We start from the raw sequence: 55,633 nt of genomic DNA, 5'->3' as shown, positions 1-55,633 counted from the left end.
TTGGAGAGAAGAGTTAGGCATAATATAAGGCCTGACATGACAAGCACAAAATTGATCATCAATTCCAGGTTGGAGACTGAGTATGACTTCACATCAGTAAGGAAATTTTAAAGGGAGAAGGCAAAAAGTTGAAACGAATCAAATATGGTCCATTCACCATATTAGAAAAGATTGGGAAAAAATTTTATCACCATGATCTACCGACCTATATGCAAATGTATTATGTAGTCACTGTAGAGAAGTTGAAACTTTATGAACCTCTAATGATCATGGATCCAAAGGAGAATGGTCAAGTCCATGAGTGGATGATTTCACTCCAAATACTTCAACAAGTTTCCAGAAGGCATCATCCTAAATAAAACTTCACAACAAGGAGATGTGGAGTACCTTCCAATGGGTTTGAAAAGGAATGCATCCCAGCAAGGCACGATGGATTGAAAAGGGGAAAGTGAGGGACAAATTCCCTCACCTACCTATTGATTGATAAGGCTTTTGGAGGCCCAAAAGCTTCTCAGTGGGGAGGAATGATCTAGGAGGATCCAAGAAGGATCAAAATTTGAAGTCCTCAATGTTGGGTGTGGAGCCTAAATATCTTTTGTATTCAAAGGTTTCAGCCGAATGTATACCCCAGGAAGACTGTACACCCCTCCACGCGGGGGGGTGCGGGGGACTTGTCCCCCCTTTTAAAATTGCCTTGTAAAAGTCCAGTAATTTATAGTCAATCTGGGTCGTTCATTAGGCGGATGATTTGACGGTAGAAGTTATGTTTAATTTAGGGTTTTTTGCCCTAGAAGGAAACCCCTCACTATATATGAGGGAATTGTATTGCGTCTATGTAGATCTGTATTATGAGTGAGGAAGAGAGAGGAGATTGAGAGCGAAGAGGGTGTTACAGCGAATCTGTTGTAGGTTGTATCTCTTTAATTTGTTGGATAATATAAAAGGAAGGACTGGTTGTTTCTCTGTGGACGTAGCCCAAACTGGGTGAACCACGTATATCTGTGTCTTGTTTTTATGCGTTTTCTGTGTTTATATTTCTGCAACATTTTATGTGTTCCATTGCTCTGTAATATATAATTTTCTAACAACTGGTATCAGAGCCAAAGGTCTATTTGGCTGATAAACTCGCTGGAGAAAAGGGTTCCTGGTTTGAGTGGGAGCAATGGCAGAAGATGGTAGGTTTAGGGTCGAAAAATTCAACGGCCAAAACTACCAGCTGTGGAAGATGTAGATGGAAGATTATCTGTATGAGAGAGATCTGTACCTACCATTGAGCGGAAAGACAAAGAAGCCGACGAGTATGACAGACACGGAATGGAATATTCTAGACAGGAAGGCACTTGGAACACTATGGTTGTGCCTAGCGGCGCCAGTAGCGTTTAATATTTCAAAGGAAACAACAACACAGGGTTTAATGTCATCATTGGCCAAACTGTATGAAAAACCCTCGGCCTCAAATAAGGTATTTCTTATGAAGCATTTATTTAATATGAAGATGTCAGAAGGTGGATCTGTTGTAGATAATTTAAATGATTTTAATAGAGTTACAAGTCAGTTAAGTTCTGTAGGGGTAAATTTTGATGATGAAGTTAGGGCTCTATTATTTCTGTGTTCATTGCCAGAAAGTTGGAATGGTTTAGTTATGGACGTTAGTAACTCTGTCTCTGGATCTAGTACTTTAAAGTTTGATGATGTTGTTGGTGCAATCCTTAACGAGGAAATGCGACGGAAAAGCTCCGGTGAGACATCAGGTAATGCTTTGACTGCAGAGACTAGGGGAAGAAAAATGGAAAGAGGAAAGAGCCTAGGATATCGGAGTAAGTCAAGAAAAGGCAGATCCAAGTCCAGATCAGGGATAGTGTGCTGGAAATGTGGGAAGAAAGGATGCCTGAAGAAAGACTGCGAGTCTCGGAAGGGAAAAGAAGGAGATGCGCAGCAAGAAACTAATCATGAAGCGAATGTAACAGGTGATCTGTTGCAAGATGCTTTTTCTTCTTTCATTAGAAAATATTATTGATGCCTAGGTGGTAGATTCAGGGGCCTCATTCCATGCCACACCTGATAAGAAACATTTTCATGATTATGTTCAAGGAGATTTTGGACAAGTTCGATTGGGTGATGATAAACCCTGTAAAATCGTTGGAATGGGTACAGTTTTCATAAAACAGCAAAATGGAAATCAATGGCTATTGAAGGAGGTAAGGCATGTTCCAAATCTAAAGAAAAATCTGATTTCAATAGGGCAGTTGGGAGGTGAAGGTTGCGTAACTACTTTCACAGATAAAACCTGGAAGGTCACTAAAGGATCCCTAGTAATAGCGAAAGGAGAAAAGGTTGGTACATTATATTTATGCAATGGTATTTCTAATTCTGTTAATGCTTTAACCTCTACAGGAGAAGATACGTCATTGTGGCATCATAGGCTCGAGCACATGAATGAGAAGGGGATGCAGATTCTTCACTCAAGAAATTTGTTACCAGGTTTGAAGCATGTTGATTTAAAATTCTGTGAGAATTGTGTTTATGGAAAACAGGAGTCAAATTCCTTAGAGTTGGGAAAGAAAAGAAGAGCGAAAAATTAGAGCTTGTGCATACAGATGTATGGGGACCTGCTCAGGTATCATCTCTTGGTGGCTCTCGTTATTATGTTACTTTTATTGATGATGCAACCAGAAAAACCTGGATTTATTGTATTCGAAATAAATCTGATGCATTTGATACTTTCAAGAAATGGAAAGCTTTGGTTGAAAACGAGACAGGGAAAAGGTTGAAGTGTCTCAGATCAGACAAAGGAGGTGAATATTGCAGCAAAGAGTTTGATAGGTACTATTCAGAGAATGGAATTCACAGAGAGAAGACAGTTCTAGGAACACCACAAGAAAATGGTGTGTCAGAAAGGATGAACAGGACAATCATGGAGCGTGCAAGGTGCATGAGATTGCATACAAGATTGCATTTACAATTTTGGGCAGATGATGTAGATACTAATGTTTATCTAATAAACAGAGGGCCTTCAAGTTCCTTGGATGGTGGTATTCCAGAGGAGGCATGGAAATGTAAAAAGGTAAACTACTCATTTTTAAAGACTTTTGGTTGTGAAGCTTTTGTCCACATTAACAAAGAAAATAGAACAAAGCTTGAGGCAAAATCAAAGAAATGTACCTTTATTGGATATGGTGTTAATGATTTTGGTTATCGCTTATATGATTATGAAAATCACAAAATCATTAGGAGCAGAGATGTAATATTCAATGAAAAGGTCTTGTATAAGAATCAGTTGTAGGAAAAGAAACAAGAAAAAGAAAACAGAGAATACACAGTGCTTGACAATATCACAGGAAAAGTGATGGTGCCTGAAAATCATAATGATCAACAGCCAGAACAACAACCACAACAGCGACAAGAACTTCAAACACCTGAAAGTGGTATTAGAAGATCTACCAGGATAAGTAGACCCCCTGAACGATACTCTCCTTCATTATATTATGTATTTTTGACTCATTCTGGTGAACCAGAATGTTATGAAGAAGTAGTGCAGGTAGAAACCAGGAAGAAGTGGGAGCAAGCCATGAAAGAAGAGATGGACTCCTTAGCACATAACCAGACTTGGGAGTTAGTCAGGTTGCCTGCAGGTAAAATAGCATTACAGAATAAATAGGTTTACAGGCTGAAGGAAGAAGATGGAGGAAAACAGAGGTACAAAGCTAGACTTGTAGTGAAGGGGTTTGCACAGAAGAAAGGTATTGATTTTGATGAAATATTTTCTCCTGTTGTTAAAATGACTTCAATCATAACTATTTTAAGTCTAGTAGCAGCTGAAGATTTGCATCTTGAACAGTTAGATGTAAAGACAACCTTTCTCCATGGGGATTTGGAGGAAGAGATATATATGCAGCAGCCACAAGGATATGAGGTAAAAGGGAAGGAGAAAGTAGTGTGCAGGTTGAAGAAGAGCTTGTATGGCTTAAAACAAGCTCCAAGGCAGTGGTATCTAAAATTTGACAAGTTTATGTCTGAACAAGGTTATACAGTGACAGCCATAGTGCCATACATCTTGCAAAGAACTCTGCATTTCATTCCAAGACTAAGCATATGCAGCTCAAGTACCATTTCATACGGTTAGCATTGGAAGATGGACAGTTGAAGCTGGAAAAGATATACACTAGCCAGAATCCTACAGATATGTTAACAAAAGTTGTAACCAGGGAGAAACTAAGAATATGCTAAGTTTCAATTGGTCTTCAAGTATGATGAAGAAAATGAGAAACAGCCAAGTCCAAAGTGGAGTCATTGTCTATCAAATGAAGCAGTGGTGGAGTTGCTATAATTAGTCTCCAAGTGGGAGATTGTTGGGTGTGGAGCCTGATTATCTTCTGTATTCAAATATTTTCAGTCGGATGTATACCCCCAGAAGACTGTACACCCCTCCATGCAGGGGGGTGCGGGGGGGTAAATCCCCACTGACTGGGGGGTTCGGGGGCAACGCCCCCGAAGCTAAAAATAGATGTAAAATTGCCTTGTAAAAGTCTAGTAATTTCAAGTCAAACTGGGCCGTTCATTAGGCGGATGATCTCACAGTAGAAGTTATGTTTAATTTAGGGTTTTTTGCCCTAGAAGGCAACCCCTCACTATATATGAGGGAATTGTATTACGTCTATGTAGATCTGTATTTTGAGTGAGGAAGAGAGAGGATATTGAGAGCGAAGAGGGTGTTACAACTGATCTGTTGTAGGTTGTATCTCTTCAGTTTGATGGATAATATAAAAGAAAGGACTGGTTGTTTCTCCGTGGACGTAGCCCAAATTGGGTGAACCACGTATATCTGTGTCTCTCTTGTTTTTATGCGTTTTCTATATTTATATTTCTGCAATATTTTATGTGTTCCATTGCTCCGTAATATATAATTTTCTAACACTCAAATCTCAGCAAAAATGACACCAAGTTGTAGATCTCATCGAGATTATTCCAACGGTGTGAACGAAACCTCAATTCGATTTTGTATGAAAAAGTTATATTCATCTAAATTTTTTGGCAAACATGCAAAAATGAAGTAGTGAGAAGCAGTGTGGCACACCCAGGAGGCACCACGTGGCATCCCTCAAGAGTTCCATGTGTCACCCATTGGACAGTCCATGTGCCATGATGTGGCATCCTATTGGGCGTATGATGTGGCAGGGAAAGGGTGATTGGGAACACACATGGGCCAATAGGAAGGTGTCATGTGGCCCAATCAAATGGTGCCATGTGGCACCCAGCTGGCAGCCCACAAGAACCCATTCAAACCGTGGGCACATAACGTTGGATCAAGCTTGTACAATTGGATGATATGGTCAAAGGTCAAGACCATTGGTTGGGTGGTTATGTGTTAAACATTTATTGAACCCTATATATATATATATATATATACACATATAAAGTGTAATGGAACCAATTTAAATTAAAACATTTGTTATAATGTTGTTAACAGTGCTGGAAATTCGTCAACCAAGGGGGTCTCCCTGATGTGAAGTCCAAATTATACCTCACACAGTTTGGAATAGGAGCCCCAACGAGAAATACGATCAATTTCCATTGTCCTTAGGGACTTTCCTTGGATGCAATTATTAACATAAGAAGTTATAAAACATTCCTTGAAACAAGCATGTAAGCTCACACTATGAGGCATACAATTGCAATGTATACAAGGTACTTTCACAGCAAGGAGAAAGAGAGCGAACCTATAGAAGAAAATTAATAGTATTATCCTATAAGAGACATACACGAGCATAAGAGGATCGTTAGTTAACCTAAAAAGTAGTTCATAAGACAACCATAATCATAAAACTAAATACAACACAACTTCAATAAGATAAGTACCAAATCCACCAAAATAGTTCAATTTCCTTAGTACATATGAATTAAACATGTAGTGCAAAGATATAAATAATAGTCCTACAACTTTCATGATACATGCATGAAAATGTGTTGGCTCATTGAGATTCACATATTAAGTGGAAGTGCCAAGATATACAAGTACAATGTTGCCATAGTAGCCCCAATAGTGGAACATTAAGTCTCCAAAGAAAGATCTTCTCTCCTATGCCAAGGTGAAAGTTCAAGTCCCAAATTCCTTTTACTTGAGTTATGAGAGTGTATTTATCACAAATGAGGTGACACTTCACCTCCCATGTAACTCTTTACCTCCCTCATGACTCTTGAGCTTCTATAATGACTTTATGAATTCTAACATGATCTTTGAGCTTCTATATGACTTTAGAACTGAATAGTGACTCTTCATATTCCATGTGGAATCCTTGGTATTCCACATATTTTACATTTTCTCATTTTTGGAAATACACCATTACATTCCACAAATGATGTGGCAAGACATTATGACACGTGTGACTCTTGAGATGACTCTTGACAATGATGACATGGAACTTCATGATGATGTGGCATTTCCAATCTAATCCTTTTGTTGTGTTCTTTGCAACTTCATGATGTATCTTGCATGTGCTTTGTCTTCACCCTCCAAGGGAATGATTTATATGGAGTCTTCATGTGATCCTGATCTTTGATCTTTTGTTAGAAGCTAATGTCTCTAAACCTTCTTGCTCAATGAAACTTATACGATAGTACTCAAGACTTAGGGAATATGTCTAATGTATTTCCTTATGATGAATAGGACATAGCAGTGCAGAAGAATGCATCATAAATGCCTTTTAAGAATGTACAATCGATGAGTCCCTTCGACTAGGTGTGATATTTATGACATACTTTGCGACAACAATGACGACACAAGTACAAAAATGCATAAAACTTTGGGAATGGGTCTAGTACATGCACATGGTAAATAGGACCCACTGGTATCAAATTTTCCTCTCGCGATTAACCAAAACTCTTCTTTTATAGTGTGCGACAATAAGAGAAAAGTGTAAACAACACTTGCAAATGGGAATGACATTGAAAGTGACACATGACAGGGTGAAGATAACATGAAAAAAACACTTTTTAAATTGAAAACAAGCAAAAGCAACAGTCATAAACATGAAATAAATACTTGTGAAAGCGAAGGTGTACAAAAGCGACAGCTAGAAAAACTCACCAAAATAGAAGTACAATCACAACCAAAAGTGAGAAATTATCAATGAAAGTGTGCACTAATTGTTGACATAGGTTGAATATTGCACAGGAACTATCTTGATGGACTATACTATGCATGTTCAAGCTTGCGTAAAAGAATGCGCTCATGAAATTCTTACGTACTAAACATGTGTGAGCAAGTGAATTTGACACTTAGAAACTAAGAAGAAGACTTAAAAACTTAGCATAACATTAATAAACCATGAAGAGACTATGGAAAGACATATCGTTAGGTCCTTAGTAGGCTCCAAAATTCACGTGTAAGAAAAATTTTGGAGGGTGTTGATCATAGCGTTAAAAAATGCATACCAAGTCGGGGGCCTACAAGGTTTGACCCCAAGACCCCCACTAACAAACACCTCCATTTTGGGTATAGCAACCAATACGCCATGGAAATGGATTTATATAATCTACTCACCCACTTATATTTAAACCAATTTTTTTGTGTTCGAAGAGGGGGCCCATGACCAACCCATGGGGAAATAGAGCGTACAGTGGAACCTAACGCCCGGAGGTCAATATTTGTCCTTGACATGTATTTTAAGGAATATTCCCAAGGTATATTCCAAGTAATATTCTATAGGAATATTTTGAATTGTTGTGGCATCTTGAAGATTCCTTGAGGGGTCTAGAAGTGAAGGTGATAGAACCATATGAAGTTTATAGTCACTTTTCACAAAATTTCGAGATGAATCCACTAGTGCAGTCAGAATTGGGATTGGAGCAAAAAAATTTTGATTCATCCCTAGATGTGAGGTAGTGCATGTATTTTTCCATGTACTTGAAATTATTTTGCTGCAATAACATAGAGGCTTCTGCACTTTGAAGTCGGACCTAGAGACATAGTTCACACATTGTGAGTGAACTTTGTTAATAAATCTCAATGCATTGTCTATATTGCCTTCTTTTTATGTTGCTTATTCATGGATGTTGTATTTATGATATTTCCATGCTCTTTAAGAAATTTTGTTTACTATCACCGAAAGAAAGATCCCAGATCACATGGCTAGACTCTTTTCCATGAATAATGGGGGTTGGCATGACATCCTCTTGAATCACAGTGGTCAAAACAAGAAGGTTAATTTCTGGGTTGGCATAAATTTTGCATATAGGCTATAATCGAGGTGATTCTTGCACCATTGGAAATATACTTATGTGTACTAGGGGATGTTGCATTTAAGCAACAAAGTTTTACCCCCCAAAATTGTTGTTGGATGCCTAAAACTACTTCTGGGAGGATTCAAACTCTAATTCGCTAAATTGGGACCCACAAGTAAAAAAGGTCATATGAACTTATTACTCCACTTTTTCCACTTTGAAATTATTAAGATGGATGAAAAATAATGATCGAATCTGGATCACACCTCCCCATTTTGGGAGGATTTTTGTCCCCAAAAGCTTTTACTAAATGAGGTGATGAAATTTATCCTTCACCTTCTCTTGAGTGTACCATTTTGCATAGCATGGAAGTTGTCCATTCAACCTGTTAGCGCTTGAGATTTCACCCTAGGCTGAGGAAGGTAAACCTTCAAGGCTACATCAAACCATTTCACCTCGTAGCTAGCCCTACGAGGTATGAGAAGGCTCTCTCGGGTCAGATTTGATAGATCTTTCAATATGATTAGGCTGACCAATTAAGAATAAAGATTTTAGGCTAGTAAATTGATAGGGGGTTTGATTTGATGATTTGTGGGGTTTTTTAATGGAATGACGGGGCTTTTCTGGGCTGCATGGGCAAAATCACAGCTTGAAACAGAAAAATATAATGACTACACAGGTTATCAACTGAGGCAAGGTAGGCATGCAATTTAACACCAAATCTGGTTTCAAATGGGATGGCAAGACCGGTGAGGAGCTAAGGAGGGCAAATAATACTTCGAATCCTCCTTAAACAGAAGAAAACATTGAATTGAACAAACTTATAGGAGGAGCATATAATACTATGAATTCCTACCTAATCACTTCATTTGCTCAAATAGATATGATCATGAGGTGAATGAAACAAAACAGTTTACATATGAGACAAAGGGAAAAACTTATGCTAAATCAACATACCACATGAATCTCAGCAAACAGAGCTGTGAAATTCCATTAAATTCTCTGCAGAAAACTGTACAATGAAACTCTGCTACGCTACAGCAACTCTCAGCGCTCAGAAAACTCTCCCCTCTCACTCTCTCTTCACATGATTTTGTTTTTTATACATTTAAAGAAATCTGTAAAGGAAAAAATGAATCGGTCTCCCAAATTCAGCGCGTTGTTTGAACTGCCATTTTCAATAATAGAAAAAATCCTCTGAGGGCTTGACATATGGAGCGCTGGCCCTTTTGAATCGGGACTGAGGATAGAAGTAGGCGCATTGACTGTTTTTCTGCTGTGACAGATGTCTTTAAAACGCGATGATACAGTTGAGCTTGGGGGCAAAAACAATTCACGTATTAAAAATACGATCTAACAATAAATGGGAAAATTCTGTTTTGAGTTAAGTATTTATTTAGCCAAATCATGACGTTGAATACCTCTTCAGCGTTTTCTTCCTCAAGAGAATCCGGATGATGAGCACTACCATGTCACTGCAATGCTATTAATGGTCTCGGTCCAGATTTCCTGCCTTAAATATTGCAACCACTGCCACGTTCATGTATCTGTAATTCATATGCAAACGGTTGATCTTCCCTTTGGCGATATTGAATTTGCATATTTGAAGATAACGCAACTGTGAAGGAAATGGATTTAGAGGTGACAAGAGCTGCAGATAACCTTTTGGCGCCTCTCTGTAAACACTATCGAGAATCCTTTGCTCACCAGTTTGAAGCTTTCTGTAAATGAGAAAGCACGAAAGAAGAAAAGCTAGTAAGGGCCAGCCTCCTCTTTCACAATGCATAAGTATAATGTTCTGATGGTTTCTCATTGACAGCCACTTATCACTTGCACGAAGAAAATGATGGATCAGAGACAACGGAAGAAGAGGGCAATTCTCATACTGTCTGGGGTAATCCATAACTGTAACATCATATTCACACACAATTTCCGCAAATTCACTTCTCTTCTCTCCCTCTCTGAAATTAAATGCGCAGAATCGGGATACTGTTCATGCAACTCAGTGACAATTTCTCACAAATAAATGTGATATATCTCATCTGGTAGAACCTCAGTTGAGAAACATGAATCGAATACATAAACTCTATCAACAAATTTAAGAAGGCCATCAGGACACCTCCTGTGGAAGAATCTGCTAAGTAGAGACATTCTGAGACTGTTTGAAGATATCTCCCCTTTGGCCCACTGAACCTCTCTCAAGAAGAAGGATAAAATTTGATTTGTTTTGACTCGCCCACGAGATTGAATAAAGCTCCTTTCAAAACGAATGACACAGCTACAATTTCGCACATCAATGTCTGTCCTGACCATTGCAGTTTAGATCAAAAAAATTGGAGGATCGTTTTGCATTTCCGCACTCAACTTTAATCCACTGCTTCCTTTAGTTTTCTGCCTAGAGCCAATGCCAAAGGTGGAGGCACTGCATTCCCAATTTGACGATACATGCTTTGTATATTACCGCAAAACTTGTATGTGTCTGGAAAACCTTGGAAGCGTGCACATTCTCGAACAGTGACAATACGGTCTTGCTCAGGATGAAAGCACATGCCTACTTTGCCCATAGGTTGTGGATCTATAATAGACGTAGGGAAGTTCCCTTCCCAGTCTAGTCTTCCAAACAGACCTCTCCACTGATTATGCCAATCGGCAGTGTAGGGCAAGCACCAAGGAACGAGATCAACTATTTGCCCAGTAGACAATTTAACCTTTTCCTCTGGAAGATCTCGCCAATCAGCACCTGGGCGCTTAGGGATTCGTTGGCAACGTTTGAAATTCAATTCATTCAATTCCTTGGATATATGGTCATAAAGGACAACTTCCGCATCACGAACTTGTTTCTGAAACCAAGAGACTGAACCATTCCCATATGTTGTTTCCAACTGAACTGCACCATTACCAACAGGTGGCAAGTCACCAATTGTATCTCTCACTGTTATAGGACGAAAAGGCGCACCCAGTGCAGCATCTCTCACAGTAGCATACTGTAAACCTCCAGGCAAGGATATTTTTAGCTGTGAACTAGCAAAAACATGCATAGGTTCTGGCCATTCTGGAAGAAATTCCTCAGGCGAAGCTGCCCAAATAAATACCCTTTTACGTGATTGTGAAACCCCATAGTTTCCAGCTTGAAGAACCCCAAATCGCACCTGGTACCCCATTTCCAAGAGTGATGCCAGCATGAGACGAAATGTCTGACCTTTGTTGAAGGATAAAAAATTTCTGACATTCTCCAATAAAAGGAATCTTGGCCGAAAATAATCAGCATATGAGAGAAATGTCAATATCATCTCACATCTTACTTTGCTCCAAGCTCTTTGGTTAAATCTATTCATTCCAGAAAAAACCTGACAAGGTGGTCCACCATTAATGAAATCTACTTGTCCTGGTAAGGGAAGCTTAGACTTTTGCTCATCGGTAAGTTCTAAAGATAGCTCAACCGCCTCTTGCATTGAGATGCAGTCATCAATATCTCCTCCCTTTTCCATAATTGACCTTATTATAACGTTGCAATTCTGACAGAAAACCTCGGCCTCTGGGTGATTGAGCTTGAATGCTTCTGCTGCCGCTTGATCATACTCAATGGCCCACTAGAAGCATTTTCATTACAGACCATGACTGGATATATGGGATGGGGTAGCTGGTTGTCAAATTGAACTGATGCTACTTAAAGAATAAGCTTCTGTTGATGTAAGCCTTGCAATATCTGGATCTTGATCCCTCTTGCACATGCAAAGGCTAGTTCCTGTGGAACGGAGTCTATAATAGAAAGTCCTATGAAAGGCAAACACACTGTGATCTTCTCACTTAAATCCATCCTCCAGCTGAGTATTTCACAAGTAAGCCACGGTAGAGAACTTCTGTGCCATGATAGTTGAAACCATATGAAGAAATCGCTGCCAGTTGAAGAGCTGAAGAACAAATTACATAATCTGAAAAGCAACATTAATGATTTCTTCTTCAAAACCCGGTTTTGAAGAAGAATCAATCTCTAACATGAGACGGAGTCTAACACAACCCAATTTACCAAAGTTCATGTTGCCCGTGTATTGTAGTCCTATAACTCTTCTACAAAATTGTATCCTCTGTCAACTTTTCCTCAACATTTGGTGCCAAATCCTTTACAGAAAGTAGGGCCTATTCATCTTCCTGATTTGGCATGGAAGGCTCATAGATTTTCAGATTCTCTACATTCATCATTAAGTAAATGTGTATGTATGATAATAGAATAAGACTATAAGCATTATCTCCCACATTTTCTAGTATTTCAAAGGGACCATATCACATAGCCTTGATTTTCTTACTAGGACCTTGTAACCTCTCCTTGTTCAACTATAACAATACTCTGTTTCCCACCTTGAAGGATTTTTTTGATTTGTGTTGATCATGTTTGGCCTTATATTTTTCTTTTGATTTCTATAGTGTTTCCTATACCTATATATTGATTTTCCTAATCTTCTCAACAATTCTTTCTTCCCTCAAGGCATCCTCTATAAGATCCTCCCTTAATCCTCCTTGTTTTCCATATGCAATATCCAAAGGTAAAGGTGGTAAATATCCTAAACAATTTTTAAATGGGGGATTACCAGTTGAAATTTGGACTTACAAAAGTGATGCATATATACAAGATTTTTGTCTGGAGTCTTCGAATTTTTTCAATTGTAACCCCCCAAAATTTTCACCAAAGGCTTGTTGACTACTTTCATTTACCCATTTGTCTGTGGATGGAATGTTACCTATTCAACTTTATTCCCATCTTCTCCCAAAATTTAATCTAAAATTCACTGAGAAATCATGTTTCCATGTTTGAAATGATGCTCATTGGTGTCCCAAAGTGCACCCAAACCTATCCACTAGACAAGTTCATTGCTTCTTGCCCACTGATGGTATCTTTACAGGGCATTAGAACACACATCTTTTTGAACTTGTCAACTACCACGAACAAGTAGTCATGTCCCTTCCTAGTTGTTAGTAAACCTCCCACAAAGTCCATGGAAATGTTTTTCCAAGGACAAAAGGATACAGTAAAGGGATGAAATATACCATATTTCATGTTACTAGGTTTGTTACTACAACAAATCATGCATCCTCTTATGAACCTAGCTACTTGTTCTTGCATCTTGTGCCAATACACATACCCTATAAGTTGGCCACGATCTTCCCTGCACCAATGTTCCCTGCAACATTGGAGGTGCGAACCTCTCTAATCAATTGCAATCGCTCACCTTTAGGACAACATAACATATCCATCTTGTAGAGTAACCCCTCCTAGAAATGGTAGTCAACTGCATTGTCACCATCACACACATGACTCTAGCTCTGCAACTGTTGAAACACCTCGTTAAAGTCATCATCCTACGAATATGTCTCTCTATATGCATCATGAGCGAATGGCTCCATGTGCATCATAGTTCCCTAAGTTGTGATATTTTGTTTGGGTGGCCATGGAAACATGTCAGCCAACTTGTTTGTGTTTCCCTTCTTATACTTGATCATTAAATGAAATTGTTGTAGAAACCCTGTCCGCTTGTAATGCTTGTTGTGTTATAGCTTACTCTGGGCTTGAAGGTACTATAATGGTTGGTGATCTATGTGGATTATCTCCTTTCCCATCAGATATTGTTTCCACTTCTTCACAACTTTCACCAAGGCATAAATCTCATTGTTATAGATAGAGTAGTTGAGAATCTCTCTGTCAAATAGTTCAAAATGGTAGCATATAAGCTTTCCTCCATGCATCAAGACCGCTCCCTTAACATATCCACTCGCATTTGTTTCACTTTGAAGGGATGCTACATGTTCAGTAATACCAAACCGATGCTTGACTAATATTTTTCTTTAACTCCTCAATGCTCTTTTTTAACCCTTTCCACACTAGAAACTCTAACAACTCATTGTTATGGTGTGGAGTGGTGTTGATACTATTGAAAATGAGGCCATGAATTCCCTCAGGTATTGGGATGCCCCAAAGAAACTCCTAACCTCAAAAAAAATAGTATGTATTGGCTAGTTCATGATGGCCTCCATCTTGGCAGTTTATATCTTCAACTCTCCTCCACCTATCACATACCCTAGATACACCAAATACTATTGTGCAAACTCGCACCTCTTGATATTTTCTAGTAGTTGGTGATTCTTTAATGTCTCTAACACCTGCACCAAATGTGAGATGTGCTCCTCCCAAGTAGAAAATAACATGTGAGCCTATATCAGGGCGCGACATCTCATTCATTAACCTCATAAGCATAGTTGTTGCATTGCATAGCCCAAATGGCATGATTAACCACTCATACACACCTTGCTTAGTTTTAAAGGTGGTGTTCCAGGTATCTTCTTCTCTAACTTGAACTTGGTGATATCAAAACTTTAATTCCATCTTGGTGAAGTATTTGGCTTGTTGCAATTGATCCAACAGATCATCTATCTTGGGCAGGGGGTACATATTCTTAAACATAATTTTGTTTAACCCCCTATAATCGATGCACATTCTCTAAGTCCCATCCTTCTTTGAAACAATCAGTAAGAGAATTTTGAGGTGAAAAATGGGCGCCTTAAGGAAAACAATAAAATAATAGTGAACCTAATAAAATAAGAGTTATGAATTTTTAAAGAAAAAGAAAAACTACTATTTTTTATTGTATTTTTGGCTTATCTCCTTATAGGTTTACTCAAATGCCAAGTGTTCACACCTAGTAGATGCAAAATTAAATTCCACATCCAAGGCATACCACTCTACATACATTTGAGTAGACCCACCATGAAAAAACTGAAAATACATGAAAAAAGTGCTTTGAAAATATTTTTTGATTTTCATTTATCACACACATTAGGGGAATTTTGAGGTCAAAAATGGGTCTCAAAAAAAAAGGTACTAACAAAATTAACTTTAAAAAAACCAATAGGATTCAAGATGGTGATGACACCCACAAGGGAAAATATTTTGGAGGGAAAAGAAGAAAACTATTTTTATTGTATTTCTAGCTTATCTCCTTGTAGGTTCACTCAAATTTCAAGAGTAGACACCCACTAGATGTGAAATTAAATTCCACATCCAACGATCGCCCATTTTGCATACTTCTGAGTAGATTTGCATCGAAAAAAATACATGAAAACATGTGTTCAACACACTTTTTTCATGTATTTTCAAAAAAAAATGTGGGTCTACTCAGAAATATGCAGAGTGGGTACTCGTTGGGTGTGGAATTTAATTCTACATCCAATGGTTGTCTACTCTTGAAATTTTGAATGAAACTACAAGGAGATAAGTCGAAAATACAATAAAAAAAATAGTTTCCTTTATTTTTCTTTAAAAAATCATAAGTTTTATTTTATTATTTTAACTAATACTTTATTATTTCCCTTAGAAGGCCCATTTTAGACCTCAAAATTCCCCTGATGCTTTGTTTAATACCTTTGGCAATTTGTTAATTGTTGAAGCTTTGTCACAAAGGAATTTTTGACTTTTGACTTTGATTGGCTTCATACATTTCTTTCTCCATGGTTTGGACTTTAATGTCGAAAAGCTTCCTCGAATCAAATTGGTCAATGGATGTCCCTTTTTTAGTTTTTGTAATTATTATATCCTTGTGTTCTAATTTTCTTTTGTAAGCAAGATTTGGCCATGATTCTTTAAACAAATGATTTATGTGTCCTTTTTTAACAAGATCTTGTCAAAAATGTTTTTCACATATTGATTCTCTTGTGATTCTCAATCACAATGTCGTGTACAATTTGTGATCAATTATTAACTGGCAAGTCATAAACTATTTTCTATAATTTTCATATTTCTTTTTTGAAATCATTTGTCTTCTCTATAATTTTCATATTTCTTTTCAAATCATTTGTCTCATTACCCTATTCTTTCAATTTACATTGTAAGGTATACACCTCATATTGAAAGTTTTAACAAATCCTTAGTGTTTAAAAAATATATTCAACTTTTCGCATGCCAAATTAAATATTTCAATGTTCACAAACGAGTTCCTGCAATGCCAAAGGGTGAATTTCTTTTCAAAAGTTGATTCTTTTAATAATTTCTAACAACAGCAACAATTATATTAGATATCAAATTATGCCACATAACACAACGTTTGTTCCCATAATAAAAATAGAAAGTTAAGTGAAATGGTTTTCATTATGGCTATTGATATTTTTTTATTTTGCTTTTTTAATTCATCTATTTCATTAGTAAGAGTGTTATTTCCAATTATAATTGAAATATTTTACAAGATTCATTTATCAATTTTTCTTACCATTTTTTTATATTAATTATTAGTGAAATGATTTTCATTATGGCTATTGATATTTTTTTATTTTGCTTTTTTAATTCATCTATTTCATTAATAAGAGTGTTATTTCCAATTATAATTGAAATATTTTACAAGATTCATTTATCAATTTTTCTTACCATTTTTTTATATTAATTATTACAATAATTATACATTAAATAATTGATTCTCTTCCTACTTACCACCATAGCAATGTCATAATCATTAAAATTCCTAATACTATTTAGTGAATACCTAAAAATGTGAACCTCTCACTAAAATTTAATATAACCTTTTTAATTGAAGCTAAAATATAAAAATGAAATCACTTGATATCCTTCAATTATATATATTTTCAAAACATTCAAAGGCCTTCCTTGAATTAAGAAATAGAAATAGAAATGAAATGAAGTGATTTAAAAATCCTCAGCTATATATATTATCAAAATCCTCTACAGTTTTCCTTAAGTAATTTAGAAAGAAATTCCTCTTTTATTTCGTTCGATAATCTTCTCGTGAAATCATTGCTCTCCTTTTTATATTTGATGTAACTTATAACTTCAATGAGGGCTTATCTTTGGTGTGACTTATAACTTCAATGGGGCCTCAAACTGCCCCCTCAAACTTTTAACATATGGGATTCATAACTATACTCACACACAAAGTGTAGAGTTTAAGAATACACAACGCTATATATACAAATATATATCCCACGTTGTACACTTCACTCTAATAAATAGTAAATATGCAAATTTCTCTAATCTCCTAATCAGTGAAAATTAGAACCTCCAACGTAAATAGTTTTTTGTGTGGATAAGTTACAAATATAACTTTTTTATCACTAAAATAATTTTTTACTTCTTATGAGGTAGTTTATTATTTTCACAGAGGTTTTATTGGGAGACCAATACCATACCACGTGGGTTCATATTGGGGGACATATATTGAGTAAAAAATGACATAATATACTAGGGGATATATAGGGGGTGAAGGATTTTTATATTGGCAGGTATAAAAAATGGAGCTCAAAGTTAATGAAAAAATATAAAGGGGTATAAAAATTGTTAATGAAAAAATGGATACGTACAACATCTAGTGAAACTAGGGATACTTTAAATTGGGAAGGTGTATTGAGTTTGTATTGGTAGGGGTTAAATAATGTGATTTTTAGAGGTATTTTCCAATATGTAGTCAAATTAAGAGTATTGTTTAATATGCCATGAACGCTCTTCATATATTAGAGGTTCATTGAGTGAAGCCCCCATGGTTATTTCTTTGAATATATGTAATGTGTTTGTTAAGAAGTAACAATAAATTTTCTATATTGAAAATTCTCAAATATATTATTGTTTATGGTTTTAATTAGAACTTCTCATTAATTTATTTTTTATTTTTTAACTTTTTATAATAAAGTAGATTTTGATGGTATATTAAAGATAGTATTATCTAGTAAATTATGCTAATCGGTTTAATATAATTAGTGAAATATAATAAAACACGAAAGTTGTTTGTGATTTTAATTTTAAAAAAACATTAACATAAATTCATTTCCAACTGCAACCTTAGTTGCATTTAATATATAGTAACAAATTGGTTTTCACTTTTTTTCCCAATTATCTACAAATGAAAAACATTTTTATCTTTTTCTTTACAAAAAAAATATTTAGGCATAAGCCATAAAATAATTTGATCATTTAAATTACCCCTCGAAGAGATTGAGTTTTGAATCTTATTGCATAATATATTTAATTAATTGTTACCCAATTAAGTTATTCCAAAAATCTGTAGGGGTGGCAGGTTGGTAGAGGTGGGCGAGGTGTGTTCTTCTTAGTCTTGAAGGGAAAATTGAAATGTAATACTCATGGAGCCTAGGCACGGCCTCTAATAAACATTCTAAAATGTATGCTCTTTTTCAATGAATTACTTTGGCACTATCCTTATGGATCAAATCTCTAATTATAATAGGTGACTCTAACAACTCAACTTGTCATCTTGTTTTGGGAACCTTCCCTTTGGACTTCACTCTCCATCAACTATATATATGAATCACGAGTTCACTCTCCTTTATTTGTCATATTCAAGCTAAACTTGTCTTAAGAAGCCTAAATAGGGCAGCAAATAAGTTGGAAAATCAAGCTCTAACACTACCTCCTAGAACTTTGAGGGTCAATGGAACCTTGCAAGAAGCAATGCTATGATAGAAAATTGATGATGAATAATCTTATCCAAAGGCACTAAGCATGTCGATACATGGCATTCAAATGTTGCAACAGGCACGTGAGAATGTAGTTAAGGTGAACCACCAAAGCCATAAAAGTGCGTGTTATCTAGCCACAGTTGCATCATGGGAATCAAAGGAGAGTTTCATTCAATCATTTGGAGGAAAGGCATGGCTTTTCAATAGATTTCTTCCGTGTGAAAAAAGGGGTGAAAAACATGAACGAAGTGCTCTTTAAGGCAAACCCTGCATGTGATTTTATTACTGGAAACGTTTGATCCTTAGTTAAAGCATGGATCACAAATCATGGGGAGGTTTTTTATTATTACTAGCATTCCTTTGGTGCTCTATAAAAATCAACAGTCAATGATCTAAGTACAAAACAAAAACAGGGGCAGGGGATATATGTGCCTTTGTTATGGAAGTGTTGAAAATAGCAATAAGAAATGTTAAAAATAGAATCCAAAAATTCCAATTTAATTTGTCCTTGAATTAAAATTGTAATTCTTTTCTCATAGTAACTTGTAATATTTAACTAAGTTAAGTTGACTTAGTTAACTTAGGAATTTCGAGTTAGAAGTCTTTTTGAATTCATAATTATGTTCTCCTATTTAACTTAGGAATTTCGAGTTGGAAGTCTTTTGAATTCATAAATATGTTCTCCCTAAGTTTTAGGGGTCCAGGATGAGTTTAATTGTGAGTTGTAATTAGATAACTCAGTTTACTGACTTATGTTCAGTTAAATTAGTTCCAAACTATTTGTGGAACTAATAGAAAGTTAACAGTCGGTTGGTGCACTAGTGCATCCACAAGTGTCACTCTGGTTAATTGAAGATTCCCTCATCAGAAACTCATGCATGTTCATTATGAGAAAGACCCAGCTGAGACTAGAGTGCAGGGACAGTGTACTATCAATGGTATTATTTTCCTAGAGTGTAAATATCATGCATGCATCAAATATTGATCCTATGTTTGGATTGCGCAGTTTTGGAAGCATGAATTCCCTTTAAATAAGGTATATTTATCCTAGGAATTACGCAAGAGATCGGGAGCTTAGAGAGCTGCAGAATTGGCTAATTGTTGGCCAAGAGCTAGCTTCTGAGCTAAGAGAGTTGAGCATACTTGTGCGAAATTGTTCTAGTGAGAACAAGATTTGTATCTTCACTCATATTTCTAATATATGCAATATAGATAGCGAGGTTTTCAGCAGTGGATTTCCCTAGATACATCTTGTGTTATGTGCCATTGATTTATCTTCTTCTTGTTCATATTGTTTTCATCAATCTATTGGCTTCCGTTGGTTGAAAGAAAAAGTAGATTCTTGTCTTTTGCTTTAGTACATTGCATGAGCTTGTGAATCTACAGGATTTTCTACATAGTATCAAAGTTAGATTTGTAGTAATTATTCTACATGGTATCAGAACCAAATATTTTTTTTTGGGGCCGCGAGTTTGCAGAGCATATCTGAAATTTTTTGTGCAAAATTTTCATAAACAACTAGCCGATCTGGATTCCTTGCAAAAAAAATACACAAATTCAAAAATAAAAAATCAATCGAATCGGAGTTTTGATGAGTGAGATATTAATAATTTCAAATCAACTCTTTTTCCATAAAATTTCATGATGGCGGGACAGATGAAACAGATTAGTGTGCTAGCCAAGAACCTATATGCACTTGAGATACAAGATGCATGCAAAGCCTTGAGGAGAAAGTCAAAGGTTAGAGACTTGGTGGTTAAGAGGGAGAGTAAATTACCTCTCAACATGCAGCCTCAAACGAAGCCTCAGAAGCAGCTTCAGGAAGTTTTGGAGCAACCACAACTAGAGAAGCTGAGAGGAGACCGAGTGGAGGCATCCATTCATACAAAGACCTCTAGAAGGGGAAATTTCGAGCCAGGTGGGCAGAGGGATCACATGCAGCCATACCTCCAGGTGTGAGGTGGGGCGATGTGAAGTGATAGTCCCAAGTGGGCTAAAATTGGGCAAGGTCCATTGAGAGGTTTTATCTCATGGAGCATACCTTGCTACGGGAGCCCAAAGTACATAGTAGTGAGAGGAATCAGTGGGATAGATGCAGTCAGAGATCAGAGTGATAGAGGCCAGAGCAGTCATATACTGAAGAGCGTAGAGAAGGGTTGACAATAATGCAGAAAGGCAGAGTCAATAAAAGCACAGAGTTTTCAGTCGACAAAAGCAATAAAAGTCAGAGACTTTGATGACAGATGCATCATACTAATTCAAGTTGGATGTTTCTTTTGTTTCTAGAGTTGTTGTAGCAACAACACTAGAGAGAAGTGTTGCATGCAGAACATTCCAAAGGTTCAGGATCGGGATTGAGTTGAATTATTTTCTTATTAAAAGGGAATGTTGAAAATAGCAACAAGAAATGTTAAAAATATAATCCAAAAATTCCAATTTAATTTGTCCCTAAATTAAAATTGTAATTATTTTCTCATAGCAACTTGTAATAGTTAACTAAGTTAAGTTGACTTAGTTAACTTAGGAATTTCGAGTTGGAAGTATTTTTGAATTCATGTATATGTTCTCCCTAAGTTTTAGGGGTCAAAAATGAGTTTAATTGTGAGTTGTAATTAGATAACTCAATTTACTAAGTTATGTTTAGTTAAATTAGTTCCACACTGTTTGTGGAACTAATAGAGAGTTAATAGTCAATTGGTGCACTAGTGCATCCACAAGTGTTATTCTTGTTAACTGAAGATTCCCTCATCAAACACTTACGCATGTCAATTCTGAGAAAGACCCAGTTGAGACTAGAGTGTAGGCACAGTGTACTATCAGTGGTATTATTTACTAGAGTGTAAATATCATGCATGCATCAAAGATTGATCCTATGTTTTGATTGTGCAGTTTGGAAGCATGAATTCCCTTTAAATATGGGCTATTCATCCTAGGAATTACGCAAGAGATCAGGAGCTTGGAGAGTTGTAGAATTGGCTAAGTGTTGGCCAAGAGTTAGCTTGTGAGCTGAGAGAGTTGAGCATACTTTTGCGGAATTGTTCTAGTGACAACAAACTTTGTATCTTCACTCATATTTTTGATATATGTAATACAGATATCGGGGTTTTGAGCAATGGCTTTCCCCAGATACATCTTGTGTTATGTGCCATTGATTTATCTTCTTCTTGTTCATATTGTTTTCATCAATCTATTGGCTTCTGCTAGTTGAAAGTAGAAGTAGATTATTGTCTTTTGCTTTAGTACATTACATGAGCTTGTGAATCTAAAAGATTTTCTACAGGAAGGTTCGTGGATGGTTCTGCCTATGGATAGGGACGATTGGGAAATCGAAAATGCTAGGAAGAATAGAATGCTCTACTTCATGGTCAATAGTTACCAAACTTTGCATTTCACGGTGATGGACAAAACGCGAGGAGAAAACATAACTGAGAAGGATGTTGATGATGATGTTAGGATGGAAATAGTAGTGTTTGGTCAAAAAATGGACCGCCTCTAGATTCAGGTGGAAATACTAAACAATATCCTCTCTTTACAACATCAATAAATGTAAAATATGAATGTAGACATGTGACGCCTCCAGTCTCAAGTGCAAGAGCTTAAAGCATTGCGTAAGGAAATATACAAGGAAGTGAGCACAAAGTATCTTCAGCAAATTCAGCCCACTTTGCACCAATTGGACTACCTGACCTCAACCTAGTAGCTTCTATTAGAAATTTGATCATTTTATATGACTAGGAGTTATTTCTAGTTTAGTTTTGAGGTCATCCTATTGTTGTTGTATTCATGGAATTTTCTATATATTGTATCCATATGACTTCTTTTAGAGTCTAGTAATAGGATCGAGGCATAGTTAGTCTGGCCAAACTAGTATAGTTTTAAAATTCTCTATTATATTTTGTCTTGGGAAACTATTGATGTATCTCGTTTGTGCTTAAGCACCTTTTTTGCTAATATATTATACTTTGTTATTTTTTTTTTCAAGTGTAAGTTGCTCCAAAAATATCATGCTATTTCAATATTTAATGTGTAAATTCTCATTTTTACTACATTATATTTAATTTATTTTAGTTTCAAATTACATTTGTCAATTAGATATTTTGTCTGAATTTAATTAAAATTTATTTAAGTTAATTTTATATTATATTACTAAGTTTGTTTATATAAACCAATGTAGATCCATCTTAACTTCGTATCTATCAAGCGATAAGGTTGGATCGAATTTCTTTAGTTGCAAACTTGTCCTCGAATTCAATCTTTGAACCTCTTTTTTGAGTGAAAAACTTGAGAAAAGGTTTGCATCTCGAGAGAATTGATCCCTCTTGATGCTTGATAGATCTGAAGTTAAGATGGATCTACACTGGTTATATATATATATATATATATATTACAGATACAAATTTATAATTTTGAAAGATGGATAAATGTAAATAGTTTACATTGTGATCAATCTTACTCTCTCTTCTTCTATTTTCTCATAGTCACACTTCTACTTTTGTCATCTTTTGAAACATTTTCCTATGAAACCCTCTGACAATGGAGGACAACAATAATTATACAAAAATAAAGCCTAATTTTTTAGACGTACCGACCACTCTCAAAAACCTTTAAATGAAGAAGTTAAGACACTTTCATAAAAGAACTCTCATGCTGGAGGACAACAATAGATAGAGACATTTTTGGTCTCGGAATGTTTTTTTTAATAGGTATTTTGGGTCTGAGAAAGATCTTTTAGACAAAAGATAATTAATTATACAAAAATAAATTTTCAAACATAAGGACTATACAATACATGAATCAAAATCATTGAAATGGGATTCCCTATTTATTTATTTTTTTAAGTTTTTCCTATAAAATGCTCATACAAAAATAAAACCTAAATTTTCAGACATCAAGACCATACACACCAGCTTTAAAGAAAGTATTTTTGGTCAAAAAATATTCTTTTATTTATACAAACCATTTGCAAAAGTTTTAAAATATAATTTGAAAAGAAAAATAAAAATAAATAGAAAATAACTCTTATTTTTAAATTAAGAAATTATAAAAAAATAAAAAATTATTAAAAATTCTTGATTTATTTTTAAACCTTACCTACAGGGCATTCTGCTAGAGAACAATAATAATTATATAAAAGTTAAACCTAATAATTATATAAAAGTTAAACCTATTTTTTCAGACATAAAGATTATAAATACATAAATTAAAATTAGTTAACAGATTCCTTAATTTTTTTGAAAACACTGTGATACAAAAATAAAGTCTAATTTGGGGTTCTAGACGGAAAAGCACAAAAAATATAGATAAGTAAATCAAAATCATTGAAATGAGATTCTCTATTTATTTTGTTATCTTTGCCTATAAGACACTCTGGTACAAAAATAAATCCTAATTTGGTGTTTTACAGGGGAAGGCTTACCTTTACCAATAATAGCTACCTATGAGATTCACAACTCAAAGTCCTAATTTTTGAATCACTTTGTGAATCTTTTGTTTCTATATATAGCTCTCACACAAAGGATTCAAGTTTGGCACAACAAATTGATGATTGGTTATTTTTGTGTGGAAAATTCATTAGAATTTCATGCCTTTAAACAAGCTACATTAGAGAATAAAATCATGGGTTGTGAAAACCATGAGTCAAAATGTTTACATTATTTTAATTAAATAATTTTATTTTTTATTTTATAGGTTACATTAAAGAAAAATACTATGGGGAAAAACCATGGGTTGTGAAAACAGTGTCAAAATGTTTCATAAGGGTAAATTGACTATTTTATTTTAATTAAATAATTTTATTGATTTATTCTATTTTATTTTTATATTATTATTTTATTTTGATGTAGTTATACCAAGTCAAAATGTTTTATTATTAATTATAATTATTAGCTTTTTAACTTAATTTTATTTTATTTTGTTTATTAAATTTTATTTTATTTTGTTTTTATGTAATTTCACTGAGTCATAATGTTAAAAATTACATCATCTCTCTCATACTAGGCCGGAGAGTTTTTAAATTTTATTTTATTTTTATTTTTATGTAATTTGGCACAGTCAAAATGTTTAACCGAACATGACAAGACATTACAACATCTATTCCATACTTGGTTGGAGAGTTCCTCTAGAGGGGTGTAGAGTATGTACACCTCTAAACTTTAATAATCAAATTCTTGAGTATAAATCCCTTATCCTACAAACAAGGGAATCTCATACACCAATTTGGTGTCTTAGTCATGACCTTCAAATCAAATTATTATTATTATTATTATTAAAGAACTTTGTAGTATTATAATGGACATTTTTTCTGGTTAATTTTAATTAAAATTTGGCAAAAGATTTTTAAAAACTTAAATTTAAGTTGTTTAATCTGAAAATTTTGAGTGTCTCGAGAGTTTTTCAAGATGTTGAATCTATTTATGCATTCAAAAATATATTTTAAATAATAAAAAATTACATTATTTATTAAACTTTAAAGTATTTTATTTAATAATTATAATAAATTTAAAAATATATAATTAATTATTAAATTATATAAAAGAAATTTTTATTTTAATATTTTTAATTTTAATAAAAATATATTTATTTATTTATTTTTATTTTAAAAATAATATAAATAAGTTTTGAAGGTTATTTAAACAAATACAAATAAATTATGTCTGCTCAGTTGTAATTAAGTTCCAAGTTTTTCATTTAAGAGAATGTACCAATTAACAATGAAATGAATGAGATAGTTAATTAAGTTCCAAGTTTTTCATTTAAGAGAATGTACCAATTAACAATGAAATGAATGAGATAGTTAAATAATTTTTAGATTAAAATTATAATGATAAAAAATAAAAACATTTTGGTTTAAGATTTTTTATTTTTTAAAGTAGATTAGATTTAATGAAAATTTCATCACTTGTGATTAAAAAATAAAACAAATTAAATTTATGACGATGACGATAATAAATTTAATTTAAAATTTTTGAAGTGGTTATTTAAATTTAAGTTGAAAATTTTCACCATTTTGACAATTATACATTACAAAATTTTAAAGTATTAATATATTCTATTCATCAATATTTACAATTATATGTTTTATTTTGGTAATATTATGTTTGGTTAAATATAATATTATTTTTTTCACTTTTCATTATAAATTAATATCTTATCTATAAATATCATAATAAATAAATAAAATAGGATAGTTAAGCCTACTTACATAATGTTTAATTTTTATTATGCGTATTAATTAGTATAATAATTTATTATTATATTATCCTTGATGGGTGAGTTTCGAGAATGATCATTGGATAAGGGGTATTACTCCCCCACACACTATGGTCATAATGATAGAGAGGGATAGCAGGTGGATATTGGAAAGAGGCCCGACAAACATTCTCAATGTGAATCTTGCTACATTTGTCAAGGCAGTGGGAACAGCGACAAGGTTGGCGAGACAAGGAATGAGCATATGAGTTGCAGGGATAATTGCACTTCTTGTGGAGAGTCTCCTCAGAACCGGTTCTGAGTTCTCTAAGGGAGGGGAGACTTTGCCCATTACAATAATGGATATTGAAACCTATAGAGTACCAAAAATCCGCAGAGTGTCCATCATTTGGGACCCTGGAGTGAATCATTTGTGGAGACAGTAGGAACTAGAAGGTTCTCGGGCAGTCATCCTCCCTTCAAGGCTTGGTTGGTGGTGGCAAAGTGGGGCTAGAGTAGTATGATGAGGTGTGCGACTGTCACAGTTGGTGTTGGCTTGGTGGGGTCTGACCCAGGTTCAGCGTTAGTTAGCCAAACAAATCCCTACATTACTGGCCCGTTTAGCTTCAGCACGCAGAGCGCGGACCAAAGTCTCACCCAACGCAGTATGGGGGGATGTTGGGACCAAGTTTCCACACCCTAAGATGGTAGTGATGTCGGTTTATTCCTTCTATTCCTGCTTCCGCGCAGGTCACTTAGTTCTAGGGCTTGCTAGACTAGCCCTTTATTCTGCTCTTCAGTACCTTCGCGAAAAGGTACGATTGACCTTCGCACAACCCTAACCTGCGGCTCAGATACTTTCGTGCTGCTAGGGCAGCGTACCGTGCAAATTCCCAAACTAGTTTAAGTGTCTTACTTATCTTATTAAACAATCATAGTTAGCACCGCGTAAACAGATGTTCTTACTTGCGTTCACTTAACCAACGTAATTACATACATTCGCGCATCATATAAGCATTATAAATGAAATTCATACATAACATGTCAAGATGCATTAACAGGAAACAAAGACACAGAATTCGTAGAATGCTTCTCTTTATTGATATCTTCAGATGATTACAGACTCTATCCGCCCTGCGCACATAGCTGCAGGGGTCCGCGCACTCAGCTGCAAAGCCTCTACCTACACTAGACCCGAAACTTAGACTTCTTACTTCAAAGCTATGACTATCTCACCCTGAACTACTTAGAGCTTACTTAGCTCTTTTTTATACAAGCTGGACCATGGGTAGATATTTTACAGCCGACTTTACTTTACAAAATAAGGGCAGACAACCCTTTATGACTCATGACACCTTCGCGCTCCGCGACCACAAAATGCAGAGACTTTACTACTTTACTACAAAATTTGACCCAAAACATGGGTTTTTAGTCCCAAAACTATCCTTGGGGGATCCCGTTCCCAACAGGCCCCCAACACAAACATCATGACTCACCCTCGAGTCACTCGGCAGGCGCGAAGATCTTAATGCAAAGACCTTTCAGTTGGACTCGTATGACCACAACCTCAGTAGTGCACTGTGTGGCTGCCTACTTCACGTCTTCAACCATCTGCTCGGTCACTACTCCTGAATTGTCGCCCTGAAGCTTTTACTGAGTTGCTTGCAGATTCGCAAGCTTTCCTTCAATAGATCCTATTACCATGTAAGCCTCATCCAGCCAAGGCTTCAGTCGTGCCTTCAACACTGCTTCCTTGTGCAGCACTACATCCACCTAGTCTTTCAGCTGCTTCGCCTCCTGCGGCTTTGCTAGTCTTTGTGTCAGCGCGACGGTTTGCGTTGTGCCCTTAACCTCATCATAGCGTTGTTGTAGCTCGTGCACTTCTGTCTCTAGTCGCTATACATTAGGGTCCTCCTGCAAGCTTTTCAGGACCTCGAACGAGTGCTCAAAAAGTTACATGCAGTCTGCTACTGCACTATCCACCGCCGCTACTGTTTCGATGACAGCAGTCGCCCGCTGCTCCTTCACTTCTGGAAAAGTTGAAGGTTGGGCCTTCAACTGTAACTCTGTGATCTGTAGGTTCAGCTCCAACTAAACCCTCGCCATTTATGTACAAGCGACGCACACCCCCATGGCCAACTTGTGGACGCGCACCTCGACTGGTTCTTCCTCAGGAATGGCCAACTCCAGGACCATTCGACAAGCCTCCTCGACGACCTGCATAATACACTTGTTCTGATTGGTCGCCTCGGTCACAGTGGCAATGGCAGAGTCTCGCTGTAGTGCCATTTGCTCATTGTTAATCCACTACTCACTAATCACCTGGAGGATGCGGTGCTCACGGGCCCTCAGCTTTGCAATCACTCCATCCTACAAGAGGTGGAGTGCTTCACTAGGGAGCGTTGTCAGATTCAACCCTACTCCCTTGAGGGTGCTGACAGTGGGCCTATCAGGTTCATTCTTCGTGGTCAATGCTCCATCAGGCAACACTATTGAGTTGGAGACCTTCACGTGCAGCATCTCAGCAGCTTCTGAAGTGCCGATATCAAGGCTGGTAGACACCGTGCCAGCCTGTGATTGCGCGGGTCTGCAGCTCTTGCAACCCTGTATGGATAGCCCCCATGATTATTTGTTGTTGTTGCTCAAACTATTGTAGGGCCTCCATGGTGACATCCCGCACCGTGTCACCGATGTCTTGTAGATCACCTTCTGTGAGGGTGATTGGGTCCAATGATGTCTTGGTAGCCTTTGATTTCTTCCTAGACCCTCCATTCTCTTGCTCTCTTAAACGCTTGATGCGGGCGGACGTCGCCCATGGGTCCATGCCGTGTTGTTCTGTCTGCGCGTCCGTCTCCTCCTCTGTCTCAGGTGAAGGCGACCTCGTGCCTTTGTCAGAGCCTCACTCTGTTCCACCCGTTTTCTTCTCTGTCTACTGAGCGGCATCGCGCTTTGCCTGGGCCTTGTCAGCGGCCTCCTTCTTTCTCTTTTCGGCCAGCTGAGTCATCTTTAGCTTGGCCTCCTCCTTCTTTCTTTGCGTGGCAGACTTGCTCCCTCCCACCACCAAGTCTGTTGTAGCGCACCACTCTGCCAGCCATTGATCAAGTACTGCATCAATGGCGTCATCCGTTTCCAGGTAAGGCAAGTCATACCATTTCTGCGCAGGGTCCTTCCACGCCCTAATGGACACATGGTGAAAGTCTGCTTTAAACTCTACATAGCCCTGCAGGTTGGCGTACACCGTAGGTGACAATCGCAGTTTGTGATTGATGGCCATGCGGATGTTCATCTCCATCAAGATCCAGAAGATCTTGTTGTCCTTGATGCGCTGCGCGTCCTTGGTCGCCCACAGCAAAGCGTACTTCGCTGCTTCTGGTAGGTCTGGCACGACCGAAGGGAATTGACTGTCCTTTGGCAGCTCCCATGCTACCAGCACAATTGACAACAAGAGCCACGCATAGTGGAACGTCTTGTTGAGCTCCTGTGCTTCGCGGCAGTTCGCAAGGAACTCACCGCGTAGATAGTTCGCCCAATTAAACTGAACACCTTCAACGCACTGGCACCTCATCGGCGCGACACTTCCTCATCACCTTCCCTGCTAGAATCTGCGTAGCTACCTTTATAACAGGGTCACAGATGTTGGATATAGCATACCCACGCGGCTTCTTTACCAACTTGAACTTCTCTTTCATGGCCTCCGCGAGGGCCTGCTCACCACCTTTTCCGCCAAATGTCATGGCCGGATTTTCTCTTATGTAAAGCAACCGCGTGATCCTGTGGATCAACCTATCAGTGATGGGTATTGGCTCTTCCAGCCACAGACACCCATCATGCACCAAGAATAGCAGCAGCTTAATGACCAATATTGTCACCGGGGTATGGTTGTAGTGTGGCACCCAAAGCACGTTGAGCAACCCTGCCTTGTCCACTCCTCTGAGCCACCTCCGCGGCTCTAATGCGGTCATTCCAGTGGTTGTGTCAATAATGCGACGCATCAACTGCTCGGTCGCCAGGTGTGGGAACTTCTCGTGGTCGGCAAAGTCCCAGTCTTCAAGTTTCAACAGAGGAACCTTCCCCATGCGCAGTCCTTCAAAAACAATTTTATCCGGCAGCAGAGGGATTTGCAAGGGGACCTTGCTTTCATCAATGCCTTTTGGCACCTTGGTCTTGCCCTTGCGAGGAGGGACATACTCAAGCAACCGAGTGATAGGGTCAGCACCCTAGGCTTCAACCTCCTCCACATCTACTCCCACATCCTCATCATCCATCGGGATGTCTTCAATTTCTTCCTCCTCCGACTCAAAATTGATGGCTTTTCTCTTCTCCTATGCGGTAGGCTTCAGTGGGTTTCTTCTTGGCAATGCGCGCACCGGTATTTCAAGTTGCTTGCCCTTCTTATCCCTCGCGCTCTCCTTGGTTGGGGTGGGCTTTGGTCTCAGCGTTCTTGGCGATTTAGGGACTTCTGCTAATACTTCGGCCACTTCTAGAGCAGCTTCTTCTGCCTCCATCTCCATTTCCGGCACCGACTCCTCTACTTCAATATCTATAGCTTCTGTCGGCACCGACATGATGTTTTGCAAGAACTCCTGTGTCTCCTTCGGCAATGTCTCAAATACTTTAATGGCTATCAGAAGTTCGTAGTGCTCGCAATTCATGTGTAGCTAAGAGCTCAACAACTCAATTCTTAAAATGCCAAGTGTTTTTCGTTGGACAGCCACTTGTAATTTATAAGGCATTTTGAATTCAAATCAGACCGTTCCCCCGAAATTCAGTGAATTAATGTCGGATTGGCGGCATATTCTCAAGGATATGACCCATGAATTCCGTTTTAAATGTCGTCCGCCCGCTCCATTCGGCCACATTTCTACCGTCAAATCATGAACAGTGACTTTAACGGTCACTTTCTGGCCGACCTGCACAATTTCTCCCTGGGTAGCACAGCTCCCTTCGCATTGTCGCAAACCCTGTGACACTTCCTTGCTTCGCACAATCCTCCAATCGTGCAGCTCCCCAACCCGGGAAGTGTAGTTTATAGTCTCGCGCCTCCTTTCAGCTCTCTGGAGCGCTAAGACTGTGCTACCTTCATCTAGTCACATGGCCAGACCGCTGGTGTATAGCTTCAATCGACTGCCATTCACCTTTCCTAGGAAGGGATCTCCATTCAATTTGACCAACTGTACCGCTCCTCCGTCGGTAATCTCCTTAATGACTTAGGGCCCTAACCAGTGCATTCTGAATTTCTTTGAAAATTTATCAAACTTGTTGTCATACAACAAAACTAGGTCATTTACCTTAAAGGTGCGCAGCTTAATGTTTCGATCATGCCATGCTTTTTCGCGTTGCTTTTGAACCTATTGGTGAAATCTAGCAAGAAATCTCTCTTCCTCAAGCTCAGCCAGCTGCGTGAGCCTCTCTTCCAGGGCTCCGCGATCCGTCACACCCATGAGTGCTGCTATACGCAGACTAGGCACAATATATTCCATAGGCATTACCGCTTTAACACCATAGACAAGCCTAAAGGGTATTTCTCTAGTCAACTTCTTACATGTTGTCCGATAGGCCCATAGTACTGCGGGTATGCGTAGGTCCCAATCACTTCGTTGGGCGTTGCAAACCTTGGTCAGTGCATTCTCCAGCACTTTGTTGAATGTTTCCACCGTCCCGTTAGCCTGCGGGTGATAAGGCGTGCTCTTCTGGTGATATACCTGAAATTCCTCCGTCAGCGCGCTAATCGTCTCATTCAGAAAGTGCGTACCGCAATCACTCATCAAAATATTTGGACAGCTAAATCAGTCAATACATACTCAAAGGGGAACTTCGCAACAGTTGCGCCTATGCAATCCTTCACAGGTTGTGCCTCCGCTCATTGAGTCAAATACTCCGCCACGTTGATAACGTACCTCGCTCCCGTCTTTCTTTGGGACTGGATGGGTCCCACAAAATCTATCGCCCATTTCTCAAAGGGTTGTAATGTCATATGTGGATTTAGAGGCATCTCATCCCTCTGCGATGGCCTGTCAGTCCTTTGACACACATCACACACTTTGCAGTAAGCTTTTGAATCCTGATGGAGGGTTGGCCACCACAACCCTGCACATAGAATCTTTTGTGCGGTCGCTCTCCCTGCATAATGTCCTCCCGCGATGCCCCCATGGGCGTCCGCCAGGATACTGCTTCTATCAAACTCTGGCACATATCGTCACAATATCTCATCTAACCTCATTTTGTACAGATGCCCAACAATGACAAAACAATATGTTGCGCACACCACTAACTCCTCCTTCTGTTGGACGGTGTATCCTTCTGGGGCAGTTCCTGTCATTAGGCAATGTATGATATCCTCAAAATGACCATTTGCGACACGCACTGCAAATAGTTGTGCGTCAAGTAATCCTTCCTCCAAATTAGTGGGCTATTCCCCTGTTTCGATGCACAAAGATGGTCTAGTCTCGTGTTCAGTCGTCCATGCTTCACAATAACTTCAAAATCATACTCCTGGAACAATAACAACCATCTATAGATTCTCCCCCCAACACAGACTTATTGACCAGGTATTTCAGCGCGAAGTGATCTGTGTACATCTTAAAATGGCCACCCAACAAGTAGTGTCTAAACTTCTGGAGCGCATATACCATGGCTAACCCTTCGCGCTCGGTGATGGAATAGTTCTTCTCTGCCTTGGATAACCTTCTGCTTGCGAACGCTATAAGATGGTCCAAGTCTCCTCCGCCAGCCTGTCAATACGACCACCAGTGCTATACATGATGCGTCGACATGTACATGAAACTCCTCCTTCCAATCCAGCAAGACTAAAATTAGTGCAGTGACCATCTTTTCTTTCAATACATCCAAGCTCTTCTTACAGTCCTCGTTCCAGCAGAATATGACATCCTTCTTTAACAAATTCTCCATAGGCGCGGTGATCTGGGTATAGCCTTTGATAAACTTTCTGTAATATCCTATATGTAATAGGGTAGCACGCAGTTGTTTCACACTCCTCGGTGCTTCCAAGTTTAGTATCACCGCGATCTTCGCGAGATCTACCATCAATCCATGTCTACAAACCACATGACCCAGCAGGGTCCCAAAAGGAACACAAAATAGGCACTTCTTTGGATTTAGCGCGATCTGATATCTTCGACAAGTATCTAGCATCAGGCGTAAACTGGCGACATGGCGTTTCACCAACCCAAACACAGTCCAGTCATCAAAGTATACTTCCAGGAACTTATGAATAAATTCCTTGAACGCTGCAACGACTACGCGCGAGAAAATCGCAAACACATTCTTTAATCCGAATGGCATTACAGTGTACTGAAAACACCCCCACTCAGTTTTGAAGGTCGTCTTGCTCCTATCCTCCGACGTGATTTTGATCTGATGGTACCCAAAGAACCCATCAATGAAGGAATATGCTTCCTAGCCACCTACATTGTCCAACACTTCAGTAGTGAACGGAGTCGGGAAAGGATCATGTGCTCAAGCGTCATTCAACTTTCTGAAATCCACGCATATCCTTATTTCATCTTTCTACTTCTTCTCCTGTACCACCATTGGGCTTACCCAGTCAGATTCTTCCACAGGCTCAATGATTCTTGCCACGAGCATCTTGTCTAGCTCTAAGCGGACCTTCTCCTTATACTTCGGATTGAGACGGTAAGGTCTTTGCTTAATCAGCTTCGCATCGAGCTTCAACGTGATCTTCATAACACCTAGGTCCTCAATTATCCCTTTTAAATCCGTAAACTTGGTAGGAAATAAATCATGGTATTCACGGAGCAATTCAGCGACCTTATCCACCGTCGCGTCGTCCCAGTAATCTCCAATCTTCACGAATTTGGGCTCTGCCTCCATACCAATGTTTACCTGTTTCGTTTTCAGCGGCGCAATTATATCAGGATTCTCAATCTACGGTCCTTCAACCTCGCGATGACCTTCTGTTTCAGGGATGTTAATCTTTCGCGGATCCTCATCCTCTTCTTCAACGGTTACGTTATAGCATTCCAGCGCGTGACTCAGCTAAGTAGTCCAATCAAGCTGAATCAAGTCCAAAGGATCCTGCAGTATCCTAAAGATTGTTGCTTTCACCTCTTGTAGCGCCTCGTCAATACAGTGAAACCCGTCTTCAAAGCTGAATGTCATTATGAATCCTTCGCGCAGAATATCCCATTCACCTGTACCATGGCAGAGCTATGTTTCTAAGTACAAGTTCATCGGGATGACATCTAGGGTGTGACAGAACAAGTGCACCCATTCAGGGTGGGGCTTCTCTACATAAGCCTAAGCCCATTTGGCCAAGTGCGCGCGCGGATCATCCTGCCCATCATATTTGTTTGTTATTTGTACCTTTGGCTTCCCAAAGTGTGTTCTCATCATCCTCCTACATTCGTGTCAATCACCAAAGCTTCCCTTGTGTGTACCCCACCATCTTGCGGGTGTAGCGTGCAGTGCCCAGTCCAACGCCTGGAAACGATGCTTTTCTGGTACCTCCCTCTCAAATGCATCCAAAAAGATATCTACATCATTCAGGCCATCATAAGTGGGCATATTTCTTACCTCTGACGACACACAGCGCAGCGACTAGGTCATCATGTTACAGCTCAGTGTAGTTACTTCATGTAACCAATTCTGCCAGCACTCTAATTCTTCATCAGAGTCCGAGGTGCAGGAACTCTCACAATCCCATGTAATTCGTCCATCTGTTGTTGGATTCACCCAATCTTGGTCTCGCGCTGTTATCTTATAGATACAATCCAGATCATCATCGCTCTCATAATCGCGGACTGGTTCAGTATAGTGCGATCCTTCAGCAGGATCTAGGGGTACTATTACGCAGAGCGATTTCTTCTCAAATATCATCTTTCGCTTCTTTAAGTTGATTACCCCATTCATATCAGTAGCCCAATCAATGCCAAGGAGCGCAGGATAGGGGTTGCTATCATCCACAATTTCTATTACTTCAAAGTCAGCGAGCGCGCTTGCGCCTTCAATATCTACAATCACCCCTTGCAGCCGCCCCATGGGGATGATCTTCTGTTGGTTCGCCATCCTTAGCTGAATTGGAGACCACTGCAATGCGGGTCTCCCCATCCGTTCCCAAGTCTGCTTTGGTAGGACGTTCGCATCTGACCCCAGGTCCAAAATAACCTGATCCATTTCATACTCTCCTATTTGCGCAGTCAGTCTCATCTCCCGTCCCATCCTTGTTTTATGCTTACCAATCTTTCGTACTACGCACGGCTCACCCGGAGTGTTTCCGGCGCATCTATTTATGAGCTCCTGTAACCCCTTCATAGCCTTGCTATTGCGTAGTAACTTCATGCAGGTCTCCAGGAAGGTTGTAAGCATAGAAGGGTCCATCTCCTGATCAGGCTTATCCTTGCTCCCTGAGGTGGAGGCCTCAGCAAAGCTCTTCTTTGCTTCCATGAATGTTTCACGTGTGCGCTCCAAATCGAATTCAACCTCCTTCGCCAGAGCTTTGCGAACCCATGTGTTGTCTTCGGGTTGTTTCCCCTTGTCATCTCCTATTGTGATTCCACTTCGGAGCACTATATTCACATTCGGATCCTCTTCGCGCGGCTCAAACCTCATCATCTGCAAGTTCTGAGTCGGCTGAGGTGGTAGCGCCCCTTTGTCACATATCCTTGCTATCAGCGTAGGACAGTCTTCTGTTTCATGATCAAACAAAGTGCAATACTTGCACGACGGACGTGTTGGGTTAGTGCAATCGCAGGCATAGTGTCCTGGTCCTCCGCAATTGTAGCAGATTATCTATCCCCGTCCTCTACCTGAGTCGTTATCTTCTGTTGTGACAGCGCAAGCCTTAGGTGTGGCAAGAGCGAAGCCACGAACCATTCGCGGTGCTGTCCGTCTGTTAAGTTCATATTAGCTTCACGAATTTTACACTTCAACCTCTGATCTAGTTCCCAAGGGGTCTCACCTGGTTGCATCGTGATTTCCTTGAACCCCACAATCGACTATGCCTCAGATTTAGGCCTACTGAATTCTTTGTTCAGCGCGGTCTGGATGTCTGCCACTCCAGCATTTGGGTTATCATTAGAGTACTTGATGTACCAGGTTAATGTGAGATCCTGCAGAGCACTAACCAGTGTTACCTTCTTCATGTGATCATCTGTAACACCTTGAGCTTCCCATACAGCTTTCACAACGAACCAGAACTGGTCCAAGTCCCCATTTCCCAAGCCTTTGAACAAAGACAGCTTCACTGAATTTGCCATACTGAACTGCGGTGGAGGTGGAGGTGGTACGGGTGAAGTCGCAGGCAATGGTGGTGAAGTTGGAGGTGGTGTGGGTGGAGGTGGCAGTCATAGGAATCCTTGTCTTATTAACTGAATAGCACTTCGTGGAGAAGCCTGCGCTATTCCCTCTTCATCACCTCGTGGAGGTGAAATCAATGGACTATATTCAGGACCCTTTCTTCCTTCGTTCCTGTAAGTTTTTCCGCTTCACGTAGCTCCAAACATCAAGGTAGCTGCATAACCTGTTTTTCACACAATAACATTTTAATCCAGGTATTCAAAGATTTCAAGTACTTACCTCGCGGACCTTTGAAAAAGCATTGCTCCGCCTCGTTGTAGCTGACTGAGGTGTTGACCACGAATTCAGTTACAAATCCTCCTATGACACGATCGAGCCAGTGATCGACGGCGCGGGCGATCTTTTCCTCAGATGCTTCCAATCTTTGTGCTAGCTCTGGGGTCCAAACAATAGGAACGTCAAGTTTCCACCTTCCTTGGCTATCTACTAGCTTTGAGATCCACTCGTATAGCTCGACCGGAAAGGAACAGAAAAAGATCTCGTGTATTTATGTATATAGGTACCTGTCCAGCCACTGTTCCTTGGTCAATCGCGAGTTTCTGTTCTCCTACGCCGGGAATTCGTGGATCTTCCTATCCAACTAGTCTCTGATCTCTTTCTTAGTTGGATTCCAGTGATACGACATCACACATCTCTTATGCAGATTCCAGTCCCGGCAACGGAATCATTTGTTGGCTTGGTGGGGCCTGACCCAGGTTCAGCGTTAGATAGCCAAACAAATCCCTACACTACTAGCCCTTTCGGCATCAGCCCACGGAGCGCGGACCGAAGTCTCACCCGAAACAGTATGGGGGAATGTTGGAACCAAGTTTCCGCACCCTAAGATGGTCGTGATTTCAGTTTATTCCTTTTATTCCTGCTTTCGCGTAGGTCGCTTAGTTCTAGGGCTTGCCAGACTAGCCCTTTATTCCGCCCTTCAATACCTCCGCGAAAAAGTACGATTGACCTTCGCGCAACCCTAACCTGTGGCTCAAGTACTTTCGCGTTGCTAGGGCAGCGTACTGTACAGATTCCCCAACTAGTTTAAGTGTCTTACTTATCTTATTAAACAATCATAGTTAGCATCGGATAATCAGATGTTCTTACTTGCATTCACTTAACCAACATAACTACATACATTCGCGCATCATATAAGCATTATAAATGAAATTCATACATAGCATGTCAAGATGCATTAACAAGAAACAAAGACACAAAATTCGTAGAATGCTTCTCTTTATTGATATTTTCAGATGATTACAGACTCTATCTGCCCTGCGCACACCACTACAGGGGTCCGCGCACTCAGCTGTGGACTTCCACCCTAGGCCTCTGCGCACTTAGCTGCAGAGCCTCTACCGACGCTACGACCCGAAACTTAGACTTCTTACTTCAAAGCTATGACTATCTCACTCCGAACTACTTAGAGCTTATTTACTTAACTCTTTTTTATACAATCTCATGGTCCACGGACCATGGGTAGATCTTTCACAGCCGACTTTACTTTATAAAATAAGGGCGGACAACCCTTTGTGACTCATGACACCTTCGCGCTCCGCAACCACAAAATGCGGAGACTTTACAACTTTACTACAAAATTCGACCCAAGACATGGGCTTTTAGCCCCAAAACTGTCCTTGGGGGATCTCGTTCCCAACAATTGGTCCTGCAGGTAACTGATATATCTCTTTTATGTTTTCTTTGGGTAATCAAGTATGCATTCATAGTAAAAATTCCTCTCTCAGAAGCTCGATGAGCTTCCCATATTCCCCGCTCGGCCGCTAGAGAGCACAGATGACAATGAACTTGAATTTTTATCCCTTCAGGACAGGCGGGAGCGAGAGCAGGTCCACCTCGGGTGTCAGTCCTTATCTATACCTTGTCACATCTTAAGAGTTGTTCAACATCATCGTTTTGTTCAGGTAACCTCTCCTTGTAGCTGCCTGGAAGGTGGGTGGCACAGTGCAGGGGGGAGAAGTCTGAGGTACCACAACATTTTGTTGCAGGGAACATCAATTGGAGAGCCTTGTTGGGCTGAAAACACTCTTATGATGCTTTGCCAACGAGGGCATTCTCGATGAGGAGGTGGCCACCAGGGCAAAGGAAACCAAGAGGAGGAAGGGGAGTTTGTATCCCCTCGCAAAGATTCACCTAGACATGTAGATCTTCCAGCCCCCTTCACTCTATTGTGGATCAAATTTGTCTTCTCCAACATTTTATAGATCAGCTTGCTCAAACGCAACAAGAGGACCATGCTGACCTGGTTAGTTTCTTTGCAGATATCTTACATAACTAGGGGAGCATTCTCGATCGTCAAGCATCCCTTTGCAGAAACCAGCAGTGGCTACAATACCGTATGGATGGATTTGAGGCCCGTTTGGCTCATATGGAGTCCCACATTCACGATGCTTTCCACCATCCAATTGATAGAGGTAGAGGTATAGAGGTTAATGACCCCAGTGCAGCTCATATGTGAGGATGCAAATAGGTTTTCAACAATTTTTTGATAGATTTTGTGCCTAGTGGACTATGGATAGAAAGCGATCAAGTTTCACTCAATTACTTTCAGTTATGTTTTGTATGTACCTAAAGGCCAACAAATCCAGTCGGAGTGAGGCCATTTTTTATTGTCTAAGGAGTCTCCCACAATGTAACTTTCTTATGATTTAATAGAAAACTGTTGAATTAAAAAAATAGACACACCAGCATAGATAGTCCGCAAACCAGTGTTAACAAGAACTTCTGATTTAGCAAGAGCCTAAATATCTAGACTCACTTCTATATAGGGTTTCACTCCAAAGGACACCTAACTAACAATATTACTTTGGCCTTCAAGGAGGAAACACATGTTCATAACTATTAAGCCACCTGATAACTAGCAAACTAGTATTCTCAAAAACTTGTGACTTAACAAGAGTCAAGATACCAAGAGATACTCCCATATAATCTTACTCTAGAAAACCCCTTTCCGCCCATATTTCTTTGAGTTATAAAGAAAAACCGCATATTCTTAACTATTAAACCACTCAAATTATAAATGAATCTCCAACATTTATACATATCATACAAAATCATAAGGTAGAATAGGTTGCTTTCAGCCTAGAAATCATCTTACTACTTTTATGCGATGGTTTTGAACTGTTATCTTTGGCTTTGAATTTGTGCGGTAAGGGTGTCAATTGCTCTGTGGAAAAAGCGCAAACTGCTAATAAAATAAGGGGGAGAGGGCAAGGATATTGATGTTCAAAACTTGAAACCAGAAATTTCCCCATTGTTGTCTTTTGTTGGTTACATTGTGAGGACATGATAAGGCTCCTGAGGTTGTATTTCACTTGATCTTCTCATTCAGCTTTTTAGAAGACTTAACATCAAATTTGTGGAAAATTTCATGGAAGAATGATTTTCTATTTGGTTTTTAAGACATCTCTTTAAAATAATTCCTCTGGAATATTAAACTTTGTCAATAATTTATGTTACAAAGAGCTAAGGCATTGTTTTTCCTACATAACCAGAGAAATATAATGAAATAAAGGCAATATTTTAACCCTCAATCTGATCTATGTATGGTTTATCACTATATGGAGGAATTTTTCCTTCAACAACAAAGTAGATTGCTGAGTCATATTACTGTGAAATAATTAATGTTATGGAAGACATTGTTGAAAGCAGAAAATTTAGTTTACCTTTTAGTTGGACAAAATGCCTATGAGATAAGGGGAGCTCCAACGAGAATGGCCCGATTCAAAACTGCAATTTATTTGTGTGAAACTCCTTCACACTCACCATAGATTACCAATAGATTTGGAGCCATTAAAATTAATATCGGATTCACGGAAGAGGGATTCGAATCATATACTTTTCATATATAATATATATGTTGAGAAATTAGAACATTACAAGTTAAAAAAATTATAATTTGTTTAGTTATATAAATTAAATGGTTGATATATATAAATAAATCGTACCAAAGAATTTATCTTAATACATCTCATATTACTAAAATTTATTTTAAATAAATAATAAGATTTAACTATTTTATTATTATTATTTACAATTTATCAAGAACACATCTAAAAAAACGTAACTATATATATATATATTTTAATTTTATAACATTTTTTAATTAAAATGACTTATATGTTTCATAAAAAATTACTATTATTATCCACATATTAAAAAAATATAGCTAATTATATATATATAATTTTATATTTTTAATAAAAAAAAATTATTATTATAAATTATAACATTTTTTAATTAAATAGATTTAAACTATATTTTATATTTTTAATAAAATTTTATATAATTCTACTTTAAATTAAATTCAAAACATATTAATTTTTTATTAATAAATAAAAATAATAATTCTAATTCAAATTCAAATCCAAAAAGACAATTAAATTATGAACTAAACATCAAAACAAAATTAATCAATTTAACCAAATATCGAAACAAAACTACCGATAATGAACCACTACATGAATATAGCATAGCAGTGCCATGGACAAAAAGATTAATCTAAAAATCAAACATTTTACTTGAGAAGATCAATAATTGACATCTTTTATGGAGGATGGTCAATAATAGTAGAGGGGTGCATGGTGGCCTAGACTTCTTTGTAATTTTGTCTTTAAATTTATTTTTGTTATATATTAACTTTGATAATACTAATAAAAATAATAGTCAAAGCTTTAATGCATTTTAAAAATATAAATGTTTTGATGTTATAAAATGTAATAAAATTTATTAAAAAATAATAAAAAGTTATCAATAAAAATATTTATTAAAAGTATTAATTAATCTGAATGGATAATTGTTTTTCTGGATATATGCATATATGAACTCAAAATATATTGGAAATTTTCATCTTTCAATGAAGTTATCATCATGAATGAGAATTTCATTGTTGTTGGTGTTACACTTCATATTTCTATCATAGTGATCATTTAAATATGGATATAAAGTTGAAATCACCCAATTTACATATACACAATGTTATTTACCATATTTCATTCTTCATTTATAAATTTATAATATTAAGAAATCAATATAACTTTTTTTCGCATTTGTTTAGTCATGTTCAACATTTTATATCAATAAACTTAATAACTACTACACTTACATATAAGGCGTCATCACTAATTTCTATTCCAATATAACACATCCTCCTTTCCAAAATTATTCAACATTACATTCTTTGCAAATTGGGAGCATCTATGAATTACATCAAACTTCCTACAACTATTGGTATTTTCATATTTCCACTATTTAAGATGAATTGATACTAAGACAAATTACTAAGAAGCATACAATTTCCACTTCATTAAGGTTGTGTCAAACCCAATTTTATATTATTTTGTTATAAGTTTTTACAATTTTTTATTATTTATTTTAAATAGTGGGAAAAACTATCATAACTCAATTGTCAAACCATTAATGGAGATGATCATCACTCACTAGTATCAAATAATGCAAGCTAACTTATTATCGTTATTCAAGAACAACCACACTACTTAGAACACTGATGATTTGTAAGAGGCAAGCTATCACTCTTTCCAAATACCTCTAAATCTTGAGTCGTTAACTTATTTCCTTACATCAAAGAAAAAAAAGATATTAGCCAAAACAATAATATTGTTTTGTGTTTTTGAAAATCCAATAGTTCAGATTTTTGTTGGTTCATTTATTTGCTTTCTGGGCCCAAAAATCCTCTCACTACAAATGTTTGGATAACCGAAAGTGTACATTGTTCCCACCGTTAAAGCTTCAAGGAGACTAGTGAATAATTACTAAAACAAACCAGTGCTAAATGCCAAAAATACGTTTAAAATAAGTTTATATGACATAGAACCAATAGTATAATCAATGAAGCAACATCAAGCTGCATATGTGCCCTTTGGGTGAGGCAAGGTTGGAAATACTCGAACATGAATACAAAGAACTATGAAGATGACCATAACAGGAGCAAGGCCCATGAAAAGTTTTCGAGGTGAAACCATTTACCATCACCAAGCATCACAAAAATATATGTTTTAAAACTCGGACTCAATTCAATTTAGACCAATTTGATTTCAATGATTTGGTTTTCAAAAAAATACATGAAATAATTAAAATTTTAACGGAAAAAATATTTTTAGATTCCAAACAGTTGGAGACAAAATATGTAGAGTTTATTCATCTATATACCATGTAAGCATGAACATATCAAAATGGCACCAAGTACAATATATATCAACAACAAAATACATAATCAATAAGGCTCTAAGTGGCCTCTAGAGTCCAAAAACTGTACTACAAAATACTAACCTATTATAAATCATTGATCTATATGATCACTTTTTAAACTTATCACTATTGCTAAAAATGGGATCATCTGACATCAACATGAGCTACAAAAACATCAATATAGATGATCACTTATCAAACTCATCACCACTGCTAGAAATAGGATCATCAACATGAGTTACAAAAATATCATTTGGCTTAGAATCTCCAAAGTCCTTCGTGTCATCTACAACCTCAATAGTAGTAGTACTAGCAAAAGCACAAGTTGGCCAAGTTGCACAGCCAATGTTTGCATGTACCATGCTTGGTGCTTTACTTCAACTCCTAGTCGGACTACTAACTCTATATTGGGACCAATCCCCCACTCGTTCAATGTTCCTAGGTAAGGATTGACATTAATCCATCCACACCCAACAATAAACAAGGTGTATAAAACAATTGTGCATAAATTGGCAATAACTCATCCACAATGAGATATCCACATAGAAACCCATAAGAGCTAGTTCATGTTAATTGCAAACACGAGATTTGTGCCTTCTTACAAGCAGAAACTGAAATATGCGGGTCTAAGTCCTTGTGTGATGGAAGATTTATTACAAGCCCAATTACATTGCACTTGATATTGTATTCTCACAACACTAGGACCAATAATATTTTAGAATCATGCCGTGCTATGATATATTTGTAGGCTTATGTAAACTTGGTTAGTCTTGCAAAGTTTCGAGTTCCGAACGCTTTATGTGGAACAACTTATTTTCTATGTTGCGTTAATCCTTTATTGCTTTCAAATCCCTTAGTGTGCCTTTTACTATTACGTTAACTTGAAGTCTTTTGTGCATATATTATTATTCACACATAGCCCTTTCTTGAATGAATTCATTTTTAACTTTGTTTCATATATCATTGCACACAGTCATATCCTGAAGGATTTGTTTCAGGAAACAGATCTTGCCTTCTTAGTCTCACAAAAGCTTTTAAAGTTTGGTAATCACAGAATGCTATTGCATTCTGAATGCTTTATCTTTATTTTCCAGCACGAAGCACTTTCTAGATGTCAACACCGTTACAGCCCAGTTGTAGGCTATCCATGGAGTTAAGCTTCTCAATCCTGGTCAACAGCAATGTAAGTTACATATTTATGTGATCCAAGTAATCTAAAAGATGTGTTACTTTGAGTTTTTGAAATCCACCAGAGTGCCAAGGATATTAAGTCCCAAATAATATTCTACATATATGAGTGTTTTCTCTAGCATAGATTTGCTTAAACGACCAACAATTTTGCAAATAATCTTCAGACAGCTCAAAAATAGCATCTTTAGAAGTTTCTACTACAAACCTGGGAAGCACTTGAGCTATAACAAATACTTCATGACAAGTCATCTTTCAATTTTATGTGCTAATTAGCATGAGATATCCACATATATCTCATGCCAGTAGTGGCACATCAGAAACAGAATATAATGCATTTGAATCATTTCTTAAGCTTCAACATTCCTGATAATTTCCTCTTAATGATCCAAGGTGAATACAAACAAATAGAAAAACTTTAAATGACCACATGAGCCTGAATGACTGAAAACTAAAAGAACCCTCTAATGTTTTGATATTAAGAATTTACTTCTAGTTTAGCTAGTAGGGCAAATTTTATAGTCAAAGAAGGGCGGATCAATTATCCAGACTGACGCTACACCCTTTGAAAAAATCAAATCCCCAATAAAGCACAATGCAGGTAATACCCACTATACATACGCATGTGCCACAGTACACAAATAACACGTACTCAGTGCAATATATAAGATAATAACGTGATAGAAGTTAGATATCTCATAGAATCACACGAATGCAAATTACAATCCAAGGTGGAGAGATATGAGAGACACAATTGATAAAACTGCACAGTAGACTTGGCTCTCCTGCTATATGATTTATTAAAACAGAGTTAAGGTATGGTTGTGCTTTGGATAAGATGTGCAAGCACAGAGAAGGAAATGCATTGGTTTGATACTTATCAACGAATATCAGACCTCGACTTATATGGGTTTGAGCTAGTATTTTTGAATCATTTGACATAACCATGCTTTGACAGTGTTACCCCGGGCAATAAATCTTCCTCTATTAAGTCTATCCACCTTGAAAGGGCTTTTCATTTTAAACATCATTTCTGATATCATAATCTTTATAGGGGAGTCTCCCCTTGTCATGCTGTGCTTTCCCACTCCACAGACCACTGAAATTTCAGTTGGAAGCTTGCTTGTGCCTTCAATTCTTAAATTTACCTCTTCCAGCCACACTAAAAGTGTGGCATAAGCAGCACTCGGGACCATCCCATGCAGGTCCAATGTCCACTGCATACCTGACCAGTCTGTACTTCCTGGAGGCAGCCCTAGGCTCAACAGTACTTGAACCAATGACAACTCTTCAGTAATACCTTTCTTGCCCATTGCATCCAACAGACTGCCAGTGGACAAAGGGATGTCCTCATGCAGAAGCGCAAAGGATATAAGAGTAGGGCAAGAATTTGCAACTGCATTATATGTCCTGATGGACAAATCAATGTTATCAACTTGCATTCTTCTAAGCCATGTCTTAATGCTCTTGTATTCCTGGTAAGTACCATAACAGCTGAGGATCATGTTTATGGTTACTGTATCAACTAGATGGCCACAACTCTCCAATAAATTAAGAGTTCCTTCCATTTCTTGGAAATGACCACATCTTCCATGGGCATAAAGAATAGACTTAAACTCGTTTGGACATGGCTTATACCCAGAAGCTTACATTTCAGTTAATATTTCCTCTGCTTCATTGGGAAGATTCATGAGTGATAGTGCACTGATAAGTGACTTGTACCCAATTGCATCAACCGATTTATGAGGAAGGTCTTTTAAAAGTTTATATGTCGAAAGAATCTGATCTTTTAACCCACATTTTGAGTAATACTCTATCAAAGAACAATAGAATTTAATCTTATCCACAGGCTTCAGATTCTCATTTGCCTCCAAACGAAGAGAATGAGCTTCATCCTGCTGTTCATATTTTTCAAGCAATGCAATCAAGTGTGCATGTAACTTTGTGTTCCATTTGTACCAATTAGCTTCTTTAATTGCACTATACATCTGCACTGCACAACATTGTACCATTTAGTTACATTGTACAGAATAAGAAAACGAGAAGGATAGTTGAATCACTGGGGGGCTTTCCGGAAAAGTTAGTTCACATATCAAACTGGGCCAGTACCACAATCATTACCAAGCTATGGGGCTAAAAACAATATATAAAATAAGGTACAAGCTTTTGCTGTTTTAAATTTGTATCAGCAGCTAAAACAGAAATTTTGCTAAGGCCGGTGCATGCATGCACCCTCTGCCTTTGCTACATAACTGTTGCACCTCTTCTAACAGGATCTTCTCTGCTGTGCAGTCATCCTCACACCATCATTGATGCTCTGGATCTGGTAAGTGTGCCCTGCTTGAGGACAAAAGTCGAGCAATAAAAGTACAGAAACTAACAAAGATGACAACCACAATGAGAATAATAGGTGTGTTGTTTTTTGGTAAAATGCAAGTAGAAACCCATCACGTTATTAAGCATGTGGGTTTTCAGGCTGTACAACATGGAGATTGATTATAATGAAGGTTAATAAATAGAGCAGCAAGAAAGGGGAATGAATTTATTCCATCTATATATCTTCATCAATTGATGGCTTGGTTGATTGCTTTTATCATCACGACCAGAACTATTATTGAATGATGTCAAACAAACTATTTTGCATACAGAACTGATCTACCATGGAATCCAGATCCACAAATGAGATGTGATACCCATAGCATACACCAAACCAGCGTGATTCAGAGGAGAGATGCACTATCCATTGATTGTGGCCTCATAAAATCAACAAAAGAATGGATTACCTTCAGAGGATAGCACGCACAGCAGAGCAAAATTGCTCAATATCCAGCATGCCAAAAAGCAATTCAGCAATTTTTTTTAACAAATAATTTAGATTTGAGATCAGAGATATCATTCCATGGATCAGAGCCACGGACTTGGTTGAAATCCACACTCAAGGGGCATAACAAACACTATATTATGTAAGGTGTTTAAAAATAAGTAGCAGGATAGTCAATGAGCCTTACAACCTTGTAGTTTAGAAGCTGGCTTTGCCGAGAAGAGCCACCATCCATCAACACAGATTTTGAATCACACATGGATCACTGCCATGGCTTCATGTTAAACTTAGCACTATCGAACTTCTTAAGCATCCATTGCAAATTGCAAATCCTCCATGAAAATCTATCATGGAATTACCAGGCCCTTAAGACTAAAGAAGCCTTGATACCAAGTTAAAATATTAACAGCAATACACAGGACCAGCAATATGACAGAAAAGGCTAACAAGCCATCTCATATCAATACTCACACCAATGCTACAAATATATAGTGAAATGGGTGATGCCACCTCACAGAGAGATTTGCTCTAGATCCTAACACCTTGCATGGTGACTAGGCTAGGAAATCTTAACTAACTCATTAGTCATCACTTGACAATACAATTTAAGGTGACAATTAGACTTACTGATTGGTAAAATAAGCCATAGGCTAACAGTGAATGACTCTAAGTGTTGGACACATGAAAATTAAAAGAGATTTAGATAAGGATGAGTTTCATTTCTTATTGATATGATACACATAAACACATTGTTTAATGACCCTTGGTTTCATCTTCCAAGAGATCTCTTGGACGCTTCATGACTCTTCAGATTCACTTGTGGCTTTTCATCTTCCACACAAGTGAAGATGCCAAATTTACATAACCTCGAAGGATTATGTTTCCAACATGTCCCCCTTTAATCCGAAGGAATGTATGTGAGTCCAAGAACATAGCTGAAATATGAAGGTAAATAACAGCCAATGGCTGGATGTGCTCTCTAAATCTGGTGGTTTAAGGAAGACCACAAACTAAATGGGTAGTATAAGCCGAAGTCTTCTATTAGTGGTGGTTTAAGGTTGACCACCAGGTCTGGAACTTGGTTTGAAGCAGTTCATGGAACAATTCCGAATCTGGCTAGAAGTTGATGTCTTCTGCTAAATGGAAGTGCTCCTTGATGATGATTTAAATATAACCAAAAACTGTTAAAATGGTGGCTTGAAATTGACCAGAAAATGTCATCTAGCAGAAGTAGCAAGTCTTCTAATGAGTGGTGATTTAAGGAGGACCACAAACCAACCGGTGGTTTTGGGATGACCACAAACCAAATCATGCTAATGGAACATGAGTCTGTCTCTAGCTACAACACCGATTCTGGCTCTAGCTAACTTTGGCTCTAGGCTCTAGTTGTTGGCTCTTGGTTCTAGCTGTGGCTTATGCTCACTTGATATGACTTTGAAACAAGTAGTTGACTATAAATTCCCCCTATTAGATACAAAGTGAGAAGATGAAAATCTCTTCACTGCAAGATGTGTCAACGCTCAAGAACAAATTCTACAGTATGACCGATATATTTTCTTGGTTGTTGAATGCCATTGCCAAGAAGTGATCCATTCAAATCTTCTCTTCCAAGAGTCTTTTGTCTAGAACATAAATGATGAGTATGTTTTCCACAAAGCTCACAAGGGTGAAGATCAACACAGTGATCTTTCATGTGGCCAACTCGATTACAATGTTGGGATTTGACTCTTGAGACACTGAAGTGGATGTGAAGCAGGTGAAGATGAGTAGTCCTGAAGAAACCTGACACTCTGAAACTAGATTGGTTTGGAGTAGTCTAGAATGTGAAACATCACTTCCTTTTCATATTCAAGACCAGTGATGTGTTTGTTGTTGATGACTTCTTCACAAGGTTTGATGATGGGCTTGGGAATTGCAAGTGGAACTTTTACATCTTCATGTGAATCTACTCCCAACATGGCGTCGTTGATCTGATCAAGTACTAATTACTGACATGATTCATTCTCAAACTCAAAAAGAGAGTTATTCTAAACAATAACTAGTTCAAAATGTTGACTCTCTTATTGTAATTCATCTTGTTGGCGTTGTGACTCAAGCTTAAAAAACTCAATTTTGTTTTATGTAGCTTGTAGTGAGATTTGAAATTGTGGCTTTTCGCCTTCCACACAAGTGAATATCCAAAATTTACATAACCTATAACGATTATGTTTCTAGCACTAAGTATTAGATATTCCAAATAGTTAATTCTGAAAAATGATATTTCGCTATGTTATTTCTTTAATTAAAATGTATAGAGTTGTTAATGTGCATTGATTCAATGTCTCCTATGGGTGTGGTGGGTGGGTGTATTGTGAATGATCCTACGTGAATAGCCACTGTGAGATAAAAATGGTATGCAAGGCATTAACTACAGCAAAAGCTTTGTCAATTTGAAGGCAAACTATATGCTATAAAGTCCTTGTGAGAACTAACATCAATGTTGTGTTGCACATATCACGACAATATCAGATAGTAATAACTGATTCGGGATACTTGAGAGTCATTTTGACCTCAATGGATTTCATATGGAGAAAGTAGAATTTTAGATCCCACTCAAAATCCAGCAAACTTAATAGTTTTTTGGATTTTAGGATTGACAAGATTGCAATGTTTCTATTACATTATGTGATGTACGAGGGTATGAAACTAACATTTAATCAAGATCACCAAGTCCTCTATGCACTTCGATGTTGGTGGCATTGACTATTGAACTCATCCTTCATCACTGTGGTATTAATGTACACTTAACTCGGTTATCCATGACCCTAGTAAAAATGTACACTTCGCTCAAGCAAAATCATTGATTAGCATATTAAGCTTTTTCTATCTTATTTTAATGCTCAAACGGTGATCTTGATGGGGAGGATTCCAATATAGGCAATGGCTTTGATGTTATGTAGCAATTTGTTGTAGCATGATTTTCTTTGGATTTTAGAGGCATCTCTATTGATATTTTTTTATTCAAAGATGGCTTGCATTCGACGATATTTTGGTTATATGCAACCTTGCTATATACATGAGAAAATTTTGCATATTTGTGTATAATAATTTGGGTTCATATAGATGCACATGAATTATATGTTGTTTCCAAAATTTTAATATTTTATGTATTTTTTGGTCGCCCAATATTTTGGTCCAATTGAGGATGTTGTGACCATTTTCCATCAAGCAAACAAGAGGAAATTTGTTGTTTTAATTTTCATTGCCATGATTCATCTCATGAGATACATTTATTTTTATTTTAATATGATTTTGTATCATTCTATTAGATCTTATGACTCAAGACAAATATCATATTTATGACTCAGAACAAATATCATATTTCAATGTCGAAGTCTGATGTATCACTCGACATCTTATACATCTTATATGTCGATTTTATTTTCATATTTATGTAGCAATGTGTTTGTTTAATGTTGATGTTCTTTTGAAGTTAAAATATTGAGAAAAGAATTATTATTTTTATATATTTCAAAGTTTCCCGATAATTTTTTATATTTTCCCCGGCGTTGCCGATAATTTAAATTTTGGACCCCAGTAATAAATTGCCAATAACGATAAATGTAGCATTGACTAACATCACTAGAAGAATTGGTGTATGTCTTGTAAGCCCTCTTTGACTCATGATTGTTATCTGTGTAATGTATTACAAACTACTACTACAATGGAAAACCCTTTTGGTGGGATTTTTTTCCATATTAATAATTAATCTACTCTGCTATTGGCATTTATGGAGAGTTAAGCTATCCACCAATGTTTCATTCTTGCATGTGTTATTGTCGAGGTGTGCCTATCCAAAAGGGGGATGTATTACACACGATTTTCATTATACAAACTTTCATCCAATGAATGTCGTCCAAGATGTTATCTCTTTTATTCAAAAAAAATCCCACACACAATTTAGAGATATTGAGCCTAGGAAGCACAATTTAAATGGTCCACATAAATTTTTAGGCCACCAACCTAAGACCAACTCTTAGCCAACTCACTAGACTGAGCCTTGAAATCTTCAAACTCGATTAATATTGGATATTATTTAACTCCATTGGACAAAGTCACTTCAATTTTATTGATCATTTAGTAACTCTTTTTGGGGTTTAAAACCTTCATAGATTGTATGCCTAGAGACCAAACCGTAACTAACCATAGATTCTCCTACATAGTTTGGTTTTAGAGTGATCCTTAACCACCTAACCCGAGGAGAATTCTAAAGTCCCTCATAGAATTTCCATTTAATTCATGTAGAATTCTACTATAATTGCCTCTACAGCAAAATTTTCCAAGTGATCAAATTAAAAGCCTGTGCATTATAGGCTACATGACAAACAACAACTATTTGCATTCCATATTAATCATGTTAGGTAAGAAATCCTTTTGCTAACAATATTTTAATGTTAGCTTCAAATATAATGTGTCTACAATCTTGATTATTCAACCCCCTTGGACTCCTCATCCTTACCATTCATCCACACATTGAGCTTGGGTCACAGTGTTTAAAGGACTTCCATCATGATAAATTGTGTAGATACCAAGTTGGAAACTATACCCAACATCTAAGAATGCTACTCATTCCCCATTCCAAATGTGTTCACTCTAATTGTACTTCCCATTTTCTTAACATTGCATTGTATGACTTGGTTTTATCTATTTTGCTTGTAACTCTCTTTCATCCAAGTGCTATAAACCTTGAGTTTTATTGCTTCATTTGTTTGAATTATTAAATTTAACTTATTGTTAAATCCCTCTCCCCACTCCTAGCACTATCTAACTTGAAAAATCCATTTGAAATGGAAAAAAATGCTGGTAGGTACACTATGGGAGCAATGCGAGTGTAAGGGGGAGGAGAGTTTGTTGTCAATCAAAGCTATTCCATGGGGAAATACTGAGCAACCCTACCTATGACAAGGAACTTTAAGCCTTAATGTGGGCCATGAAGAAGTGAAAGCACAATTTATTGGGTAAGGAGGCCATTATCCATACTAAACCAAATTTTGCATACTTGTAGACTCAAAGTAAGCTCCAACAAGCAAGACATTGTTAATAGACAAAAAAATTATGCTATAATTGCATCTAGTGATTAAATGCAAGAGGGACACTACGGACAAGTTGGTTGATCTATTGTCAAGACCACCAATGCCCAAAATCATAGCTCTGAGAGCCATTATGCACAGGGATCCATTTTACCACAAAGCATAGGATCCATTCACCCACGAAGCATACAAAGAAGAATATGTTGAAGAAGAAGACTTCAAGATGTGTATCAACAACAAGAACGTCTCTAGGAACTACAAGATGAAGACAATAAGGTTCATTATCGGTCCAAAATGGATTTCTCTACAAGAAAGGGAAGTTGTGTGCATAAAAGGAAGAAAGAGTATCATTGATAGGGGAGACTCATACCTCAAGGTTGTTGGACATTTCTATATTGGGAAGATTGTGATCAACTTGCAAAGGTATGTTTATTGGCCCAAGATACAGGAAGAAGTGGCTAGGTTTATTTGAAGTTGTATATTGTGTTGTACCCACAAACCTAGCAACAAGAAGCAACAACTATACAATCCACTTCAAGTACCTATGAGGCCATGGGAAAGTATATCCATCGACATTGTTGTGGATTTGTTAAGGACAAGAAGAGGGCATGATTGCCTATATGTGGTAATTGATAAGTTCAGTGAGATGTGTGCCGTACTCCTTGTAAGAAGACTATCAAAGAACAAGAGGCAGAACACTTGTTTTGAGACAAGGTTTGGGTGCACTTTAGGATTCCAAGGAGCATCATCTCTAGTACATATACTCTATTTTTCAATATATTTAGGACTTCATTGTGGGAGAAGATAGATACTAAATTTAAAGATATCCATAACCATCCACCCTCACATTGATAGGCAAAGGGAGGTGGTGAATAGGATTTTGATTCAACTTCTAAGGACCTAGAATAATAGGATTTTGATTCAACTTCTAAGGAGCTACAATAATAAGCATTGCAGGACCTGGGATAAAAATCTAATTTCCATGCAACATTCCTATAATAGTGTTGTCCATACTTACACCAATAAGTCTCTTTTTGAAATATGCTTTGCATATTTTCCACCACCATCACCATTAGATAATATATACAAACAACCTAACATAGGGGCATCCACCTCAAGTGATGCTATGAAAAGAGAGAAGTACATAGATAGGCTTAGGTAGACAGACCTACACATTCAACAGAATTTAAAGAAACCTAAGACAAAATACAAGGCCACGCATGATCAGAATAGTGTCAAAAAGAATTAAAAGTAGAAGACAAACTCCAGCTGCAGTAGAATAAGGAAATTTTGCAGGCTTCTGGAAAGAAAATCAAGGCTCTAAGACATGAACCTTTCAAAGTATTAGAGAAGGTAAGCAACCGTGCTAACAAATTCAATACACTTCCTTACATGTGCATTATTTAGTAGTAAATGTCAAAATTATAAAACTCTAGGAGCCACCATCTATGCTCAGTGAAGATGAGCAAGGCCAAGTCTTACCTTCCATAGCAGATTTGGCACCTAATGCATAGGCAAAATCACCAAAAAGATATCATTTTACACAAGAAGATCATAATGACCAAAAGAATCAAATAGAACTTTGCCAGTTTGAATGGGAAGGAAAACTATCATCCAAGGCCAAATAGTACGAAAAGCACAGAGAATTGTTCCCCACCTCTTTCATAATGAAAGCTTTCAAAAGCCTCCCAAAATGGGAAGGGATGATCCAAAATAAATCTACATAGTTGCTACATTGCTTTATTGATGCTCTCAAATAGGAAAGACAAAATTTGGGACATCTAGAAGGCATTTTGGGACAAATCCTGAAAACCGCGTTGTTGGACAAAAACTGGAAATCCTCCATTTCAAGGCCTTAAAAGTGGAAATTTTGGGTCTCTAACCTTGAAGGCATATATCTTGGTGCTCCTCACTACACTACACTATACAAATCAAATGTTTTCCAAAAATGAGTCTTTTACCTCAAACAATCTCTGCACCAAAGTTATGCCCTCAGCAGGGTAACCAACTGATTATTCCCAATAAATCCATGTGGATGTCACCCCAGTTCACCGTGATTCACCCATGTGAGATTAGTAATTCACCCATGTGAGATTAGTAATGTATATAATTCATTACAACTTTCTAGAAGCATCAAGAGAATCCAAAAACCCTAATCACCAATAAATGGTTTATCTTAGCCAAAAGGAGGCAATGGGGTTCAACTATTATTGTGCGATTAAAAAATAAATAAATAAATATAAAAAATACTTGCAGAGTCGCTCATCTTAAATGCAGTATGTTTAACCTTCTTGGGCATGAGGTTAAACTGCAATCAAGGGTAGTATAAGCATGAGGTTAAACTGCAATCAAGGGTAGTATCTTGTATCATGTATGGGACTAAAACTAGGTACTACTTAAAGGAATATGACCTCACTGTATTGGCTTTAGTGACATCGGTATACGACATTGACCTTCTTGCATATACTATTTAAGCTGAACAGTTTTTGTTCCTGGAGTGTGACCTACAATAGTTTCTGATTGACTAAGGGTCCTGGAGTGTGACTTACAATAGTTTCTGATTGTCTAAGAGCTCGTTTAACTTCTAAGACCTAAAACCATCTAGCAGAAATGGAAATCTGCAACGGTCAGACCCTTTGCAGGATAACAGTAGGTTATTTCAAGTAGTCAAAGGTCGTCTTCCCCTTTGCAGGACAACAGTAGGTTATTTCAAGTAGTCAGGTTTTGTTTGCACACAACGATATTGCTACATATTATAGTCTTAAGATTGTATCAATAAAAACTAGGCTGGGAGCCCTGAGTTTTGTAAGATTTTTCATTTTTCCTGCTTTGGCAAAGCATAAAAGTAGCGGAAGTTTAAGATCTAACAAACCAACCATTGAAACACCCAAGGCGGTTTTCAGATCACTCGCCTGGGCAACTCGGGCATCTCGCAAGTTGGCGGAATAAATTTCCGCCGTGGCGGTCGGGCGCGGTCGGGCATTGAATCTTTAGAATGTTCTAAAATCCACTTGATTCCATTGCAATATTCTCATATTGGAGCGGGGCACGCTTGAAACACAGCTTATCTGAAGCATTCCCGAAAAAAGGTGAGGATCGAATTATTTATAGTGGGACTCTTAAGGAGAAAGAGATATATAACTTACTGGAAGAGCCAAATCCCAGTCGTGTTGGCGGAGGAGGTCATCCACCACACTCAAGCAAGCGGCCTTGGACATGTTAGCGGACTTGCGAATGAGCCCTCTCAATGCAACTTCATCGCCCCGTGCCCGTGCCCTTCTCAGTGCTGATGCCGTTTTCTCCGCCGCCTTGCTCAAACCTGAACACCTCAAATTCATATTCAGATTTGAATTCAATTTCCACTCCCGCTTGAGTCTTGAGAGTTTCACAGCTTTTGCCTTTACTGTTGTGGCAATACTCCAGTGACCCTGCCATTGTATGAAGAGCGTTTCCATGTTACCTGTACCCACAAATTTTCTTGTTGACTTGGGATTATAAGTGTTACACCATTGCCATCTTGGAGCTGGATGATGAAGATGAGGACCAGAATGGATCAAGACATCTTGAGCGGGTTACCGGATTTGTAACATACTGAGATGGTTCTTTAATCGATTATAGAAATTTCCGCTTTGTAACATGGCTCAGTAATCGATTGCTAAAAAGTATATATATACATATATTCTACAGTAACGTTACTAAAAAGTGTATATATATATATATTTTAATGATAGGAATAGGTATATGTGTTTTTTTTTACAGTTGGAAAAATTTTATCATAATTTAGTTGTCCAACTAGCAGTGGGGACAGGGACAGTGATTTTTAGTTATTATCATCATTTTTATTCAAGGAAAACCACATCACTTCGAATAACCCGTGGTTCATAATGGGGCAGAACCCGTGGTTCATAATGGGGCAGGTTTTCACTCCAGCGAGATGCCTCTCGACTTTGGGCAGTTAACATGTTTCCTTATTTGTTTCCTTACGTCTGAGGAAAACAAGTTCTAGTTAACATATATTTCCTTATTTGTTTCCTTACGTTTGAGGAAGACAAGTTCTTAGCAAAGCAGAAATATTTACGAATATAATTTTTTTCTCTAACGATGTTAAAATAAAATTAAAAGATAATGATTGTGTTGAACGGCT

At 37.6% G+C, this 55,633-nt stretch overlaps 1 protein-coding gene and 1 pseudogene across 1 annotated transcript; both read right to left on the bottom strand.

Moving 5' to 3' along the window:
* Positions 1–10,586: 10,586 nt before the first annotated feature.
* Positions 10,587–30,524, bottom strand: LOC149233036 (DNA (cytosine-5)-methyltransferase 1A pseudogene; annotated as a pseudogene).
* A 13,708-nt stretch (positions 30,525–44,232) lies between these two features.
* Positions 44,233–55,144, bottom strand: LOC149233035 (pentatricopeptide (PPR) repeat-containing protein). The gene is given in 2 exon segments (XM_089379653.1): positions 44,233–45,587; positions 54,636–55,144. Coding segments are annotated over 2 exon segments (1,380 nt in total). The 5' UTR covers positions 54,945–55,144; the 3' UTR covers positions 44,233–44,516.
* Between the last annotated feature and the right edge of the window lie 489 nt (positions 55,145–55,633).

The sequence above is a fragment of the Pinus tabuliformis genome, chromosome J (genome assembly GCF_031772625.1).
Source record: "Pinus tabuliformis cultivar Carrire ecotype Pingquan chromosome J, CPIR1, whole genome shotgun sequence".
Classification (NCBI taxonomy): Eukaryota; Viridiplantae; Streptophyta; class Pinopsida; order Pinales; family Pinaceae; genus Pinus; species Pinus tabuliformis.
The sequence above is the reverse complement of the archived record's forward strand: the minus strand, read 5'-3'. Positions and strand labels throughout refer to the sequence as shown.